The 70,422-nt window shown below is 52.2% G+C and overlaps 2 protein-coding genes across 3 annotated transcripts; both read right to left on the bottom strand.

The window, feature by feature from the left end:
* Positions 1–14,718: 14,718 nt before the first annotated feature.
* Positions 14,719–20,044, bottom strand: BCDIN3D (BCDIN3 domain containing RNA methyltransferase). The gene is made up of 2 exons (XM_059491362.1): positions 19,859–20,044; positions 14,719–17,242 (listed from the first exon to the last, which is right to left on the bottom strand). Exons 1-2 carry the CDS (start codon positions 20,042–20,044, stop codon positions 16,646–16,648), a joined length of 783 nt encoding a protein of 260 aa, XP_059347345.1. The 3' UTR covers positions 14,719–16,645.
* Positions 20,045–30,181: 10,137 nt separating this feature from the next.
* Positions 30,182–53,822, bottom strand: FAIM2 (Fas apoptotic inhibitory molecule 2). Of its 2 annotated transcripts, none has more exons than XM_059491358.1 (12): positions 53,676–53,822; positions 51,469–51,649; positions 46,119–46,222; positions 45,942–46,006; positions 45,129–45,182; positions 41,077–41,127; positions 39,846–39,923; positions 39,053–39,090; positions 37,589–37,676; positions 33,901–33,996; positions 32,789–32,842; positions 30,182–31,002 (listed from the first exon to the last, which is right to left on the bottom strand). In XM_059491358.1, exons 1-12 carry the CDS (start codon positions 53,688–53,690, stop codon positions 30,975–30,977), a joined length of 852 nt encoding a protein of 283 aa, XP_059347341.1. In that variant the 5' UTR covers positions 53,691–53,822; the 3' UTR covers positions 30,182–30,974. The 2 variants fall into 2 exon arrangements, with proteins under 2 accessions (XP_059347341.1, XP_059347340.1); XM_059491357.1 differs by having other exon boundaries at positions 39,884–39,923.
* Between the last annotated feature and the right edge of the window lie 16,600 nt (positions 53,823–70,422).

Genomic DNA, 70,422 nt, shown 5'->3' with positions numbered 1-70,422 from the left:
CAGAGCATCATCATGCAGCCAAAGGGATCTGTCACTTCCTCTGGGCAGGAGGAGGAAAGTAGGGATGAGGACCCCAGCACTGAGCTCCTGGATTAGTCCCAGAATCCCAGGATGGTTTGGGTGGGAAGGGACCTTAAACCCCAAACCATTCCTGACACCTTCCACAGGTGTTCCAAGCCCCGACCAGCCTGGCCTGGGATGGGACAGCAGGATTTGGGGAGACTGGGAAGCACTTGGAGCTCTGGGGGTTTGGAATTGCAAGGACAGGAGTGAAACAGCCCCAGCTCCACTCTGGATTTAAACCCCCTGTCCTCCACAACGGGTAAATCCAGCATTCCCTCAGCATTCCCTGGCCAATTCACCAGAATGAGGGATCTGCACCAGTTCATCCCCAGCGTTTCCAGTGGTGACACCAGTGTTAATCCCAGTTCTGAAGTGAGGACCTCATGGAATTGCAGCTGCTCTCTTGGTTCAAACCAACAATGGAAAACCCTCAAAAACTGAGACCCCAAACCCAGACTAAGCCAGGGGGAATAAATCCAAATATCTGGATCACAAGACACTCAAAAAACCCCAGAGTTCATCTAGCCTTGCATTTTCCATGGAGAATCTGAAACTCAGGAGCATGAGAGGTTTCCCCTCTTCAGAGCCCCCACGGGATCAGCCCTGTCCAAACTCCCCCAAGCTGCTTTTGGGGAGCACTGATGGAGCCTCTGGATGGGGGGCTGGATTCCCTCCATCCCTGCTCCTGGCAGCTCCCAGCAGCAGCTCCTGCCATGGCCCACACCCACAGGACACGCTCTGACCTGAGCTGGGATTGGGATGGGCCCACGCCCGGCGCTGGCAGCAGCTCTGCACTTACACAAGGCAGGGAGAGCTGCGGCAGGAGCAGGGCAGGGGTCCCACCTGGAGCAGGGCAAGGGAAAGCTTGGGCAGGAGCAGGAGATCACACCTGCAGCAGGGCACAGGATCCCACCTAGAGCAGGCCAGGGAAAGCTGGGGCAGGAACAGGGGATCCCACCTGGAGCAGGGCAGAGGATCCCACCTGGAGCAGGGCAGGGAAAGCTTGGGCAGGAGATCCCACCTGGAGCAAGGATCTCACATGGAGCAGGGCAGGGATCCCACCTGGACTGCAACAGGGGATCTCACCTGGAGCAAGGCAGGGGAAAGCTTGGGCAGGAGCAGGAGATCACACCTGCAGCAGGGCACAGGATCCCACCTGGAGCAGGGCAGGGAAAACTGGGGCAGGAACAAGGGGTCCCACCTGGAGCAGGGCAGGGGATCCCACCTGGACACAACAGGGGATCCCACCTGGAGCAGGGCAGGGGATCCAGGGGTTGGTGGGACCAAATTCCAACACAAACTGCCCAAGTGTCCCTCAGGAACAGGAATTCCCACCTTGCTGGAAGCTCCTCAGCCCACCTTGAGTGGAGGAAGGAGCAGCTCAGGGCCTTGTATTTGGCTTTATAAAACAGGCCTCGAGTGGCTCCAGCCCCTGCTCTGCATGAAATCCCAGTCCACAACTGGGAATTGCCTTTGGACTGCTCACCCTGTTCCTCGCTTCATCCTGGAAAGGGGCAGCATTCCCACCTCTTCTTCCCAAAGAGGCTGAGCTGTTCCAACCAGGAAAGAGCCTCAAATTCTCCACTCAGACCCCCCTCAGCTGCTCCCTGTGCTCGGCCATCCTGGTGCTGCAGCTGCACATGGAAAAGGCAGGGTCAGCTCAGACATCCTCATGGTGCTTCCCAGTCCCCCAAAATCCTGCTGCTCCATCCCCAAATCCTGCTGCCCCATCCCCAAAATCCTGCTGCTCCATCCCCAAATCCTGCTGCCCCATCCCCAAAATCCTGCTGCCCCATCCCAGGCCAGGCTGGTCGGGGCTTGGAACACCTTGGGCTGTGGAAGGTGTCAGGAATGGTTTGGGGTTTAAGGTCCCTTCCCACCCAAACCATCCTGGGATTCTGGGATAATCCAGGTGTACCTGAAGGAGGCATTGACAGAGTTGCCTTCCCTGCCAGTTTAAACCCAGGATTCCAGCTCCAGCACAAATGGGATGAATCCCTGTGGAATTTTTGGGAGCTGGGCCCCTTTAACAGTCTCTTTGTGCCAATTCCTGTGTGTTTTACTCTGAACTGGGAGGTTTTTACCAACCATCCCAACCATGCCAGGAATGGGGTGGGGATGTTTTGACAGGGAGTCCTGGATCACGTCCAGATCCCACCCAGCTCCCTCCTCTCACCTCTCCCTGCTGCCCGACGTGCTCAGCTTCGAGTGTCAAGAGACTGGAATTTGAGAGAAAACAGACTCAGAGAGCAAACCCTGCCCAGAGCAGGGGGGAACCCAGGGATGTCAGGCCCAGGATCACACACACGGATCCCTGGGTGGGGGAATGGAACATGTGGGGCGAAACCTGCATCTGTAAACACACCTGGGGGGCACCTCTGAATCCCACCTGTGTGGGAGCACCCCTGAATCCCACCGTGTGGGGGCACCCCTGAATCCCACCCGAGGGGGATCATCCCTGAATCCCACCCCTGTAGGGGTACCCTTGAATCCCACCCCCGTAGGGGTATCCCTGAAAATCCAGGCGCACACCCCTGTTTTCAGCGAGGATTCTCGTTTTTCCTCACCCGGCTGGGAAAGGCGCTGGGGCGGCTCCGCCCGGCCCCGGGGCAGCCTCGGGAGCCGCTGTGGGCGCGTCCCCGGAGCCTCCCGAGCTGCGATCCCTCTGATCCTCCCGCGTCCCTGCCCTGGGCTGGGAACGCCGCGGCTCCAGCCCCAGCCCACTTTCGCTGGGTTTTGCACAGGAGGCAAATCTCGGCGCTGCAAAGCTCCCGCATCAGCACATCGGCAGCAGCGGAGCCTGCCCGGCCAGCCTGGCACGGATATGCCAAGGCCAGGCAAGGGGGGCTCCTGGAGCTCCTGTTCTGGCCCTCCCAAGGTCCCTTTGGTGGTGCTGCTGGGGCTGGACTGGATGATCCCGAGGCTCTCTTCCAACCTTGGTGATTCTGTGATTCCATGATCTCCCACCCCTTCACTGTGACCCAGCCACCTCCAATCCCGAGTCCACCTGGAACCACCCTGGAACCACGGCTCAGAGCCCAGGGAAAGCATCCTCCTGTCATGGGGAGAGTGGGACCTTTCCCTGCTCTGCCTCCACCCAAAGCTGGATTTCTGTGATGGGACATCACAGAGGGGCTGGGATGAGCCATTCTGCAGGACCTCCCTCCATGGGATCCCATGGCTCGTCGCCCTGATTTTTTAAGATTTTATAAGCCTTCTGATGTTTACATTCTTGCAACGAACTTTCTCACACACTTTCTGTAAATAACTTAGAGTTTTGCATTCTTTTATAGAAGAAGAGAAATTTTATAGACTATTTGTCCAGTGTCATTGGAGAGGTGGCACTTTCACCCTCTAACCCACTGTCACTTTTGGAAATCTAGAAACGTCAAAGTCAGAAAATAAACTTCCCTTTTTTCACCTTGAGACCAGCGGTGTGTGCATATTGCTGCCTTTTGCAACTTTCCCAAAACCCTCTGATTTTGTAGATTCCCACATGTGCGCTCGTGTTGTTTCATGTCTTACAGTGACAATGGCTCCTCTGGGCTTTCCAAGCCTTGAGAGCCTTGGGATGCTCCTGCACAAGATGTTCCCTCAGGGATCAGTGGATTCAGGCCTTGCAGAGCCTTGGGATGCTCCTGCACGAGGTGTTCCCTCAGGGATCAGTGGATTCAGGCCTTGCAGACCCTTGGGATGCTCCTGCACGAGGTGTTCCCTCAGGGATCAGTGGATTCAGGCCTTGACACCCTTGGGATGCTCCTGCACGAGGGGTTCCCTCAGGGATCAGTGGATTCAGGCCCACCCTGCACCCAAAATCAGAGTCCAAAGGAACCAAGTTCTGCATCAACCAATTGGGGCCCTCCTGGGGGTATTTCGCAGGGAACAGGGGGAGAATCATGGAATCCAGAAGGATTTGGATTGGGAGGGGCCTGGAAGCTTCCAGGGCTCTCTGGAACCTCCAGGGGCCCTGTCCCATCCTCTGCTCCTGTGTCCACAGCCCCCACCTGATCAGAGGCTTTATGGGCATTTCCACTCTCACTAAAACATTCCTTCACTTTCCAACTCTCTAAATCCTTAAAAATCCTTACAACTCTTCCTCTGGAGCCCGAAGGGGAACCAGCCCAGCTCCACCACGGAGCCCAGCTCCTCCAACTCCTTACAAAGCCTTTCCTGGCCGAGCCTGCCCTGTGTGAGTCAGCTCTGCACAACGCCCGAGTCAGCACTTCCCACAGAGCAGCTGGAGCTGGGCCTGGAAAAACGGAGCCACATCCCCAGGAGGGACTGGCTGGGACCTGCTGGGCTGGCACGGGGCACGGGGAATGTGCTGGTGACAGCAGCAGCCAGAAACGCCCAGCAGGACAGAACAGGGAGCAGCTCTGCCTCACCCCCAGGCACAGCGCCCTGCCTGCGACATGGCAGAGCCTCCTGGGAAAGCTGAGCCAGGCTCCTTTGGGATCCCCCGGGTCAGGTCTGGGAACCCAGGACATCCCTTTGGCTCCAGCTCCTGCCAGGGGGCTCAGAGACCCTGGCACAGAGCCCAAGACCCCTGTCTTGGGTGGGAAGGGACGTTAAAGCCCATCAAGTGCCACCCCTGCCATGGCAGGGACACCTTGCACTGTCCCAGGTGCTCCAAGCCCAGCACCATCTCACACAGATCCACGGAATGGTTTGGGTGGGAAGGGACATTAAAGGGACATTAAAACTCATCAAGTGCCACCCCTGCCATGGCAGGAACACCTTGCACTGTCCCAGGTGCTCCAAGCCCAGCACCATCTCACACAGATCCACGGAATGGTTTGGGTGGGAAGGGACATTAAAGGGACATTAAAACTCATCAAGTGCCACCCCTGCCATGGCAGGAACACCTCCCACTGTCCCAGGGGTTTTTAGAATGGGGGCTCGGGGTGCCAAGATGGAGGAATGTGGGCGTGCCTTGTCCTTCCTTCTCCTTCTTCCCAGCCTCCATCTTCTGGGTGATGCTGGCACTTTTGGATTGGGTTAGGGTAGAGACAGACTGTCTAACATAGGTGACAGGTATTGGAAAATAACCGTAAATAAAGTTCACGTAGTTTTTAGTGCAAAATACAGGTTGCTTCAAGCCCTGTCCAGCCTGGCCTTGGGCACTGCCAGGGATGCAGGGGCAGCCACAGCTGCTCTGGGAAATCCATTCCAGCCCTTCCCACCCTCACAGGAAGGAATTCTCCCTCATCCTGGCACTCCAGGCCATTGTCTCCAGTCCCTCTCCAGCTCTCCTGGTGCCCCTTCAGGCCCTGGAAGAGGCTCCAAGCCTTTGATTTTGATCCATGGAAAAAATGACCAACCTTACATGAGGATTTACAAGCCACGAAAGTTTAAGTAGAATGATAGTTAGTTTGTCACAGAGTGAAAATGTAGAATTTTGGGGTTTTTAGAATGGGGGTTCAGAGGCCAAGATGAAGGGATTTGGGCGTGTCCTGTCCTTCTTTCTCCTTCTTCCCAGCCTGCATCTTCTGGGTGATGCTGGCACTTTTGGATTTGTTTAGGGTAGGAACACACTGTCTAACATAGGTGATAGGTATTGGAAAATAACTGTAAATAAAGTGCAAGTAGTTTTTAGTATAAAAAGACAACACTGCCCTGAGGGCAGTCAGTGTTCCTCCAAGTGACCTGCTGAAGGAGAGAAAGAATGTGATAGATAAGAGAAAATAAACAACCCTGAAAACCACAGCTGAGGAATCCTGACTCCTTCCTCGGTTGCCAGGCTGGGAAAGAGACTCTGACACATCTTGGGGTCATCCTGACCACAGAGACCCCTGAGAGTTACCCAGGCCAGGAGAGATCCCAGCCCCAGCCCCCACAGCAGGCCCCTCAGGTGAAGGAGCTCAGCAGGGCACGCCCAGCAGGAACCCCAAGAATTCCTGGTTCCATTCCCAACCTCATCCAGGCTTAGCCAAGCTCAGGTGAGACTCCCACGTCCAGCCTCGATCTTCAGGAGAATGGAGCTCCTGAACACAAGGCCCAGCAGGCACTGCAGGAATACCTGATTCCCAATCCTCATCCACACTCAGAGCTCAGGAGATACTCCAGGAATGTCTGATTTGATTCCCAATTCTCATCCAGTCACTCTCCTTTCTGTCCTCTCTGCTTTGCCAAGCAGCTCCCAGGCTCACAAATCCCGTGGGATCCCTGGTCCCTCTCCCTAATCACCTTTTCCATTCAGACCTTCCCTGCACGTTCCTGTGCTCTCTCCTGGCTTTTCCATGGAAACCTGGACACCTTTCCCACCTGCCCTGGGCCCTGAACAAGCTGTCCTGGGAGAAGCCCAACCAGGTGGGATGAGACTGAGTGGAAATGGAGCCTTCCAGGTCCCTGTGGTTGCTGGATCCAAGGACAAGGCTGCCAACAGCTGGGATCCACAATGGGACTGGGGCAAAGCAAAGGCAGCTCCCAGGGGTTCATCCTGTGGGAATTCTGAGGAAAGGACCAAGCTCCACCTGTGTCAGCAGTGGGGCAGGGGTGGAGGCAAAGCCCCACCTGAGGAATGGGCTGCAGGTCCTGGGATCTGCCCCAGTTATCCCCCAGGAGCTGGCGCTGGTCAGGCTGGGAACGTCCAGCCAGACAAAACAGCAGCCACTCCCTCAGATCATCCCCAGGAGATCCACGAGCCCTGGAGAGAAGCCACCACACATTCCAGAGGATCCTCCACAACTTCCACATTCCCCTGTGTCCATGCACTGGCCATCCTGGGAGACACCTACAGAGGATGTTCCTGCCCAGGGGGATGGATCTTCTCCAGGTGGATCTTCTCCAGGTGGACACGGAGCCAGAGCAGCTCCCGGGGCCTTTGGAGGAGATATTCCATATTTGCACACATTTATTAGAGATTTGGGGAAAAATCCTTCACAGAAGGGTTGTCCAGCCCTAAAAGGCTGCCCCAGGGCAGGGGCAGAGTCCCCATCCCAGAAAGTGTCCTAGAAATGTGTGGATGTGGCACGGTCAGTGGTGACCTTGCTGGTGCTAGGTAGGACTTTATCTCTGAGGGCTTTTCCAACCTGAACAATTCCATGGCTCAGGCTGTGTCACCTGCTCTGAGAAACACCAGGACTAGCTGGATTAGAGGAGTTTTTCTCATAAAACCTTCATCACCCTCCTGCGTGTTTTCCTCACACAGGGAACGGGAATTCTGCCCAAAATGCCAGCAAGGATCCCTTCACTGAGCTTTTCCCAGCACCATCTCACACAGATCCATGGAATGGTTTGGGTGGGAAGGGACATTAAAGGGACATTAAAACCCATCCAGTGCCACCCTGCCATGGCAGGGACACCTTCCACTGTCCCAGGGGTTTTTAGAATGGGGGCTCGGGGTCCCAAAATGGAGGAATGTGGGCGTGCCTTGTCCTTCCTTCTCCTTCTTCCCAGCCTCCATCTTCTGGGTGATGCTGGCATTTTGGAATGGTTTAAGGTAGGAACACGCTGTCTAACATAGGTGATAGGTATTGGAAAATAATTGTAAATAAAGCGCACGTAGTTTTTAGTATAAAAAGACAGGTTGCTCCAAGGCCTGTCCAGCCTGGCCTTGGGCACTGCCAGGATGCAGGGGCAGCCACAGCTGCTCTAGGAAATCCATCCCAGCCCTCCCCACCCTCACAGGAAGGAATTCCCCCTTGTCCTGGCACTCCATCCCTTGTCCCCAGCTCCTCTCCAGCTCTCCTGGAGCCCCTTCAGGCCCTGTTAGGGGCTCCAGGGTCTCCTTTCCCTTCTCCTCCCCAGCTGAGCACCTCCAGCTCTCCCAGCCTGGCTCCAGAGGGGCTCCAGCCTTTGAATCCACGCTGGGAGTGCCTGGAGCAGGGGTGTCCAGCAGGGACGTTTCCAGAGTTAATGGAGATGCAGAGACAGAGCTGAGCCATTGCAGGGCTGGCAGGTTTGGGAGCCTCCCTGTCCCCTCCCTGTTCCCTCTGTTTGATCCATGCAGGAGCCCAGGAGCTGCTTTGATGTGTCAGCCTGGCAGCAGGGCCTGTTCCAGCACGACTCTCCCAGATTCCTGCGGGAACAAAGCTGCACCTCAGCAGCTTCCAGAGGCTGGGACAGGCCCTGGGGCAGAGCAGGGACACCGAGTGACACAGAGGGACCCCCTCAGCATCAGAGAGACCCCTCAGCATCAGAGAGACCCCATCAGCATCAGAGACCCCCTCAGCATCAGAGACCCCTCAGCATCAGAGAGACCCCTCAGCATCAGAGAGACCCCATCAGCATCAGAGACCCCCTCAGCATCAGAGACCCCTCAGCATCAGAGAGACCCCTCAGCATCAGAGACCCCTCAGCATCAGAGAGACCCCTCAGCATCAGAGAGACCCTCTCAGCATCAGAGACCCCTCAGCATCAGAGAGACCTCTCAGCATCAGAGAGCCCCTCAGGTACAGAGAGATCCCCTCAGCATCAGAGACACCCCCCCAGCATCAGAGAGACCCCTCGGCATCAGAGAGACCCCCTCAGCATCAGAGAGACCCCCTCAGCATCAGAGACCCCCTCAGCATCAGAGAGACCCCTCAGCATCACAGACACCCCCTCAGCATCAGAGAGCCCCTCAGGTACAGAGAGACCCCATCAGCATCAAAAACACCCCCTCAGCATCAGAGGGAGCCCCTCAGCATCAGAGACACCCCCTCAGCATCAGTTCCCCTGTCTTTCCCAGCAGTTCCAACCCAACCATCCAGCAGAATGGGTCATTCTGGGATGCTGGTGCCACCTCACAGGGCTGGCTCTGATCCCTGACCAACATGATGGGGGTTTGATCAATGATCCCATGTGCATCCTGCCATGGAAACGTGGATCAGATCCCTCCTGAGCTTCCCTGCTCCACAGCAGGGTCCCCACACGAGTTTAGGCATCTCTGGCCTCAGAACTTCCTCACTCCCAATAAAACTGGCTCGGGGAGGATCCAAGGACGGAGCAGCTTTGTTAAACATCAGGATGGAATTCCAGTGGGCTGATAAGGAGCCTTTTATGATCTTGATTGAACTGGGATTGTCAGATCAGAAGAGATAAGGTCTGAGAGCATTTTATATTCCCTGGAATCAGATCCCCACCCTGCATCACAACTCCAGCCCCTTCCAGTGGGCCCAGCTCCACAGGAACAAGGGTGCTCCACATCGACTCATTCCAAGGAAATTGAGCCATAAGAAATGGTGGCAAAGATTATGCCCATAATGATCCAGGGATTTCTGTGCAAGGGGGAAAACAAACCTGCCTCAGTTTGTTCCATAAGTGAATAAAATGGGAAACCTGAGGGGTTGAAATGAAATCCCAGAGAGGGATGAAGGAGCTCAATGAGAAGCTTCTCCACCAGAACCGTCAGGGATAAAGCCTTGGGGACTCCAAGGAACCCTTCCCACCTGGAATTTAAACCTGAGGGCCCATGGCCAAGGCACTTCCAGCGCTGACAGCCCAAGGAAGGGAACAGCCAAACTCTCCCTGTTTGTCACCCAATGGAGCAGGACCTGCCTGCAGCACATCAGGGAATCCTGGAATGGTTCGGGTGGGAAGGGAACTTAAAATCCATCCCATGCCAGCCCTGCCATGGCAGGGACACCTCCCACTGCCCCATGGGGCAGCCAGAGCTGCTCTGGGTGATGCCCAGAGTGACCCCAGCCTCACCCTTGGCTCCGTGGTTGGACCCCAGCCTCACCCTTGGCTCTGTGCTGGGACCCCAGCCTCACCCTTGGCTCTGTGTTTGGTTTTCCCACCAGGGCTCTGCTCCTGTCCCAGTTCACCTCCCCAGTCCAACCTTTGCCCCAGAACTGGCGACACTGGGAGGGAAGAGCCAAACTCCCAGAGTGTGTTTGGGCTGGGGCTGCTCTTTTCCCAGCTCCCCGCAGTCAGATTCCCAGGTGCCCACAGGTTGCCACCTCTCCCTTTTCTGCTGTAATTCCAAAGTGACAGGAGGAGCAAGAAGGAACCTGCCCTGAGCTGAGCCAAGGGAGCCCAAAGCTCTGCCCTGGGACCTGCAGGGACAAGTTCCTGGGCCCTGCTGCCAACTCCCAGCTCCTGAGGTGGGTCCCTGCACTCCTGGGCTGCTTGGATTAAACTGGAAATTGAAATAATCCATTTTTTGCCATGTCCCCAGTCCCAGGGTGGGCTTTAATGTCCCCAGGGACACCTTCCACAATCCCAAGGCGCTCCAAGCCCTGTCCAGCTTGGCCCTGAACACCTCCCAGGATGGAGCAGCCATGATTTAACACTGACAGAATTATTCTCCATTTTCCCAGCCAGGAATTGCCAGGGGTGGGAGCTGTCCATGCCTCAGCACCAAAGCCAAACACAGCTGAACAAACTCTGAGAAAGCCTTTTTTGGACATGATCCAGCTCTGGTTTAGAGAGTCCCTTTGAGGAAATGCAACTCCATTTGCTGAAGTCCAGCCCAGTTCTAGGAAGGGGGAAGTCACGGAAACTTTTAAATGTGGTAAATTGGGGAAGCAGAGAATGAAATCCTGGATGAGCTGCTGGGGGGACTCATCCCTTCCAGGGCCAGGGCTGGGAATGGAAAGGAATCCCAGCTGAGCTGAGGAGTCTGAAGAATTCCTTCTGCTCCAAGGGCTCAGGAAAAGCAGCCATGGAAATGGCACAATGACACAGAATCATGGAATGGCTTGGGTTGGAAAAGCCCTCTGAGACCATGGAGTCCACGCATGCCCCGGCACAGCCAAGGCCACCCCTGGCCTGTCCCCAGGTGCCACACCCACACAGATGTGACATCCCCCCAGGGCTGGGGCTCCCTCTCCAGCTGTGTCAGGAGGTTCTGGATGGGGAAGGGAGCAGCTCCAGGACATTTGGTGCTCTCAGGTTGTTTCCTCTGGCCACTCTCCAGTTCCTGCCTGGGCCCAGAGTTCCACTTTTCCCAGGGATTGTGTCATTTGTGCTCACTCAGCACAGGAAACTGGGAGACAGCAAAGTGTCCCTTAGAGGAAGTGACATCGAGTGCCACAGGAGTGACAGTAAAGAGAAATCCAAAATAAAAATAAAAAAGGATCTCATTGATTCCAACCCAATTCCACTTCCCCCAAGGGCTGGAAGCAGCTGCAGAACCACCTGGAAAGTGGGAGCTCCAACATCTGAATTTTGATGCTTTAGCTCCCCTGCCTTAATTCCTCCATGCAAGGAAGGGGAGGGGGAGTCTTAATGAGCCCCAGCACTTGGCAGGGCACTAATTAATCCCTGCAGGGATTATTGGGAACAGGCACAGCTCTGAGCCCAGGCTCCAGATCAGCTCCTCAGGTTCTCCATCTCAAAAGCGCTGTGCAATCACACAGCCAGGATTCCCCATCAGGGAATCAAACCCATTCTGGGGATGGAAAAACAGAGGCAAGCTGGGCTGGAGGCTGGGGACAATCCCACAGTTTAGGAACAATCCCAAAGCTTGGGAACAATCCCAGAGCTCAGAGCTCAGGAACAATCCTAAAGCTTGGAGCTCAGGAACAATCCCAAAGCTTGGGAACAATCCCAAAACTTGGGAGCAATCCCAAATCTCAGGAACAATCCCAGAGCTCAGAGCTCAGGAACAATCCCAAAGCTTGGGAATAATCCCAAAACTCGGGAGCAATCCCAAAGCTCAAGGACAATCTCAAAGCTTGGGAAAAATCCCAAGGTTTGGGAACAAGCCCAAAGCTTAGGAACCATTCCAAAGCTCAGAGCTTGGGAACAATCCCAAAGCTCAGGAACAATCCCAAAGCTCAGGAGCAATCCCAAAGCTCAGAGCTCAGGAACCATTCCAAAGCCCAGGGACAATCCCAAAGCTCAGAGCTCAGGAACTATCCCAAATAAAATAATCCCAAAGCTCAAGAACAATCCCAAAGCTCAGGAACAATCCCAAATCTTGGGAACAATCCCAAAACTCGAAACTCGGGATCAATTCCCAAGCACAGGCAGATGGTCCAGGGCAGCTCTGCACTCCCAGGGAAGCTCCTGCTCCCTCAGCAGCAGCAGCCAGCCCTGGCAGGCCCATCCTGGGACCAGGGACGTCCCTCTCCTGCCCTGCTCCAGGTGTCCTGGAGGCCCAAGGGAACCGAGTCAGGTTCCCCAGAGCAGCTGGGGCTGCCCCTGGATCCCTGAAGTGCCCAGGCCAGGCTGGATGGGGCTGGGAGCAGCCTGGGGCAGGGGGAGGTGTCCCATGGCAGGAATGGGGTGGCAATATCAGGAGTCCCCAGCCAAACGCTTCCCCGTCCAGGACCTCCATCTCCCCATGACCATTCCTTCTCCATGAGGAGCCAGCACAGAGCTTTGCTGCTGTCCAAGGAGCAGGTGTGGGTTTAACCCCCAGCTGGAACTTCCCTCTGTCCCACCCTCAGGAAAACTGGGAACGCATTTTGGGGATATGGGAAATGCACAGTGTTAAACACAGAATTCTCCAGCTCCTTGCTGCAGCTGGGATCTCCTCCAGGCTCTGCCATGGCTGCATCCCAGAGCTGTTCCCACCTCTCCAGTCCCAACACCTCCCTGGACAGCAGGAGCTGAAAGGAAAATCAAAGTGATCTTTCCTCTTCTTTGCTGAAGGACTGGCTCCATGCTGAGCTCTGCAGTATCCTGGGATCACAGATCCAGTTGGAAAAGCCCTCAGAGATGACTGAATCCAACCATCAGCACAGCACCACCTTGGTCATCCCTGACCATGTCCCCAAGTGCCACATCCACACTTTTCTTGGGCATTCCCAGGGATGGGGACTCCCCACTGCCCTGGGCAGCCCCTTCCACTGCTTTACAACCCTTTCCAGGAAGGAATTTTCTCAATATCCAACCCAAACTTCCCCTGGTACAACTTGAGGCTGTTTTTCCCTTGTTCCCTGGTAGCAGATCCCAAATCCCCCCTGGCTCTGCTGTCAGGGAATTGGGGAGAGGGAGAGGGTCCCCCCTAAACCTCCTTTTCTCCAGGCTGAGCACAGGGACTCGTTTTGACCATTCTGAGCTGTATTTGTGGCAAAACCCAAAGGATTTGGCTGTGCCAAAGCCAAGCAGAGCAAATTCTGGAGCTGGGCCACTCCTGAGCCTTATCAGCAATTCCAAAGTCCGGGAATGAGAGATAAGGAACCACTGTGCAGTTACAGACACACCAGGCATGGACAGCATGGAAAAGCTGGAAAAAGAGGAAGTATCAAGTCCATAAAAACAAAATAGAAATTAGCAACTCCATAAAAATGAAATAGGAATTATCCACTCCAACCCACACTGCTCCCTCAAAGAGCAGCCCAGGAGGATTCCCCAGGCACATCCTGGGGGGATTCCCAGGAAATAAGGAAATAAGGAACATGAACCAGGGTCTCTCTGAAGGAGAAGATCCTTCCAGCTAGGTGCAGGGACAATTTGGGAGGCACCTTCCTAGCAACTCTTCCTAGAATTTTTCACAGGGAAGCACGAAAATCCCCAAAGGAAAAAGAAAGGCAGAAATTCTTCCCCCTTTAAGAGCAGGGACAGGGCTGGGCTTAGTTCAGAAACGTTTCAAAGGTGAAAGAAAAACAGCACCAGATATTGACACAAGGGAAGGGAAACATTCCAGGGGGGAAGGGTGTGGGATGCACGATCCTCCAGTGCCCCCAGCTGGGAAAGAGCAGCTGAGCAGGAGCAAAGGGAGGAAAACAGGGTGTGAGTGACAGCCTGGAGTCACCAGAGTTTCCCCAGAGCTCCTGGAATGCCAGGGAGCTGCTCAGTTCCCAAAGGGATTCACGTACTGGAGAAGCTGCAGGATCCCTGGGGAAGTTGCATTTATGGGAAGGGCCTCAAAGTTTTCCTGCAACCCTGCTCAGCATCCTGAAACACCCAGGATCATGGAATGGTTTGGGTGGCAAGGGACCTTAAAATCCATCCCATAAATCCCATCCCATCCCATCCCAGGGACACCTTGCACTGTCCCAGGACACTCCAAGCCCTGTCCAGCCTGGCCTTGGGCACTTCCAGGGATCCAGGGGCAGCCACAGCTGCTCTGGGAAACCCATCCCAGGGCCTCCCCACCCTCACAGCCAATTCCTTCACAATCTCCCATCCATCCCTGCCCTCTGGCAGTGAGAAGCCATTCCCTGTATCCTATTCCTCCACCCCTTGTCCCCAATTCATCTCCAGCTCTCCTGGAGCCCCTTTAGGCACCAGAAGGGGCTCCAAGATTTCCTTTTCCTTTTCCCTTTCCTTTTCCCTTTACTTTTCCCTTTCCATTTCCATTTCCCTTTCCATTTCCCTTTCCTTTTCCCTTTCCTTTTCCCTTCCCTTCCCTTCCCTTCCCTTCCCTTCCCTTCCCTTCCCTTCCCTTCCCTTCCCTTCCCTTCCCTTCCCTTCCCTTCCCTTCCCTTCCCTTCCCTTCCCTTCCCTTCCCTTCCCTTCCCTTCCCTTCCCTTCCCTTCCCTTCCCTTCCCTTCCCTCTCCCCACAGAGGAACCAAGGAATTCCCAGTAAGGACAAGGCCAAATCCACCCAGGTGTTCCCCTGCTCACCTGGGCAGCAGCAGTGACACTCGAGCACCACCTCCTGGAGGTGCCACCTCCTTCCCTCGGGAATGGAGCTCACCTGGAACAAGGCTCAGGACACCCCCGGCCTTCCCTCGCTCCCACTGCAGCAAGGAAAAGTGGAAGTACAACAGAATTACCAGCTCAGGTGCTGAAAGGGATGGGAATAAAAACGGGATTAAAAACGCCAACACAGATTTTGGGATAAAATTCAGTGATTTTTATTCCAGGATATCATTCCCAAGAGCACTCACTGTTAGGGATGAACCCCTGTCCTGGAGAGTTCAGCCAGGGCTGCTGGGGCCAGGGAGGGGATTGGGGATTGTCCTGAAGGTGCCTCAGCCCAGCCCTGGGGGAGCTTTGGGTGCATTTTGGGAAATGTTCCTTGTCCAGAGGGGAACAGGTCCCCAGGGAATGATGACAGCCCCAGGAAAGCAGAGCTCAGAGTGCTGGGATTTTGGGATCAGGGGGATTTTTGGGTTGGTCCCTTCCAACTCAGGGTACTCCATGACTCTGTGATCCTTGTGGGTCCCTTTCAACTCTGATTATTCCATAATTCTGGAGGTCAGGGAGTGCTTGGACAACACTCTCAGGCACTGGGTGAGATTCTGGGATGTCCTGTGCGGGGTCAGGAGTTGGAGTTGATGATCCAGGTGGGTCCCTTCCAACTCTGGATGTTCCATGACTCTGAGATCCTCACAGGTCCCCTTCAGCTCTGGATATTCCATGATTCTGGAGGTCTGGCAATGTCTGGATAACTTGGGCATCGGGATTTTGGGATTTTTTTTGCGATGTCCTGTGCAGGGCCAGGAGCTGGACTGGAGGATCCTTGTGAGGCTGCTCCAGTCAGGACATTCTACATTCCCTAGGGCCTGTTCCCTGGCATTCCAGGAACAGCAGCACGGTCTGGCAGGGTGGGTTTCAGGTGGGATCAATAATTCACCTTGGCTGGGCCAGGTGAGGCCACACCTGGATCCAGGGCATGCCTCTGAGGGACTGGAATCCCAGGGAACATTCTTGATACAAGTGGAAAGCATATGTAGGAACTTGGATTCCAGGAACACTTCCTTGAACAACCTCCCACCCCACAAAATTGGTGCTCCCTGAGCACCTGGAGTGGATCCCCCAAGTGGCAGCAGCTCTGTGGCCACAGAGAGAGGCACAACCTTGCCAGGCACGGCTCTGGGGAAGGCTGTGAGAAGATAAGAATGAGAAACAACTCTTATCTCCACTCGCTGCACCTGCTGTTGTGAACATATGGAATGGTTTGGATGGGAAGGGACCTTAAAATCCATCCCATCCCATCCCCAGGGACACCTTCCACTCTCCCAGGCTGCTCCATGTGGAATGTGTTGTGGAGATCTGTTTATCAAATGGTGCTTTCTTAACTAACCATCCCAAAAATTCACTCCCAGACACTCCTTGGCCCAGATTCCCACAGGAAGCCAAGGTGCAGTCCCAGCAGGGATTTGGTGTGGGATCTCAGCACCTCAGGATGCAGGTGCAGAGTGGCTGAGATCACCCTTGGGAGGCTCGGGAGTTCTGGAATGTTGCCAGAAGTGTCTGGTGGCTGGATTTTGATCCTACACAGGAAATGACACCTGTATGAGGATGGGAGGATTTCACTGGGTGAATGGTGAAGGGATAAGTTAATTAGAGTGTAAAACACAGGGTTTAGGATTTCTGTACAGGGGGGTCTAAAGAAGTAAGATGGAGGAATTGGGGCGTGTCCTGTCCTTCTTCTTCTTCTTCTTGGCCTCCATCTTCTGTGGTGATGTTGGCACTTTGGGATTGGTTATTACTAGAAGTGCACCGGTTAATAAGGGTAGAAGGTATTGGGGAAAAATGATAAATATTGTACACGTAACTTCGGGTATAAAGATAAGTGACCGCCCCGGGGGCTCGCAGTGTGCTCATGGCTGGCTTGCTGTGCAGACCTCTGTCGGGCTGAAAGAAAATCTTTTAGATAAACAATTAATAAACACCGAGACCGAGAAAAGATCAGAAGTCTCTCCTCGTCCTTTGAAGCGCCGGGCTGTCCAAGGCCACCCTGGGCCCTTCCAGGCCACCTAAACAGCCGAGAAACCGACAATTTGGGATTTCCCAGCTCTGCCCCACAGCTCCTCAGTCAGAGCCCTGGGGACGGGCAGCCGTGGACCTGAAGAGCAGCAGGCTCCTGTCCCAGGAGGTGCTGCCGAAGGAGCGGACGAGCTCCATGGCGCACTCCTGGGTCAGGATGCGGGTGACGCTCTCGGCCATGTCCCCGTTGATCCGCAGCGACCGGAAGTGCTCGAAGTCGTCGTGGCCCAGCCTGCGCAGCCGGCGCGCGGCCGCCCGGTAGCACCTCCAGGGCTGGGGCTCCACCAGCAGGAAGGTGCAGAGCGAGGCCAGCAGGGCCAGGAAGTCCAGCAGGCCCCGGTCGCCGTGGTTCAGGTGGATCCACATGGTCACGGACATGCAGAAGCCGATGTCGAAGGAGGAGCGGCCGAAGCGCTGCAGGAAGGAGCTCAGGAAGGGCTCCCTGGCCCCCGGGTCCATGATGTCCAGGCTGGCAAAGGAGATGGAGGCAGGGAAGGGGCTGCTCTGCTGGGCCCTCCGGATCAGCTCGGGGTCGATGTCACAGCACAGCAGCTTCAGCTCCTTGTCGGCTCCTGGTGGCTCCGGGCTGGAACTGCTGTCCTGGAGCCCCAGCAGGTGCTGGTACAGAGCCACGCTGAGCTCCTGCAGGAGGAAAACAGGAGTTCAGGGAGCTCCCCAGAGCTTCTTCTCATGGGTGTCCAAAGGAAAATCTGACCAAGATCAGCAAAAGGTCTGTCCTGGGAGCCCTGAGCACCTGGAGTGAATCCCCCATGGGGCAGCAGCACAGAGAGAGGCACAACCTGCCCAGGCATGGGAAAGGCTGTAGGTGAGCTCCTGCAGGAGGAAAACAGGGGTTCAGGGAGCTCCCCAGAGCTTCTTCTCATGGGTGGCCAAAGGAAAATCTGACCAAGATGTGCCCTGGGAGCCCTGAGCATCAAGAGTGGATCCCCCATGGGGCATCAGCTCTGGCCACAGAGAGAGGCACAAAAGTCTAAGAAGCTGAGAGAACAGAATAAGAAACAATTCTTATCTGTTGTAAATATGTGCAATGTGTTGTGGAGATTTGTTTACCAAAGGGTGGTTTCTTAATTAACCAATGGTGATGGTATTTTAATTACAGGATCAGTTAGGTACACCTGTAGTGAAGTAGGGTATGAAAAAGCAATGGGTTTCTTAATAAAGAAATAAATGAATATATAAATAAATGAATACATAAATAAATGTATATGTAGATAAATGTACATATAAAGAAATGAATATATAAAGAAATGGATCTTTAACCTTCTGTGAGTGCATGGAGTCTGTGTAACTTATCACAGTTATTATTACAGGGGATCCCCCAGTGCTGACACCCCCACAGTGGGGCCCTGCTTCAAAAACAAAATCCTGGAATGCTCTGGGCTGAGGAACCCAGCTCACCCCCTCCAGCCCTGCCATGGGACACCTTCCACTAGAGCAGGAGGCTCCAAGCCCCTGGAATGTCCAGGTCCCCAGCCTGGAATCTCTTTGCATAGTGCATACTGATGGAAAATTAATTAATCCTTAATTAAAGGAGATCCCATGGAGCTCCTGGAGCTGCAGGCCTCCAGGAATGTCCTCTGCTGGTGGCAGGTGCCTCTCACTGACCTGCTCCACCTGCTCACCCAGAATGGGATCTGGAATTGTCCCCTGGCAATGCCTCAGGGAATTCCAACCCCCGGGAGCAGCAGCGCTGTCCCAGCAGGGTGGGATCAATAATTCACCTTGGCTGGGCCAGGTGAGGCCACACCCGGATCCAGGGCAGGCCTGCAATGTGTGTGGAGCTGGGGATGGAGCTGGGAAAGGGCTGGAGCACCTGTCAGAGCTGGAGATCTCTGAGGGGAGCTGGGCTCTCATGTGGGACCTCCTCACCCTCCAGCCTGAGCAGGAGGTGGGGCAGGAGGGGTCAGGAGCTGCTCCCAGGAGAGAATGAGAGGAGGCAGAGCCCAGGGGAGGTTTGGGTTCGATTTTAGGGGAAATTCCTCATGGAAAGGACTGGGCAGGGAGGAGCCCCCATTCCCAGAGGGAATTACACACCCAGGACAAGGATTCTTCCCAGTCTGCCCCACTCCTCCCAGTGACTGTCCCAGTGCTCCCAGTCCTCCCACACGCTGGGCACTGCCTGCCCCAGTGCTCCCCACCTCTCCCAGTGCCCCCAGCACTTCCCACCAGTGCTCCAAGCACTCCCCACCAGTGCCCCCATCTCTCCCAGTGCTCCCAGTACTCCTCACCAGTGCTCCCCACCTCTCCCAGTGCCCCCAGCACTTCCCACCAGTGCCCCCACACCATTCCCATCTGCCTCCCAGTGCCCCCCACCACTGCTCCCCCTCCCTCCCAGTGCTCCCCATCTCTCCCAGTGCTCCCAGCACTCCCCACCAGTGCCTCCCCACCATTCCCATCTGCCTCCCTGGGCTCCTCCATTTCCCCCAGTCTCCGCCTTTCCCTGCATTCCCAGTTTGGCCCATTGCCCTCCCTCATTCTCCACCAGTGCTCCCAGTCTGCCCCAGACCAGACCAGTGCCTCATCCCAGCCTTTCCCATGGTTACACTGGGGGTGCCCAGGACCCCACAGGCTGCAGCTCAGAGAGGTTTTAGAGCCAAAAAAAATGCAAGTTCCCAGTTCAAGGGGGGGTTAAGAGGAGGGGAGGTTCAGGTTGAAGGCCCTGGTGCAGGTTTGGGGTTGGCACAGCAACTGGATTGTCCCCCAGTGCCCCCCAGTCTGTCCCAGTGCCAATTTGTGTCCCCCAGCAGTGCCTCCCCAGTGCGTCCCAGTGCCCCCAGTACAACCCCCAGTCTGCCCCAGTGCCCCCAGTGCCTCCCAGTGTCCCAGTGCCAACTCGTGCCCCCAGCAGTGCCCCCCCAGTGTGTCCCAGTGCCCCCAGTGCCCCCCCAGTGGGTCCCAGTGCCAACTCGTGCCCCCAGCAGTGCCCCCCCAGTGTGTCCCAGTGCCCCCCCAGTGTGTCCCAGTGCCCCCAGTGCCCCCCCCAGTGTGTCCCAGTGCCAACTCGTGCCCCCCAGCAGTGCCATCCCAGTGCCCCCAGTACCAGGGGACTGCCAGTCTGCCCCAGTGCCCCCACCAGTGCCTCCCAGTACCCCACACCAGTCTGTACCAACGTCCCCCAGGACCCCACGCCATGATTTCCCAGTCTGTCCCAGTGTCCCCAACACCCCAAACTGGGCTGCTGCCCCCACCCCGTTCTCCCCGAGGCGCCCCAAACCCGGCTGCGTGTGGCGCCCTCACCCCGGAGTTGCAGCCCACATCGAGCCCGAGCAGCGGGCGGGTGGCCGCGGGGAAGAGGCTGCGCAGGAGCCCTTGGGGCAGGAGGCTGATGCGGCCCTCGGGCGGGTGGAAGCGGGAATAGTTCGGGAAGTTCCCGTACGGAGCCGCGCCGGGCTCGGGGCCGCCCCGGCTGATGGGCGCCGCCATCTTGGCACCGCTCCCCGCGCCCGGCGGGAACCGCAACCGGAGAGAAACGTTCCGGGGCAGAAACGTTCCGGGGCAGAAATGTCCGGAGTTGGGACAGGGACAGGGACAGGGACAGGGACAGGGGACACAGGGACAGGGACAGGGACAGGGACAGGGACAGGGGACACAGGGAGAGGGACAGGGAGAGGGACAGGGACAGGGACAGGGGATGGGGATGGGGACAGGGACAGGGGATGGGGATGGGGACACAGGGACAGGGACAGGGGGTGGGGGTAGGGATGGGGACAGGGACAGGGGGTGGGGACAAGGGACAAGGGACAAGGACAGGGGACAGGGGCAGGGGACAAGGGCAGGGGATGGGGACAGGGAACAGGGACAGGGACAAGGGACAGGGACAAGGGACAAGGATGGGGACAGGGACAGGGGACAGGGGCAAGGGACCGGGACAGGGGACAAGAACAGAGGACAGGGACAGGGGACAAAGATGGGGACAGGGACAGGGGACAGGGGCCAGGGGACAGGGGCCAGGGGACAAGGGACAGGGGATGGGACAGGGGACAGGGACAAGGACAAGGACAGGGACAGGGACAGGGACAGGGGATGGGGACAGGGACAAGGGACAGGGGCAGGGGACATGGGACAGCGCCACCAGGGCAGCCACAGCCCCTTGAGGGGAAAAGGAGAGACTTTAGACATTTTGTGTTAAGAACCCTGTGAGAAACGCCACTCATTTGTTTTTAAAAATTGAAAAGTTTAATAGTAATAAAATGGTTATAAAAATAGTAATACATTTAGAGTAATAATAATTTGGACAATTTGAATTGGGACAATATGAGACAATAGAGATAAAGAGTTACAGACACTCCGTGTACCTTTTCTGGACAAAATGAGCCCAAAAAGGACCCACGTTAACAGAGGATTAACCCTTAAATGCAACAGCCTGTTGCATATTCATACACCTCATCCATGATGCATAAATTCCATCCAAACACAGGATTCTGTCTGGGCAGTGCCAGCTTCTGCCTCTGAATCCTGACAGCACCTTCGAGCCTGAGCAAGGTGGGAAGAAGTTCGTTTCTCCTGATAATGGAGCAATAAATTCTCTTCCTCTGAAAGATTTTAGTGTGCTGTGGTTGCTATCTTGCTGCGAGTCCTCTCTTTAGAAAAAAAGTATCTTACATAGCATAGTTTCTATTTTAACAAGATGTTATAACCTAAAACTATATTTAACACAGTACTTAAGAGAATTAATACAGCATCACTTTCCAACACAACACGTATAATATTCAATTTAATATTTGCAAAAAGCCAATCATAAAATGTATGCATTTTTCACAACCCTGTGAAAAACGACCAGATAATATTGGCTTTCACATTTACATATTAGCCTATGCATGCTGTTAGTGATTGTAACTATTTAAAAATAGTATCAATTTTTAGCTGCATGTTAGTGTAATATAATCTATCAGCTGAAGTGTGCTTTGTATTGCTCATGGACATAGTAATGTAAAGAAGTCTGTGTATCACTTGTGGAAATAATAGTGTGATGAATGTGCTGTGTTACAGGCCCTAGCAAAACATAAGATGTTGTGAAAAATGCGTATTTTATGATTGGCTTTTCGAAAATATTAAATCGAATATTATATGTGTTAGAAAGTGATACTGTATTAATTCTCTTAAGTAGTGTGTTAAATATTGTTTTAGGTTATAACAAAATGTTAAAATAGAAACTGTGCTATGTAAGATATTTTTTTAAAGAAAGGGCCTGCAGCGAGATAGCAGCCACAGGACACCTGAATCTTTCAGAGAAAGAGAATTTATTGCTCCATTATCAGGAGAAACGAACTTCTTCCCACCTTGTTCAGCCCTGAAGATGCTGTCAGGATTCAGAGGCAGAAGCTGGCGCTGCCCAGACAGAATCCTGTGTTTGAATGGAATTTATGCATCATGGATGAGGTGTATGAATATGCAACAGGCTGTTGCTTTTAAGGGTTAATCCTCTGTTAACGTGGGCCCTTTTTCGGGCTTATTTTGCCCAGAAAAGGTACCCAGACATCCATAACTCTTTGTTTTTGTTGTCTCATTTTGTCCTAATTCAAATAGTCCAAATTACTATTACTCTAAATGTATTACTATTTTTTATAACTATTGTACTACTATTAAAATTTGTTACTATTTTACTAATAAAATTTATTACTATTTTAAAATTTTAAAAAGAAGTGATTGGCGTTTTTCACAATGTGGAAAAGGCTTTTATGTAACTAAACCAGTGTAAGATCATCCACTGACCAACCTGTCCAAGTGATAAGATACCATGACACAAACTAGAGCACTGGAGGACAATTAGAGAATACCATGCTAAAATTAAGGAGAAATTACTAAATCCTTACCAGAGGATGTGAAACAGCAGGATGGAGACATAAAAGAAATAAAATATATTGACCTGGCACCCAGGATGTCATGCAGATAAACCAGAGTGTGAAGAAGTCAAACAAAGGAGTTCCCAAAACATCAGAAAGTTCAAAAGAACGTTTGAATAATGCATGAAACACATCAATATGCATTTACCTCAGCAATGTGACCCTATAAAGATAACACTGGCTGTGTACACCGGGGTGTTCTTTGGCTCTTGGTCAGCAGCACCCCAGCGCTGGAAATTTTGTCCTTTGTTATTGTTATTGTTATTGTTATTGTTATTGTTATTGTTATTGTTGTTATTTACTTTTATTTTATTTTATTTTATTTTATTTTATTTTAATTATTTATTTTTTATTAATTTTAAAATATATATTATATTATATTATATTATATTATATTATATTATATTATATTATATTATATTATATTATATTATATTATATTATATTATATTTTTATTATTTATTATTTCTATTAATATTTAAATTTATTTTTATTTTTAAACTTTTATAAACTCTAAACAGTGAGTTCTGTTTTTCAGAGCCCTGTCTGGCCCTGCCAGGCTGCAGAGGGACAGCGACAGCCACCCTGTGTCCCCTGTGAACCTCACCCTGCATTGCCATGGCGATGGTATCAGGCCTTGGCAGAGTTTGGGGTTTAAATGACAGGTACCTGTTAAATAGTTAATATAAAAATCATATTTTATCAGATAAAACACATGAATTTTGTTCAAATAAATAGCGTGTAAATGCTACTTATGGCAGCATTATTGAAAGCATAATTGAATAATATAAACTGATGTTATAAAATAAATACTGTATAGATATACTATATATAATAATTGATAGAATAGAATAGAATAGAATAGAATATACCGTATAATATAGTAATATAGTAATATACTAATATAGTAATATAGTGATATAGTAATATAATAATACAGTAATAAAATAATAATACAGTAATATAATAATAAATTAAATAATGATAAATAAAATTAAAAATTAATAAATGAAAAATAAAAATAAACTTAATAATAAACAAATAAAATAAAAATAAGAAAATAATAAGATGAAAATATTAAATAATAACTAAATTTTAAAATAAATAAATATTATTATAAATAAAAACAAGAAATAGAATTTAAAATCTAAAACAATAATATAATAATATAGTAATATAATAATATACCGTATACACATCAATAACAAATTCAAGTTATTTAAATCACAATTAAACACATGATTGAGCTGGGGGTGGCCGGGACCCCACAGGCTGCAGCTGAGAGAAGTTTTAAAACAGAAGAAAATGAAAGCTCCCAGTTAAAGGGGGGTTTAAGAGGAGGGGATGTCCAGGTTAAGGGCCCTGGTGCAGGTTTGGGGTTAATGTGACAAATGCATATTTTATGATTGGCTTTTTGCAAATATTAAATTGAATATTATATGTGTTGTGTTAGAAAAGTGTGCTGTATTAATTCTCTTAAGTAGTGTGTTAAATATAGTTTTAGGTTACAACAAAATGTTAAAATAGAAACTATGCTATGTAAAATTTTTTTTTTTTAAGAGAGGAATGAGGTACTCCCACTGAGATAGCAGCCACAGGACACCTGAATCTTTCAGAGAAAGAGAATTTATTGCTCCGTTATCAGGAGAAATGAAATTCTTCCCACCTTGTTCAGCCCTGAAGATGCTGTCAGGATTCAGAGGCAGAAGCTGGCACTGCCCAGACAGAATCCTGTGTTTGAATGGAATTTATGCATCATGGATGAGGTGTATGAATATGCAACAGGCCGTTGCATTTAAGGGTTAATCCTCTGTTAACGTGGGTCCTTTTTCGGGCTTATTTTGCCCAGAAAAGGTACCCGGACTGTCTGTAACTCTTTATTTCTATTGTCTCATATTGTCCTAAATCTCAATTGTCCAAATTATTATTACTCTAATGATATTACTATTTTTATAACCATTTTATTACTATTAAACTTTTAGCATTTTAAAAACAAGCGATTGGCGTTTTTCACGGTTAAGCTGGCACAGCAGGCTGGGTTTCGCTTGCTGCTGGTTTCAAGCACAGCGTGAGGAGCAGAGGGCGCCTGGAGCTCACAAATGCAGGGGAAAGGCTCCAGCTCCCTGCATCGGCCCTTCTGTGTTTTCATGGGAATGGTTTGGGTGGGAACGGACCTTAAAATCCATCCCGTAAATCCCATCCCATCCCAACCCATCCCATCCATCCCATCCATCCCATAAATCCCATCCCATCCCAGCCCTGCCATGGCAGGGACACCTCCCACTGCCCCAGGTGCTCCAAGCCCTGTCCAGCCTGGCCTTGGGCACTGCCAGGGATCCAGGGGCAGCCCCAGCTGCTCTGGGAAGTCCATCCCAGCCCTTCCCACCCTCCCAAGGTGTCGGTTTCTCGGCTGTTTAGGTGGCCTGGAAAGGCCCGGGGTGGCCTTGGACAGCCCGGCGCTTCAAAGGACGAGGAGAGACTTCTGATCTTGTCTCGGTCTCGGTGTTTATTAATTGTTTATCTAAAAGATTTTCTTTCAGCCCAACAGAGGTCTGCACAGCAAGTCAGCCATGGGCACACTGCGAGCCCCCGGGGCGGTCACTTATCTTTATACCCGAAGTTACGTATACAATATTTATCATTTTTCCCCAATACCTTCTACCCTTATTAACCGGTGCACTTCTAGTAATGACCAATCCCAAAGTGCCACCATCACCACAGAAGATGGAGGCCAAGAAGAAGAAGAAGAAGAAGAACAGGACACGCCCCAATTCCTCCATCTTACTTCTTTAGACCCCCCTGTACAGAAATCCTAAACCCTGTGTTTTACACTCTAATTAACTTATCCCTTCACCATTCACCCAGTGAAACCTTCCCAGTCCTCATACAGGTGTCATTTCCTGTGTAGGATCAAAGTCCAGCCACCAGACACTTCTGGCAACATTCCAGGACTCCTGAGCCCCCCAAGGGTGTTCTCGGCCACTCTGCACCTCCATCCTGAGGTGCTGAGATCCCACACCAAGGAACAATTCCCAATTCCCAATCTCCCATCCATCCCTGCCCTCTGGCACTGGGAGCCATTCCCTGTGTCCTGTCCCTCCATCCTGTGGAATTTGCAGGCAACCTTGACAAGGGAAGAGATGAGAATCTGAACTCCATGTTTCAGAAGTCTGATTTATTATTTTATTATATATATTATAATAAAAATGCTATACTAAAACTACACTAAAGAAAGAGAAAGGATTTCATCAGAAGGCTAGCAAAGAAAGGAATAATAAATTCTTGTGACTGCTCAAGAACAAACAAAAAATATAGATTGTAATTTCACTTGAAATTGAAATGCCACCATATACTTGGCTTTTGGCGTGGATAATGGGGCCATGGCTTTAAAAGGTTTTATTAAATTAACAGAAGTTCTAATTGCAATCATAACCTCCCTGCCTGAACTGCTCACAGCCTCCACACAGCTGGCTGTCATTGGTCAAGTAAAGACAATTCACATGCTGGCTAAACAATTCTCCACATCACATTCCAAAGTAGCAAAACATGGAGAAGCTGAAGCTTGCCAGCTTCTCATGAGAAAAGATCCTAGTGAAAGGGTTTTTCAGAAAATATGTCTGTGACTGTGTCCCCAGTCCCTCTCCAGCTCTCCTGGAGCCCCCTTAGGCCTGGAAGGGGCTCCAAGGTCTCCTTTCCCTTCTCCTCCCCATGTGAGCACCCCCAGCTCTCCCAGCCTGGCTCCAGAGGGGCTCCAGCCCTGGAGCATCTCCACGGCCTCCTCTGGGCTCATCCAGCTCCTCCTCATCCTCCCTGTGTGGGACCCCTGGCCACAGAAGAAAGACAGAAAAAAAGTGCAAAAATAAATACAATTTCCCCCCTCCTCCAAGCAATGGAATTCAGGGGTTTGAAGTCTCCTCTGACTCTCTCTGGCTGGATTTAGGACTCTCAAATTTCTGTTTTCAACAGGCATGGGAAGCAGCTCCATCCCTTCCTCCCTCCAGCATCCCCCACACCCTGACCCATCTTCCCCTTATCCTGCATCCCTCCATCCTTCCTTTCATCGTTCCAGCCTGATTAATCCAAATTTTTGCCTGAACATCCAAAAGCCCAGAGCTGAAATTTGATGGAATCATCAGCCTTTCATCACGTCTGTGGTAATTCCAGGGAACCCTGATGATGCCTCATCCACCTGCTCTTGGACATCTCATTATCTGTGTGGGAACGTTCCAGAGTAATTCAGTCCAGAATTTGGACACATCATTATCTGTGTGGGAATGTTCCAGAATAATTCAGTCCAGAATTTGGACACATCATTATCTGTGTGGGAATGTTCCAGAATAATTCAGTCCAGAATTTGGACACCTCATTATCTGTGTGGGAATATTCCAGAATAATTCAGTCCAGAATTTGGACACATCATTATCTGTGTGGGAATGTTCCAGAATAATTCAGTCCAGGATTTGGACACCTCGTTATCTGTGTGGGAATATTCCAGAATAATTCTACAGAAAATGCAGGGAAATCCCTCCTGGGTGTTCAGCATCACTTCCCAGGAACCAAATTTCCCACATTTTGGGTTTGACTCCTTCCCAAAAGCACAGACTGCTTTTGGGAAGGATCCAATCCCTGCTGCACTGGGATTTCTGTCCTGGACAACCGTCCCTTCAGAGCTGAGGGAGTGAGATGGAGTTTGCTTCTCCCAGTGCAGTTTGCAGTTTACCTCTCCCAGATGGGAGTTTACCTCTCATTTTGGGTGGTTAATTGTCCCTGGAGGATTTTTTTTTCCTCCATTTACCCTTGGGAAAGCTCCAGCACAGCAGAAAATTCCCTTGGAGCTGGAGCTCTCTCCCACTCACTGAATTTTGAATCCTGTGGCCGCATAAATGGAGTGGGAAAGGGAGCAAATCCCTCATTCCAGGAGACTTTTTTCCCCTCAGTTCCCAGCTGTTCCTCACCCATGACACCTGTTCCAGATCCTTGTGCTTTTATTGCTCTGTGGTGGTGAATTGTCCCTGGAGGAATTTTTTTCCCCTCCATTTACCCTTGGGAAAGCTCCAGCACAGCAGAAAATTCCCTTGGAGCTGGAGTCCTCTCACAGCTTATCCTCACTCACTGAATTTTGAATCCTGTGGGAAAGGGAGCAAATCCCTCATTGCAGGAGCCCTTTTTTCCCCTCAGTTCCTCACCCATGACACCTGTTCCAGATCCTTGTGCTTTTATTGCTGTGTGTGGGATGCTCTCCTTACTCATAACCAGGGAAGAGGTGACTCGGGCTCCGTTAAACCTCTGGGCCATGCCAGGGCCTTGTTTACATCTGAAGGGGTGAAGCAGCACCTGCACAACCAGAGCAGCAACAGGCACGGGAAGAGTTTTGCAACCATTTATTAGCAATAGTCAGAGAAGATACAAAATCCTATTTACAGTGAAATCACAGGAACAACCTCTCCAAAGGACTGGGATTTGGAGCTGGATGAGGACTTGGGGTGGAGGACACAGGAGGAGGGGGAGCAGCCTCCACATCCCACCCCAAATCCTGCGTCCCTGACCCTCCTGAGGAGCTCCAGCTCCACGAGCAGGACAGTGCTCAGCATCCACCAGGACTGGCGTGGAAAAGGGACCAGGAATTGTGCAAGGGATGCAGGAGGGTGGAAATCCCCCCCAGCCAGGTGCCTGGAGCGGGGTCATGCCAGGTGTTCCCAATAGGAGCAGAAAAGCCAGGATATACCAGCAGCAAAGCCAGGATATATTAGCAGGAAAGCCAGGATATTTCAGCAGGAAATCCAGGATATATCTGCAGAAAGCCAGGATATATCAGCAGCAAAGCCAGGATGCAGCAGCAGCAAAGTTTCTCCACAGCAGAAGGAACAAGAACAATTCCAGAGGGGGCTGCAGGTCCCTGTGTTCCTCCCCAGCTCCCAGCAGGGCATTTTGGAGGAGTTTTGGGACTATTTCAGAGCCAGAGCTCATCATGGAGCTCCACACTCCTCCCTCCAAGCCTGGAAAGCACAAATCCCTACAGGAAATCACTGTGAGCAAGGAAAGGCTGCTGAGGGCTGGGAAATTCCCTCCTGGAACTCCAATTCCATCCATTTTTAGGGTTCCTCCCGTGCCATTCCCAGCCCTGCCTGCTCAGCAATCCAACGGTTTGGGTCTCCTCAGCAGGAACCAGCAGGGCATGAACTCCCTGCTGCCATCACCTCGTGCTGTCCTTCATCCCAAAAAGAATTCAGTTTTGGTTGTGGGGTTTTGGTCTGGTTGGGTTTTTTTGTCTGGTTTGGGTTTTTTGGGTTTTTTTGGTTTTTTGGTTTTTTTGTCTGGTTGGGGTTTTATGTCCACTCAGAGATTTTCTGGTCTGGTTGTGGGGTTTTTGGTCTGGTTGGAGTTTTTTGCCTGGTCAGAGATTTTTTGGCCTGGCTGTGGGGCTTTTGTCTGGTTGGGGGTTTTTATGTCTGACTGGGGTTTTTGGTCTGGTTGGGTTTTTTTTTAGCTGGATGAGATTTTTTGGTCTAGTTGGGGGGTTTTTTGATCTGGTTGAGATTTTTTGGTCTGGTTGGGGTTTTTTGTGTCTGACTGGGGATTTTTGGTCTGATTGGGGTGTTTTTTTGATCTGGATGAGAATTTTTTGGTCTGGTTGGAGATTTTTTTGCCTGGTCAGAGATTTTCCGGTTTGGTTGTAGGGCTTTTGGTCTGTTGGGGTTTTTTGTGTCTGACTGGGTTTTTTTGTTTGGTTGGGGTTTCTTTGATCTGGTTGAGATTTTTTGGTCTGGTTGGAGTCTTTTAGTCTGACTGGGGGTTTTTTGTCTGTTTGGGGCTTTTTGTGTCTGACTGGGGATTTTTGTTCTGGTTGGGTTTTTTTGGGGGTTGTTTTAGAAAGAAGGAAGACAAGGGGAAGGCATCACTTCTGCTCATCACTGCAGCCGCAGAGGGGCCAGAGCGTTTCCCTTCCCTGCCCAGTAACTTTCCCTGGGCACGTGGGGCAGGAGGACAGCACATGTGTGGGGTAAAACCCAGGGCAGAAGGAGCAGGAACGTTCCAGCGCTCTGGCAGAGCCCCTGTGCAGCAGGAATTGCTGGAGGCAGCTCCTGACGCAGCACTCGCGGCATTCCCAGCGAGATGGGAGATACCAGCTCCTATCTGCAGCACGGATCACTCTTGGAATGAGAGCAAAAGGGCCCTTATCTCCCTGGGGAGCTTTACAGCGCCAGATCAGCCAGCTGAGCCCCGGACAGGGAATGTGAGCGGGGACGGTGGAAATTTACCTGAGCACATCCAGAGCCCGCACTGACATTCCCCTTTGGGAGAGGAGAAATGGAGAACAGCCAGGGAGGGGGACCTTGCTCCTCCAATGGCCTCAGCCCCTGCAAAAAAACCCTCAGGAACCCAAATTTGGAGCAACCAGGACGGTTCTGTGAGGGTGTCACAGCCTCAGGGTGAGTCACAGGATCACACATGGAATGGCATTTCCCAGCATGGAAACTCAGCCTCCTCCAGCTCTTCTCTGCCATTTCCTGAAATGTTCCTTCCCTGGGATCCCAAATCCCCCCGTGAGGAGCCACACTCCAAAAAGAACCAGCACAGTCCCCTGGGGGAAAGCCATGGATAAGGGGAGGGAAGGGAAGGGAAGGGAAGGGAAGGGAAGGGAAGGGAAGGGAAGGGAAGGGAAGGGAAGGGAAGGGAAGGGAAGGGAAGGGAAGGGAAGGGAAGGGAAGGGAAGGGAAGGGAAGGGAAGGGAAGGGAAGGGAAGGGAAGGGAAGGGAAGGGAAGGGCACTCAGCCAGATGCAAGAGATCCAGGGGAATTTTCCCTGCAGTGGCACCAGGGATGACCTCAGAGAGCTGCACGTCCTGAACAAACAGGTTCCCTGTGCCTGGAGCACTGAAATCCAGCTACGTGATCCCACACTCCACCTTTCCAACAGCAGGAGTCACCAGGAATAGCACAGAGGCCACCGAGCTCCAATGGATTGTGGGGAACAGGGCAATGCCAGGATTCCCCAAGGCTTTTCCTGCCAGGATCTCACCAAACTCCCTGCTCTGCTGCCCTCTCTGCTGCTTGGTCACAGCTCTCACCCCGTGATGGGCAGCACTCAGAGGGCACCTCCAGCAGCCCCTGGGGCTGGGAAGGTCCCAGTCTCTGCCCCAGCCTCTGGACTGGGCTGGGCGGGACTGGGGGGAGCAGAAGGGACACGACACTGAAGCCCTGCTTTGCTCTCTGGGTCACAAAGGCCTGGCAGCAAATGTACAAAGCTGCAGGAGGAGCCTGGGGCCCCTCAGATGGACCAGAAAGGGAGGGATTGGGTCAGGCTGGCAGGTTTGAACCCTTTCACCTCTGCTTTTCCATTTAACCCCTCACATTTGCCAGCACGGGGAGCATCCTGCCCCACTGCCCTCACTCCTGGCTGGAGCCAAAGAACTGCAGGAAGAAGGAGAAGATGTAGATGATGTCCAGGTAGATGTTGAGGGCTCCAAAGATGTATTCCTCGGGGCTCAGCGAGTACCGGCGGTTCCCCATCAGCATCTGTGTGTCCAGGGCCAGGAACTGGAAGGGAAGGGAGGAAACCCCGGGGCAGTGACAGGGAGCTTTGGCCCAGGGAGGCAAGAAGGGCTCTGATGACAGGAGAAATCCCCTGGATTGGGGTGCAGCCCTTTTTATGTGCTGTAGCCACAATTTAGGAGCTCAGAACACGGCATTGAATGAGCTGCAACTTTCCCCTTCCCTCATTTCCCTCCCGACAATCAAACCCCGAGTGCAGATCCCACTCCAGGCCCTCTTCCCTCAGGCTTCCTCCATCCCAGGACCAGCTCTGGAGCCACCCTCCCTCCTCCTCCTCCTCATCCCAGAGCCCATAACTTGTTAATCCCACACTTCCCTTGGGTGGGAAACAGCAGCCAGGGAACGAGATGGTCACAGGGTGGCCTGGCCCCAACAGGATACGGAGCAGCACTGCCAGAAATCCCAGGTGTGACTGAAATCCACCATTTTCTCCTCCCTCCCTTTCCTCCTTCTGCCATCCTGCTGCCCCTCACGGGCCCAGAGCTCTCCAGGGCTGCACCATCCTCCAGAGCTGCTCTTTTATCCCCCCAGAACAAATCCCAGCCCAGCTGCCCCAGCAGGGCCAGGCCCAGGCTCTGACTGATGTTTATGGGGTAATTATCAGATGTTGAAGCCTCCTTGTATTTTACAGAGGGATCTTGAGCCATGAATCAGCGCCGAGCTCGCCGCGCTCCCTCGGAGTGACTTTTATGGGTGATAAAGGCAATTGCTCAACTGCTCCCATTCCCAACGTGCCCAATGGGCACCGCCTCAGAGCCAGGGCAGCACCGGGAGCACCGGGCACCTCCACAGGCACTGCCCCAGCTCCAGGAGCACCGGGCACTCTGCGGGCACCGTCCCAGGAGCACCGGGCATCTCTCCATGCACTGCCTCAGCTCTGGGAGCACCGGGCACCGGTGGCACCTGCACTGGCTGGACCCCAGCACAGGGACCGGGACTCGCTCGGGAAGGAGCTCCGGGGATGGACCCCTGGGAGCTGCCCAGGCCTCTCCTTGGAGGAGCTGCCCAGCTCTGGGCTTTTCCCGCCTGTGTAAACCCTCCTAATGCCTCCTAATCCCCAGTCTCAGCCTTCCCTGGTTTTCTGCACCTCTGTGAGCCAAACTTATCCCGAACCTTGGCTCGCTCTCACCCAACCAGCCCCGACTCGACCGTGCGGCCTCATCTCTGCATCCCCTCGCTCCCGGGGCTCTGTGAGCTCAGCTCTGCCTGCTCCACTCCAGAGGCACCTCTGGCCTGTCCCTGATCCCTGCAGAGCAACCCAGCCAGGACTACTCACCCCGCACAGCTTGGCACTCACACCATGCCCTGCGCTGGCACCGGCATGGGCACCGACACGTCTGCAGCACCTTCTGCTGGGATTGCTGCTCCGGGGCCACCCCGAGCTCTGCAATCCCGGCCCCAGCTCCCTGTGAGGCTTCAGACCCTGCCCTGGCTCCCAGCCAGGCTCCAGCTCCTGCTCCGGCTCCAGCTCCTTTCCCTGATTCCCTGCGAGGCTCCAATCCCTGCCCCGGCTCCATCCCTGCCCCGGCTCCATCCCTGCCCCGGCTCCCGGCCAGGTTCCAGCTCCTTTCCCCGCTGTTTTCCCCACCAGGCTCAGCTCCTTTCCCCACTGTGTTCCCCCCAGGTTCCAGCTCCTTTCCCTGATGTTTTCCCCACCAGGCTCAGCTCCTTTCCCCGCTGTGTTCCCCCCAGGTTCCAGCTCCTTTCCCAGTGTTTTCTCGGCTCCTTTCCCCGCTGTTTTCCCTGCTGGGCCCCAGGAGCAGGCACTCACCATGGTGAAGATCCCAGCCCCGAGCAGAGCGTAGATCGCATGGAGCCACGGGACCTGCAGGACACGGACACACGGACACAGGGACACACGGACACGGGGACGGGGATGCACAGACATAGGGACACAGGGACAGGGACACAGACACAGACAGGGACACACAGACATGGACAGGGACACAGGGACACAGACAGGGACAGGGACACAGACACGGACAGGGACACACAGACATGGACAGGGACACACAGACATAGACAGGGACTCATGGACACAGGGACACAGACAGAGACACACAGACATGGACACACGGACACAGGGAAACAGACAGGGACACACAGACATGGACACACGGACACAGGGACACAGACAGGGACACACAGACATGGACACACGGACACAGGGAAACAGACAGGGACACACAGACATGGACACACGGACACAGGGACACAGACAGGGACACACAGACATGGACACACGGACACAGGGAAACAGACAGGGACACACAGACATGGACACATGGACAGGGACACACGGACACAGCCGTCAGAGCCGCACAGAATAGGCTGTGCAGGATTTCCCTCCCCAGGCACTCGGCTCCCAGCTGGAGGGGGAAGGTGGGAGAGGCCCCAAAAGCCCAGGCTGGGTTTGCAGCACCTCCAGCTGGTGCAGTGCCTTGGGAATGTTTGTGTGGCACAGAGCAGGACACGGGGGCTTGGACCTTCCCTCCCTGAGCCCTTTCTGTCCATTTAGCTCCTGAACTTCTCCATCAGCTGTGGCCCCAGCACCTGTCCTGTGGAAATCATGGGATCCTGGAATGGTTTGGGTGGGAAGCAACCTTAGAGCCCATCCCATCTCACCCCCACACCTCCCACTGTGTCCCTTCTTGAGGTCCCTTCCAACCAATATCATTCCACGATTCCACCACCAGGAACAGCAGGAAACATCCCCAGCCCTGGGCCAGCTCCATCCTTGTATCCCACGATCCATCCCAGGGAATGACCCTGCTCTCCCACCCCTCCATGGGGGTTCCCACCCATTGTCAGGGAGCTGGGCCTCCCCTCCCAGCACGCCCAGTTTGGCCCAGTTTGTCCCAGTTTGGCGCGGTTATCACTCACGTATTGGTAGGGTAGGATGACAGCCAGGACAAGCCCCCCCAGGAACAGCACCATGAGCAGCACGAAGAGAACGCCCTGGTACGAGGTGAAGTCGAACTGCAGAGGGGAGGGAGGGAGGGAGGGGGTTCTGTACCAGGGGCTGCACCAGGAGAGCCCCAAATGGCACCCTTGAGCTGTGCCCAGGCCCTGAGGAAGAATTTCTCTTTCCCTGGAAAACGGCCTCCAACTGCGGCCACTCGCACTTGCCAATAATACAGTGCCAAGCTAGAAATGGGCAAACTTTGCTGGATTTCTCCAAAACTAAACCTGCCAGCAACTAGGACCCTGCAAGTCCTTCGAGCCCCAAATGCCACCTTTCATCTGATACCCAGATCCTGTGGAAATGACTTCTCTTTCCCTGGAAAATGGCCTCCAATTATGGCCACTCGCACTGTCAGACTGTGTGGTGCCAAGCCAGAAATTTGCAAACTTTGCTGGATTTCTCATAAATAAACCTGCCACCAAGAAGGACCCTGCAAGTCCTTCGAGCCCCAAACACCACCTTTATACTCATACCCAGACCCTGGGGAAAAGGCTTCCTTTTCCCACAGAAAATGGTCTCCGTTTGCAGCCACTCACCCTGGTTGGACAGGGTGGGGCCAAGCTAGAAATTGGCAAAATTTGCTGGATTTCTCCTAAAATAAAGCTGCCACCATCTAGGACCCTGCAAGTCCTTTGAGCCCTAAAGGCCACCCCCGAGCTGATACCTAGATCCTGTGGAAAAGACTTCTTTTTGCCATGGAAAATGGGCTCCGTTTGTGGCCACTCGCCCTGGCCAACAGGGCGGGGCCAAACTCGAAATTGACAAAATTTACTGGATTTTTCCAAAACTAAAGCTGCCAGCAAGGAGGCCCCTGCAAATCCTTCGAGCCCCAAATGCCACCTTTAATCTGATACCCAGACCCTGGGGAAATTACTTCTTTTCCCCATGGAAAATGGCCTCCAATTATGGCCACTCACACTGTCAGGCTGTGTGGTGCCAAGCTAGAAATTGCCAAACTTTGCTGGATTTCTCCAAAACTAAAGCTGCGACCAAGGAGGACCCTGCAAGTCCTTGGAGCCCTAAATGCCACCTCTGAGCTGATACCCAGACCCTGGGGAAATGACTTCTTTTCCCCATGGAAAATGGCCTCCGTTTGTGCCACTCGTACTTGCCAATAATACAGTGCCAAGCTAGAAATGGGCAAACTTTGCTGGATTTCTCCAAAACTAAAGCTGTCAGCAACTAGGACCCTGCAAGTCCTTTGAGCCCTAAAGGCCACCTTTCATCTGATACCCAGACCCTGGCAAAATGACTTCTTTTTCTCATAGAAAATGGTGTCTCTCTGCAGCCACTCGCACTTGCCAATGATATCGTGCCAAGCTGGAAATTGGCAAATTTCGCTGGATTTCTCCAAAAGTGAGGCTGACAGAACCCAGGACCCTGCAAGGCCTTAGACCAGCCTTGGTTCTTCAGGGACCCCAATCTATAACAAAATCTCATTTTATTCTCATATATCACCATATTCTAGCCCCTAATCCACAAAAAAACTCTCATTTTATTCCTATATATCACCACCTTCTAACCCCCACTCCAATCCACAAAAATCCTATTTTATTCCCATATGTCAGCATCTTCTAGCTCCCACCTCAATCTATAACAAAATCTCATTTTATTCTCATATATCACCATCTTCTAGCCCCCAATCCACAAAAAATCTCATTCCCATAAATCAGCATCTTCTAGCCCCCACCCCAATAAAAAAAAATTCTCATTTTATTCCTATAAATCAGCATCTTCAAGCCCCCAATCCACAAAAAAATGTCATTTAATTCCCATATATCACCATACTCTAGACCTCACCCCAATCTACAAAAGAATCTTATTTTATTTATTTTACACATATCAGCATCTTCTAGCCCCCACCCCAATCCACAAAAAAAATCACAATTTATTCCCATAAATCACTATCTTCTATCCTCTAATCCACAAAATACTCTCTCCTTTTATTCCTGCATATCACCATCTTCTAGCCCCCACTCCAATCCACAAAAAATCCCATTTTATTCCCATATATCAGCATGTTCTAGCCCTCATCCTAATCCACAAAAAAATATCCTTTTATTCCCATAAATCAGCATTTTCTAGCCCCCACCCCAATCCACAAAAAATCTTTTTTTTTTTCCATAAATCAGCATCTTCTAGCCCCTAATCCACAAAAAAAATCTCATTTTATTCCCATATGTCAGCATATTCTAGCCCTCACCCCAACCTACAAAAAAAAAAAAAATCCCATTTTATTCCCATTTATCACCATCTTCTAGTCCCCAATCTACAAAAAATCTAATTCCCATATATCAGCATCTTCTAGCCCCCACCCCAATCCACAAAAAAACCCCTCATTTAATTCCCATTTATCACCATCTTCTAGCCCCTAATCCACAAAAAAATCTCATTTTATTCCTATATATCACCATCTTCTAGCTCCCACTCCAATCCACAAAAAAAATCTTGTTATTCCCATATATCACCATCTATTCTAGTCCCCAGTCCACAAAAATAATCTCATTTTATACCCATAAACAACCACCTTCTAGCCCCCGCCCCAATCCACAAAAACACCTTTTTTTTTCCATTTATCAGCATCTTCTAGCCCCCACCCCAATCCATAAAAAATCTCATTTTATTCCCATATATCACCATCTTTAGCCCCTCCCCAATCCATTAAAAGAAATCTCATTTTATTCCCATTTATCAGCATCTTCTAGCCCTCACCCCAATCTACAAAAAAATCTCATTTTATTCCTATACATCACCATCTTCTAGCCTCTAATCCACAAAAAAAATCTCATTTTATTCCCATAAATCAGACACTTCTAGCCCCCACCCCAATCTACAAAATCTCATTTTATTCCTATATATCACCATCTTTTAGCCCCCACCCCAATCCATAAAAATCTCATTCCCATAAATCAGCATCTTCTAGCCCTCACCCTGATCCATTAAAAAAAAAATCTCATTTTATTCCTATATATCACCATCTTCTAGCTCCCACCCCAATCCACAAAAAAAATCCCATTTTATTCCCATAAATAACCATCTTCTAGCCCCCAATCCACAAAAAAAAAAAAAAATCTCATTTTCTTCCCATAAATCAGCATCTTTTAGCCCCCACCCCAATCGACAAAAAAATCCCATTTTATTCCCATAAATCAGACACTTCTAGCCCCCACCCCAATCTACAAAATCTCATTTTATTCCTATATATCACCATCTTCTAACTCCCACCCCAATCCACAAAAAAAATCCCATTTTATTCCCATAAATAACCATCTTCTAGCCCCCAATCCACAAAAAAATCTCATTTTCTTCCCATAAATCAGCATCTTTTAGCCCCCACCCCAATCGACAAAAAAATCCCATTTTATTCCCATAAATCAGACACTTCTAGCCCCCACCCCAATCTACAAAAACAAAATCTCATTTTATTCCCATATATCCCCATTTTCTAGCCCCACTTCCATCCCACCCACGTCCCTCCCTCGCACGTGTCCTGACCCACTCCAACCTCCTGGTGCCATCCCCACATCCCTGGGGCTGGCCCCGTTCCCAGACACCCCCAGCTCCCCCTGTCCTGCCCCAGGGTCCCCTCCCCAGGGATGTCCCCACCTTGCTCTGGAAGCTGAAGATGGTGACAGACAGACAGACCAGGGCCGTGATCCCCAGGCACAGCAGCACCGACTTGGTGTTGTAGTAGCTGCAAAATGACCAGGAAAAGAAAACTAGGGTCATTCCCCGGGATAGGAAAGGGGATTCAGCTGGGCAAGGAACCCTACAGGCACAAACAGCGCTGGAATTATCAACATTCCACACTAAAGGTGGGAAAGGAAGGATGGAAAAAAGCTTGGATGGGTTTTCTGTCACAGACATCTTTTATGGAAAATCCTTTCCTTAAGATTTTCCCTCCTGAGAAGCTGTGAGGCCTCAGGAGCAAAATGTAAACAATGATTATCTGCTGCTGTGGAATGCAACAAGCAGATCTTTAATTAGTCTCATAGTAGTTGTTTCTAATTAATGGTCAATCACAGCCCAGCTGGCTTGGACAGAGAGTCCAAACCACAAACCTTTATTATCATTCTTTGCTATTCTATTCTTAGCTAGCCTTCTGATAAAACCTTTTCTTCTATTCTTTTGGTGTAGTTTTAATGTAATATGTATCATAAAATAATAAATCAAGCCTTCTGAAACACGGAGTCAGATCCTCATCTCTTCCCCAGTCCAAGAACCCCTGTGAACACCGTCACAGTGTTTCTGCTCTTTTGAAGGATGGAGGGAAGGCAGAAGGATCCATCTGGGCCTCCCAGAGCAGCTCCAAGTTCACCAATCCCACTGTCCACGGACAGACAGGGAATGGAGAAGGTCCTGACTGGGAGGTGGCAAAACCAGGGTGACAAAAGTCCCCCCAGCACGAGGGGAAAGCGAAGGAGCAGCCCCGGGCTCCTGCCCAGTGTGGCTGTAGGAAAAGCAGGGGCTGGAGCAGGGACAGGGGCTGCAGGCTCAGGAATGGTTTCCAGGCTGGACCGGGGGTTCTGGCTGCAGTGCCAGGCTCAGCCCTTGGGAAAGCCAGCCCTGCTCTCCCTGGGGGATTTGTGTGGAGTTTTCCCCTGAAGCTGCTGAGGCCAGGGATTTCTTTGTCCCCATGCATCCATCCCTCACCCAGCCTGGATCATGGCACTCTCTCCAGGCTCCCACGTGATTTAGGAGCACATTTCAGATTTCCTGGTGTGAATGAGCAGAAGGGAACAGGCTGGGGGATACAAACTCCTGAAACTGCTGGGACAAATCCCTTGGTCCCCCCTGCCTGGGACCTGCCCAGTGAGAAATGGGGGATCTCTGAGTGGTCACCTGCAGCCCCTCCAGGTGCAGCCCCTCCAGGTGCTGCCCCTCCAGGGCTCTCCTGCAGGATTTGGGATGTGGGATCCCCCAGTGCTGCCTCCCTTGGCACAGGGACAGCCTTGGGAACCTTCCTTGTGAAGTTTCACAGGGAAGCTCCAGCTTTGTGTGGCTGCTGGGAGCTCAGGAACAGGGAATGCTTTCAGGAAGAGACAGGACACAGGGCAGTGCCCAACCCACCTGGAGAGCATGGCAGTGAGATAGGCCATGGACAGGGTCTGGGGGAGAACACGGACTGGTTAGTGCCCCCCTGCCCCAAGCAGACACCAGGAAATCCCACAGGAAATCCCTCAGTCCCAGAGAAAGGGGCACGGGAGCCTCCCAGACTCTCAGGAGAAGGAGCCTGGGCAGCATTTGGAACCCTCCAGTGACTGATGGGCACAGGAGAGGGCAGAGGGAGGGCAAATGGCACTGGAAGAGCCCCTGCTCCTGCATCCCTCCCACACAGGAGCCAGGTCCCATCCCAGCTTCCCTTCCACATCCCTGCTCCCATCCCACATTCCAGCTCCCATCCCAGCTCACATCGCAGCTCCCACCCCAGTTCCCATCCCAGTTCTCCTCCCAGCTCCCATCCCAGTTCCCACCTGAGTTCCCATCCCTGTTCCCATCTCTGTTCCCATCCCAGTTGTCCCCCCAGTTCCCACCCCAGCTCCAATCCCACTTCCCACCCCAGTTCCCATCCTGGTTCCCACCCCAGTTCCCACCCCAGTTCTCCTCCCAGCTCCAATCCCAGTTCCCATCCCAGTTCTCCCCCCAGCTCCAATCCCAGTTCCCATCCCTGCTCCCACCCCAGTTCCCACCAGACCCCACAGATTATTTTTTGCAGTTTTTTAACAAACAGAGGCTCCCTTTTTATCCAGCTCCTCCCATCCCAGTGCAACCCCAGCTCCTCAGCCCAAGCCCAGGACAAGAAGGGGATGAAATTCCCACTTTTCCCCAGGAATTCCAGCCTTGTGCTGGGAGCCACCCTGACCCCAGGGCAGATGTTGGCCAGATGTTGGCCAGACTCACAAAGATGCTGAGCAGGATCAGGTTCCATGGGAAGTATCTCCTGCAAAGCAAACAGGGGTTAGTCAGCTGGGGCTGTGCCAGGGAACCCCTGACCATGGGGTAATTAGTGATTGTGAGGGTAATTAATGGCCATTAATGGGTAATTAATGTCCATGCTGGTAATTAGTGCCCTGTGCACAAGTGCTGGGGCAGTGCAGGACACAGTCACCAGGGGCATTTGGGGTCCTGCTGGGCCAGCAGGACAGAGGTCCCCAGGATATTCCTGCTCCCCTGGGAGCTGACAAGAGCATCCTCTGGAATGGTTAATTCCCAGAACCCAGCAAGAGCATCCTCTGGAATGGTTCATTCCCAGAACACAGCAAGAGCATCCTCTGGAATGGTTAATTCCCAGAACACAGCAAGAGCATCCTCTGGAATGGTTCATTCCCAGAACCCAGAGCTGCAAACGGGGCGGTGCTGCCACATTTCTCTGCATAGAGAAAAGCAAGGCACAATTCTTCCCAAGGATTTCTGGGTTTCACATTCTCTGAAGCTCAGAGAAAGAGGAAACACAACTCTTATCACTTGCTGTGCCTGTGTAGAATGCAATATGGAGATTGTTTACCCAAAGTGAGGATGTTTTGTTCCCTTGGCCTGTCAGGGCCAGGTGTGTGTGTGACTGTGACAGTCATGGGATTCTGTGCAGTGTGTGCAGAGTGAGTGCTTGGCAGATCCAGTTTAGATGAAATGTACACAGTGCAGTATAATGAAGTCATTAATTTGTACATAGTACAATATAATAAAGTCATTAATTAGCTGTCCATGGAGTCAGATGCACCATTCCTCCTCCATCAGGGCCCTCACAGCATTGCTGCAGGGCAGTTTCTGCTGAAGCCACAGCTGCAATTGGACTCCTGAGCTGCAGCAAGCCAAGGCCTGGAACAGCTCTTTCCAGCATCTGGAACAGGTTCCCAGAGCAGCTGTGGATCCCTGGCAGTGTCCAAGGCCAGGACAGTGTAGCACCCTGGGACAGTGGGAGGTGTCCCTGCCATGGCACGGGCTGGGATTTGAGGTCCTTTCCAACCCAAACCATTCCATGATCCCATGGAAACACAGCAGCTGCATCCCTGCCCCACAGCAGGACAGGAAACCTGAGGAGAACATTCCTGCTGCCTTCCCAGGCTGTCCCAGACCCCAAAGCATCCCCTCCTCACCTGGGCCCAGAGCAGCAGGCGAGGATCAGGTAGGTGACGAAGAAAACGGCGCTGTAAGGGGAGAGAGAGAGAGAGAGAGAAGGAGAGTTTGGGGGGGAAAAACAGCCTGGGAGAGGGGTGCAGGGGGTAGGATGGAATTGCCTGGAAAAAATCTTGGGATGGTGGAGCATGGTAGAATTCTCTGGGATGGAATTCCCTGGAAAAGCAGCCTGGGATGGTGGTGCAGGGGGGAATTCCTTGGGATAGAATTCCCTGGAAAAGCAGCCTGGGATGGAATTCCTTGGAAAACCAGTGTGGGATGGTGGAATTCCCTGGAAAAGCAGCCTGAGAGGGTGGAATTCCCTGGGATGGAATTCCCTGGAAAACCAGCCTGGAATGGTGGTGCAGGGGGGAATTCCTTGGGATGGAATTCCCTGGAAAAGCAGCCTGGGATGGGGATGTTGGACATGCAAGCACCCAGCAGGTTGGATCAGGCTGGTTCCCACCCCTGGTCCCTCTCACTGAGCTCCTTCCTGCCCTAAGGAGCCTCCTCTGCCTGTGCTCGTCCCCAGGGTGGCACAAAACATCCCTGGGGAAGCTGAGGGCAGGATCTGGAGCAGAGCACCCAAACGTGTGAGTGACAAACACAAATCCACTGAGTTTATGTTGGCTCTGGGGAAATGTTCCTTCATGGAAAGGGAGGTCGGGCTCTGGGAGGGGCTGCCCAGGCAGTGGTACAATCCCATCCTTGGAAATGCCCAAAAAGCCTTTGGAAGTGGCACTGGGGGACATCCAGATCTGAGCACTGATTGGTTTGACCAAAACCTCCCAAAAAACTCACTTATCAACCCAGGACACTTGGTCAGTGGTGAGGGGAGGGTCGGTGGTTGGACTCCATGGTCTCCAGGGGCTTTTCCCACCTTCATGATTCCAGGATTCCTTGGTTCTGGGAGTTTCTCACATGGAGGTGCCAGGTTTGTTATCATTTCCAGGTTTGCCCCTCATTTCCAGGTTTGCCCCTCATTACCAAACCCTTTCCAGCCTGGGGGTGTCAAGGCTGGAGGTTCTTAAACCAAGGGCTGGCAAAGTGACCAGGCTCAGGCAGGAAGGGCTGTGCTGGAGGAGGGAGCTGCTCCCATGGCACATCCCCCCCAGGAATGGGGATTTTTGGGCTTTCCATTCCTGGAAGTGCACAAGGCCAGGCTGGACAGGGATTGGAGAAACCTGGGACAGTGGGAGGTGTCCCTGCCCATGGCAGGGGTGGCACTGGGGGGACTTGAAGGTTCCTCCAACCCATTCCAGGACTCCACTGCTGGAGAGCTTGAGGAAGAGCCCAGGGCAAGAGGAGCTGCTCAGGGAAGGGCTCAGGGCACAAGGATCCATTCAAAAAAGGGTTCAAGGCACAAGGATCCATTCAAAGCAGGGTTCAGGGACAAGCCCAGGGCAGGAGGATCCATCCACAACAGGGCTCAAGGCAGGAGGATCCATCCACAACAGGGCTCAGAACAAGATCAGGGCAGGAGGATCCATCCACAACAGGGCTCAAGGCACAAGGATCCATTCAGAGCAGGGCTCACGGCAGGATGATCCATTCAAAGAAGGACTCAGAACAAGCCCAGGGCAGAAGGATCCCTTCAGAAAAGGCTCAGGGACAAGCCCGGGGCAGGAGGACCCTCCTGGCTCAGCAGAGCCCACGGTGCAGTGGCTGCCCAGCCCCACCCAGGTCCTGGCAGGTTTTGGGTTTTACCTGCCAGCATTTGAGGCTCCCCAAGCACAGCAGCCCCAGAGCTGCAGGAGGCAGAGCTGAAGGAGGCTCTCCTGCCCTCCTGCACGTGGCTGGGTGTTTTTCCAGGCTCTGCTCCCTGCTCCCCCCAGGGCAGCAGCGCCGATGGCTGCGATAGCCACTGACCCTCGGCCAGGGCAGGGAGGTGACGGCAGAGCCCAGGGCACAGAGATAAAGGCAGGCCCAGCTCTCCCACTGGGAAACCAGGAAAGCCCAGTGGGAGCAGCCTGGACATGGCTGAGCAGCTGGGCAGGGACTGTCAGAGCACAGAGCCAGCAGGGCCCTCCATCCCTGGCTGCTCTGGGTTTATTTATTCCCACTGAGGGGCCATCCCAGCAGTGGGAAAACGTCCTGGGGCTCCCAGGTTTTATTACAGAGGTGTCTGGTTGGGAAGGAGACTCAGGCACAGAGCTGGAAAAACATTTGGAGGCACTGGAATGAAGGAAAGGGCTTGGCTCACTGAGAAAAACCATAAAATTAAAGTGATGGAATGGCCTGGGAGGGAAGGGACCTTAAAATCCACCCCATTCCATTCCATTCCATTCCATTCCATAAATCCCATCCCATCCCATCCCATCCCATCCCATCCCATCCCATCCCATCCCATCCCATCCCATCCCATCCCATCCCATCCCATCCCATCCCTGCTGTGGGCAGGGACATCTCCCACTGTCCCAGATGCTCCAGCCTGGCCTTGGGCACTGCCAGGGATCCAGGAGCAGCCCCAATTGCTCTGGGACATCATCCCAGCCCCTCCTCACCCTCACAGGGAGCAATTCCTGCCCAATCTCCCATCCATCCCTGCCCTTTGGAAGCCATTCCCTGTGTCCTGTCCCTCCATCCCTGTCCCCAGCCCCTCTCCAGCTCTCCCGGAGCCCCTTTGGGCCCTGCCAGGGCTCTGAGCTCTCCCTGCAGCGGGGTGAGCACCCCCAGCTCTCCCAGCTCTCCCCAGAGGGGCTCCAGCCCTGCAGCAGCTCCGTGACCCCTCTGGGCTCCCTCCTCATCCTCCCTGTGAGGACCCCAGGGCTGGAGCAGCTCTGCAGGTGGGGTCTCACCTGGGCACAGGGGGACAATGACCAGGGGGAATTCCTGCAGGACAAAACCCCCCCAGCTGCCCCAGGGGTGTTTCTAGTGGGAAACAGGAGGGAATGAACCCCATCTGGGCAGGGAGATGGAGAGGGTTCCCCAGAGGCCAAGGTGGGCACCTGAGCAGGGCTGAGGCTCCTCCCCCTGTGCCCTGGGAGGTGACAGTGCCTCCCCAAGCCCAGCTGCCCTCTGGAGCACCTTTGGTTCCCTCCTGGTGCCCCGGAGCTCCCACTGCTGCTGTTTGGAGGGTTCTCCCAGGTTACATAAACTGTGTCTCATCTGCTGATTTGGGTGTGAACTCATTAAAGCTGAGTTCACCTCACACTCAATGAGCAGCACTGACCCCGCCAGCAGCCTGGAAACCACGGAGCCAGGAGGTGCCTGCACCTGGGAGCCCCATTCTGGGCTGGGTGAACCAAGGAATGGAATCCCAGCTTCAGGGCTCTGGGATGGAGCCCCAGGAGTGACAGCCCCACCCAGACATGGCCAGGAACATCCCAACACCTCCAAATCCTCCCCACTGGGTATTATGTAATGGAAACTCCAACAAACACCTGGCTTCCAATGGGAAAATCCCAAAGTTCAGCACCCATGGTGCTCTGAGCATCCTCCCAGGTGTCAGATATGGGGCTCTGCAGTGTTTTCCTGAATGCTCTGCAAGGAGGCCTCTGGACTTTCCAGAGGACCTTCCCAAAGTGAACCCTCTAAGGTACCCTGGACATCCCTCCAGGTCTCACTAGGAGTTTCTGTTTCCCTGGAAACTCCCCAGTTTTATATGGCCTTCTGCAGGAAATACTCAGGTATTTATTTCGACCCTGGTTTCTAGAGCCATTTTTGGGGAAGTGTTTGGGGTCTCTTGCTCATTCAGGTGAGATTTCCCACCTGAGGCTCAGCCATGGATTGGTGCCCGAGGCAGTGCCCAAGGCCAGGCTGGACACTGGGGCTGGGAGCAGCTGGGATGGTGGGAGGGCTCCCTGCCATGGCAGGGGTGGCACTGGATGGGCTTTGAGGTCCCTCTCAACCCAACCCAACCCAACCCAACCCAACCCATTCCATGATTCCATGACCTTCCCCAGCTGCCTCTGGACTCTTTGGAGTGATGCTTCACATGCAGGACAGTGTTGGAGACCTTTCCCACATCACCACATCCCTACCCAGGCTGTGTGGAGCACACAAGGCTGCAGGAAAAGCCAGGGATACTCACTAGGAAGCCCAGTACCAGGCAGAGTGGGTCTGGATGTAGCCCTTGACTGGTTCACTGCAAGACAAGGAAAGATCCTGAGCGGGGAGAACCCAGTCCCTCAGAGCTCCCTGCTCAATGAACCCAGGAACAGCCCAAGCAGGGGATTAAAGCCCAGCCCTGGGTGAATCCTCAGGCAGCCTGAGCCTGTGGAGAGGAATTCCAGCTCCAGGTGGGAAGGGCAGTGCTGCTCCCCCAGTTCCACACCAGAGCTGGCTGGGAATGGCTCCCACAGGGGATTAGGGAGCCCAAATCCTCAGGCTGGCACTGATCCATTATTTATTCTGGAGGCAACATGAGCCACACACACCCAGAGCGCTCGGTCATCCGAGCTGGAGAGGGGGATGAGCAGGGGAGGGAAGGCAGCCCCTGGAGCTGGGATCTGGTGACTCCCACAGGGAAAACCCAGCAGCCGCTGCCAGGGGCAGCAGCCCTGGGTGGGTCCAGGATGGGGGATCCAAACCTGAGTGTGGGTGGCAATAGGGGCAAAAGGAACCTCTGGGTGTTCCCTCAGCTTTGCTTTTCTATTGGAATAGCCAGAAAGAATCCACAGGGAAAACCCAGCAGCCGCTGCCAGGGGCAGCAACCCTGAGGATCACCCAGGATGGGGGATCCAAACCTGAGCGTGGGTGGGAATGGGGGCAAAAGGAACCTCTGGGTGTTCCCTCAGCTTTGCTTTTCTATTGGAACAGTCAGAAAGGATCCAGGTGTGACACAACCCCCAGGAACCTCCCCAGAACCCTGTCCCAGGTGGCCCAGGACACACCGAGCACCCACCAGAAGGTGAAGAAAGCCACAATGACAACGGTGACCAGGAGCTGGACCATCAGGATGGCGTACACCTGCGGGAAGAGGTGTGATCCATGAATTCCAGAATCCAGCAGAGCCAGGCCCTCCAGGGGTGGGGGTCCAGCTCTGCCAGCCCCGAGGGCGAGGGACGCGTCCCTGCCTCACCTTCCTGATGAACACCCTGCGCACGTTGCGGTCGTCCCAGCTGAAGGTGGTGAGCAGCTCCGTGTCCCCCGGGTACCCTCCGCTGCCGTAGCTGGGGCTGCTGCCTGCAGGGAGGCCAAAGGAGCAGCTGCCACCCCAAAATTCCCCCCAGCCATGGGACCTGGGCCCAGGGAGCCACCACAGTTCAGCTTGGTGCCCCAAATCCCCAGAGGTTCCTTGTGGCCAAATTCCAAATCCCCCCCAGCTGTGGGACCTGAGCCCAGGGAGCCATCACAGCAGTTTGGTGCCCCAAATACCCAGTGGTTCCTTGTGGCATTCATGTTCTCTGAAAAAATCCCTTCACCCGGGATTTTTCTCCTGGGAAGACGAGAAGCCTCAGAGAAAAGGAAAACAATTCTTATCTCATTTGCTTCTCCTGTGTTGTGCTCATGTGGAATGCGTTTGGAGACTGTTTACCACAGGGGATTGTTTGATTGGATTCTACTCTGAGTTGTTTTGACTCTTTGGCCAATCAGGGCCAAGCTGTGTCGAGACTCTGGAGAGAGTCGCAAGTTTTCATTATTATCTTTTTACCATTTAGTAAGTATCCTTTGTGTATTCTTTAGTATAGTTATATTATATATAATATAATATAACTAGAGTATTCTTTAATATAATATATTAAATAATATTATGATAAGAATAATAATATTAAAGAATATTAAATACATTATTCTTTAGTGTAGTTATAGTATATAAAATTATAGTATTCTTTAATATATTAATATATATTATTAATATGTATTATTAATATATATTATATATTATATATTAAAGAATATATATAATATATATAATATATTAAAGAATATTGTATATATTAAAGAATATTATTATATATTAAAGAATATTAATATAAGAATATTAATATTAAAGAATGTTAAATATATTATTCTTTAGTATAGGCTTATTATGTATTATATTAAATTGTAATAGTCTTTAATATAATATATTAAAGAATATTAATATAAGGATATTAATATTAAAGAGTATTAAATATATTATTCTTTAGTATAGGTATATTATATTAAAGTATAGTATTAATTAATATAATATAGTATTATAAAGTAACAAATTAGCCTTCTGAGAACATGGAGTCAGATTCATCATTCCTGCCTTCACTGGGACATTTCCCTGCAAATACAAAAGTTCTGCTCTCTTCCCACTCCTGCTGCTCCTTAGGACCATCCCTGGGAGCAGAGGGGGAACATTCCCACAAACCATCCCAACACCAGGGGACACTTCTGAGTGTTCCCTCAGCTTTGCTTTATCCTTGTCTGAGGAAACACCAAAGCTTTCACAGCAATGGGAGGGCTGCAATCATCCCTTGCTCTCCTTTCATTGGATGTTAAAGCATCCCCAGAGCAGCTGTGCCTCAGCATTCCCAGGGGAGCAGCTGTGATTCAGCATTCCCAGCGGAGCAGGAGGAGTCCCTCGCTGCTCTCCTGAGCTGTGTTTGCATCCTGGCTTTGTCAACAACGTCTCAGCTCTGAGAGCAGCTCCTGGCAGCTCCCTGAGTCCATCCCCCAGCCCCATTTCCATGCAGGGACTCAGGGAACAGTTAAGGAAACAGCTCCAGCGCTACCAGTGAGAAAAACTTTCCCCCAAACCCTCAAATCCCTGCACAAGTCATCTCTGCTGAGCCAAAACTGGAACAGCAGCTCCTGCTGCTGGTTTTCCTTTCCCCATCCCCAGCAGTGTCCCAGGCCAGGCTGGATGGGCTTGGAGCAGCCTGGGACAGTGGGAGGGGTCCCTGCCATGGCAGGGGTGGCACTGGATGGGCTTAAAGGTCCCATCCCACCCAAACCATTCCATGGCTCCATGACCATTCTGTGTCCTCTGTGCTTCCCTCCTGTGTCACTGAAGTCCCCCCTGCTGGGTTTCACAGAAGGATTTTTGTGTGATTTTCCTGCTTTACATTCTTGTCCCTGCCTGGTCCACAGACACCCCCCCTCCTCATACAGCTTCTGAGCTCAAGGATGCCCAAATCCTTCAGGAGATGGAGCAAAGACCCTCTCAATCCCAGAGCAGACACAAGGAGAGCCAAACTCAAGGTCCTGATCCTGATTTTCTCCTGTTCTCCTGGTTAAAGTTGCTCATTCAAAATGCAGGAGCCTCACTCAGGTGCCCCCCGCAGGAAACAAGTCCCTGGTGCTGTTCTGTTATCAGTAAATCCCTTGGTCCTTCCTTCCTTCCTGCCCCACTGGAGCTGAACCTCCTGTGTGTTGTCCTGGATCCCTCATCGGTCCCAAAGTACCTGGGCAGGGAGAATTCCTGGGAATTCCAGGCCTCCTGCACCAAAGCAGTCCCAGCTCCTAAACAACACCCAAGCTGACCCCTAAACACCAAATTGGCCCCTAAACACCAAATTGTCCTCTAAACACCCAACTGGCCCCTAAACACCCAGCTGGCACCCAAACACCAAATTGTCCTCTAAACACCAAACTGGCCCCTAAACACCAAATTTGCCCCTAAACACCAAGTTGGCTTCTAAACACCCAACTGTTTCCTAAACAGCAAATTGGCCCCTAAACTCCCAACTGGCCTCTAAACACCCAGTTGTCCCCTAAACACCAAACTGGCATCTCAGTGCCCCGAGGAACTGAAGGGTTTTACCCTCCTCCCTCCCTCCATGCCTCCCTCCCTCCCTGCCAGCATCCAGAGGGTTCCATCCTCCTCCTTCCTGGCGTCCCCACATCTGTCCCCCCCGTCCAAGGCCACAGCAGGACAGTGTGTCCTGAGTTCATGGTCACAGAAACAACCCCAAACCCACATCCCTTCTCTCCAGGCACTCCCAGTCAGGTGTGAGACATCCCATAGAGTGGGATTGGCTTCCCACCTGGAGCCCCCAAATACCCCATCCCACCCCCTAAACCCCAAACACCCCATCCCACTCCATAAACCCCAAATACCCCAGAGACCCCCTAAACCCCAAATAATCCATCCCACCCCCTAAACCCAAATACCCCATTCCACTCCATAAAACCCAAATATCCCATCCCACTCCATAAAACCCAAATACCCCATCCCACTCCATAAAACCCAAATACCCCATTCTCACCCCTTAAACCCCAAATACCGCATTCCCACCCCATAAACCCAAATACCCCATCCCACCCCAAACCCCAAACAACCCCTATACCCAAATACCCCATTCTCACCCCTTAAACCCCAAATACCCCATCCCATCCCTAAACCCCAAATACCCCATCCCACCCCTAAACCCCAAATACCCCATTCCATCTCTAAACCCCAAACACACCATTCCACCCTTTAAACCCCAAATACCCCATCCCACTCCAAATACCCCATCCCACCCCCTAAATCCCAAACATCCCCTATACCCCAAATACCCCATTCCACCCCTAAACCCAAATACGCCATCCTACCCCCTAAACCCCAAATACCCCATCCCACTCCATAAACCCCAAATACCCCATCCCACTCCATAAACCCCAAATACCCCATCCTACCCCCTAAACCCCAAATACCCCATCCCACCCCTAAACCCAAATACGCCATCCTATCCCCTAAACCCCAAATACCCCTAAACTCCATAAACCCCAAATACCCCATCCTACCCCCTAAACCCCAAATACCCCATTCTACCCCTAAACTCAAATACCCTATCCCATCCCTAAACCACAAATACCCCATCCCACTCCATAAACCCCAAATACCCCATCCCACCCCCTAAACTTCAAATACCCCATCCCACCCCATTTAGGCCTCACCCCCCCTAATTCATTGCAAGAGAAGAAAATCCCAGATGATGCCCAGAGGCACCTGGGGGGATTTGTCCTGTTCCTCAGGGCAAAGGCTGAGAAACCATCAGAATGTGCAGCACAGACACAGCAGGGGAGGTTCTCACTCCTTCCCCCTCCCCAAGCTTCCCATCCCTGCAGCTGGACAGAACAGGCAGCAAAGGATGGAGCAGGGCAAGAGCTCATGAGTCCCTAAATCCCATCATCCCAGTGTTTTCTCTGGCTAGAGCTGTGCTGAGTGAGCACTTGGCCACCCTCAGGGTCACTCCCCAGGCTCCAGCCCCATTTCCAAGCCTGCAGCCATTCCCTGGGCTCTGTCCTTTGCTGCAGCCCAGCAGCAGCTCCAGGAAGCTTCTGGGTGTTGGGAAAACTACTGGTTTGCCCAGGAATGGCCACGAGGATGCTGGAACAATCCAGCCTTTGGCCCCAGCCGTGTCCCAGCCTCCCTGGCTCTGCCAGCAGCTGCCAACAGCCACACTGGGGGCTGTGACACCACTTGTGACACCAATTGTGCCACCTCAGCTGCTCTGGGAGCTGAGCAGGAGCTGCAGGAGGGGGTGGGGGATCCCTACAGCCGAAGCAGGACTTTCCCTCCAGCCCCAGGAGCTGGGATCTCCCAGGACAGCAAGCTGGGAATGGGGATTTCTCCCGCATGGGACTGGGAAGGAGTTTAGTCCCTTGTGAGGTTTCTGGGATGGCTGGAATGGCTTTTATTCACAGATTTAGACTTTTATCTGCAGATGGAGACTTTTATGTGTAGATAGAGACTTTTACACGTTGAGAGACTCTCCTGTGCAGACAGAGGCTCACAGCTCATTGCTGCAGCTCTGCTGTGGGCCAAATTGGGCACCACATCCCCACTTCTCCTCTTAACCCTGCTGCTCCTCTTATCCAGATCCCCCTCTTATCCCTGCTCCTCCTCTTATCCCTGGTCTTCCTCTTATCCCTGCTCCTCTTCTCATCCCTGGTTCCCCTCTTATCCCTGCTCCTCCTATTATCCCTAGTCCCGCCTCTCATTCCTGCTCCCCCTCTTATCCTGGTTCTCCCTCTTGTCCCTGCTCCCCCTCTTATCCCTGCTCTCCCTCTTATCCAGATCCCCCTCTTATCCCTGCTCCCCATCTTTTCCTGGTTCCTCCTCTTATCCTTGCTCTTCCTCTTATCCTGGTCGCCCCCTCTTGTCTCTGCTCCTCCTCTTATCCCTGCTCTTCCTCTTATTCTGGTTCCCTCTCTCATCCCTTGTCCCCCCTCTTGTCCCTGCTCCTCCTCTTATCCTGCTCCCCATCTTATCCCTGCTCTTATTCTCCTCCCTGCTCCCCCTCTTCTCCCTGCTCCTCCTCTCATCCCTTCTCACCCTCTTATCCTCATTCCCTTCTCATCCCTGGTCCCCTTCTCATCCCTGCTCCCCCTCTTATCCTGGTTCCCTTCTCATCCTTGCTCCCCCTCTCATCCCGGCTCCCCCTCTCATCCCGGTTCCCCCTCTCCTCTCCATCCCGGAGGATCCCTGCCCCTCTCCCAGAGCTCCCCCAGCCCATCCAGGCTGGACTTACTGGGATCCACGTATGCCCAGCTGGGGTGGAGCGGGGCCGCGGGCGGGGCAGGGAAAGCCCCGGCTTTGATCCCTTCTCCCGCCGTGGCCTCCTCGTAGGACGGGGGCGCCGGGGGGGCTGAGCCATTGTCCTTCTTGTCCCCCTGCCCCTCAGAGCTGGGGGGTTTGCTGTTCACAGAGAGCTGCACAGAGAGGGGCAAACAGAGAGAGACAGATGAGTAAAAGCATCCCAGAAACTGCCCTGGAGGAGAAACTGCACGGATGGGCTCTGGAAAAGGAGTCAGGAACCTGGGAGACACTGGAACTGGGAGACACTGGAACTGGGAGCTAAAGGAACTGGGAGCCAAAGGAACTGGGAGCCCTGGGAACTGGGAGCCATGGGAACTGGGAGCCACGGGAACTGGGAGCCATGAGAACTGGGAACCACGGGAACTGGGAGCTAAAGGAACTGGGAGCAATGGGAATTGGGAGCCATGGGAACTGGGAGCCACAGGAACTGGGAGCCACAGGGAACTGGGAGCCCTGGGAACTGGGAGCAATGGGAACTGGGAGCTACGGGAGCTGGGAGCCCTGCGAACCGGGAGCCATTGGAACTGGGAGCCCTGGGAACTGGGAGCTAAAGGAACTGGGAGCCCTGGGAACTGGGAGCTAAAGGAACTGGGAGCCACGGGAACTGGGAGCCATGGGAATTGGGAGCCCTGGGAACTGGGAGCCAAAGGAACTGGGAGCCACAGGAACTGGGAGCCAAAGGAACTGGGAGCCACAGGAACTGGGAGCCCTGGGAACTGGGATCCCCCCAGCCATTCCTGGGGCTGGGCATGGGCCCATCCCTGCACCCCAGGAAGGGCATCCATGGCTGAGGGGAGATGGGGAAGCCCTGGAGGCGCTCGTTGGGATGAGAAGTTCCAGGCAGGGAGGTCTGAGGGGAGACCCGGAGCCCCCGCGGTGCCTCGGGCTCAACGTGACACCAAAAACATCCAAGGAATTCCCTGTTTCTCATCAAACTTCCTACATTGCTCCTTAAAAAGAGCTCTCAGCTCCTGGGCAGAAAATCCTGAACTCTTCATTCCTATTTACCCCATTTGGGATCAGCTGCTCCCAGGAATGCTCTGGCTTGGCCCTCCAGAATTTTCTCCCCTGTGCCCGTGAGGAGGCTCAGCTCTGCTGCTTCCCAGCGTTCCAAGGAGCTGGGACTGCAGCAAGGAGCCAACCTGGGGCCACCTGAGCACTCTCCTCTCCTTGGGAACCTGATCCCTTTAACCTCCCAGCTGGGCTGGGGTGGATAAAGTGCCAGGATAACTCTGCTGCCGTGGATGAGCCAGCTCAGCCCAGGAGCAGCATCCCCACAGCCCAGGGGGCTGCAGAGTCAATGAACCCCAAAACGGGGGGGGCGTTAACAGAGCAGAGTGAGGAGGAATGCAGCTGAAGGGGCCACGGGCCCTGAAAAGCCAGCAGGGCCGGGCTGGGATGAATCCCACGGGCAGATCGGCTGTGCCACCTCCCCTGGCAGCCCCAGGGACTGCCCTTCCCTGCCCTTCCCTGCCCTTCCCTGCCCTTCCCTGTCCTTCCTTGTCCTTCCTTGTCCTTCCCTGTCCCTGGGTTTAGGGGGCTGAGATCCTGCGAGCCCCCTCCCCACCCCCCCCGATATCCAAGGAGATCCAGAGGGATGGAGCTGCATCCAGAGCGTTGCCATGGCGATGGTGCATGAGCTGGCAGAGGATCCATAACCCCCCCCTCGGTCTGAGAGCATTGGAGAGCCCTAAAATCCCCCAAAATCTCCAAAATCCTGAGTACCCGGACCGGGCAGGAGGTGCTGCCAGGTGGGGACGGGGATGGGACAGCACGAACAGCTCACAGAGCCCCCTGGCACCCGGGATGTGGGGGGCACAGGGGGCTAAAACGGCCACAGGTCCGGTCCAACGGGGTTCGAGCTGTGCATCCGTCACCCCTAAACCAGCCCGATCCCCAAACCAATCCCAAACCAGCCTCCAATCCCAAAACCATCCCAAAACCAGCCCCCAACCCCCAAACCAGCCCCCCAGCCCCTTCCACCCTCATGGCCGGTTCCGTGCACGGGTACCCCGCTCCCCTCGCACCCATCGCTCTGTTCCTAAATCCCTTCGTGTTCCCAAACCCCTTCCCTGCGCTCTTTCCCCGCCGTTACGCAACAGGGACGGGCCGGCCCTGCCCGCCCGGCCTCGCTCGTACCTTCCCCTGGGTCATGGCTGCTGCCTGCCCCGGGCTCGGATCGGGATGGGGATGGACCTGGGGGCGCTTCCAGCCCTTGTCCCGCGGGTGTGGGGCCGGACGCGGCCGCCGCAGCCCCCGCAGCGCTGCCAGCAGCGTCCCCGAGCAGCGGGCGATGCAGGCAGGGAGGGAGGGAGGCAGGGATGTACCACTGCCAGCCCGGAGAGCAGGGGAGCCGGGAGGGGAGACAGGGAGGGATGGAAAGGGATGGGGAGAGGGATGGGATGGAGAGAGGATTGGGATGGGGAGAGGGTCGGGATGGAGAGAGGATCAGGATGGGAGAGGGATGCAGAGAGGGTCGGGATGGGGGAATGGAGAGAGCGTTGTGATGGAGAAAGGATCAGGATGGGAGGGGTGGAGAGAGGGTTGGGATGGGGAGAGAGTCGGGATGGAGAGAGGGTCGGGATGGGGGAATGGAGAGAGGGTTGAGATGGAGAGAACCTCAGGATGGGAAGGATGGAGAGAGGGTTGGGATGGATGGGGGGGATGGAGAGAGAAGGTCGGGATAGAGACAGAGTCGGGATGGGGAGATGGAGAGAAAGGGTCGGGATGGGAGGGATGGAGAGACAGTGAAGGAATGGAGAGAGGGTTGGGATGGAGAAAGGATCAGGACGGGAGGGATGGGAGAGAGGGTTGGGATGGGGGGAGTGAGGGTCAGGATGGGAGAGGGCCAGGATGGAGACAGAGTCAGGATGGAGAGAGGGTCAGGATGGGGAGGATGGAGAGAGGGTTGGGATGGAGAGACGGTCAGGATAGGGGAATTAAGGCAGGGTCAGGATGGAGAGAGGGTCGGGATGGAGAGAGGATCAGGATGGAGAGAGGAGCGGGATGGAGTGATGCAGGGATGGGCTTAGGGATGGGGAGTGTACAGAGGGGTGACAAGGAGGATGCAGGGATGGGATGGGATGGGATGGGATGGGATGGGATGGGATGGGATGGGATGGGATGGGATGGGATGGGATGGGGAGAATGCAGGGTTGGGGTGTTGAAGAGGATGCAGAGTTAGGGAGGATGCAGGGTTGGGATGGGGAGGATGCAGGGTTAGGGAGGATGCAGGGATGCAGAGCCTGGGACGATGGGATAGGGAGGATGCAGGGTTGGATGGGGAGGATGGGCAGACAGCACCCAGGAGGGTGAGGGGTTGGGGCCAGGAATGGGGAGGGTGCAGGGATGGGGAGGATGTGGAGATTCAGGAACAGGGATAATCCAGGGTTAGGGAGGATGTGGAGATCCAAGAATGGGGATGATCCGGCTTTGGGGAGGATGCAGGGACAGAGTCCCACTCCAGAGCAGGGGTCAGCTGCCCCAGAGCTTCTGAACCTCAGGACTGGGATTTGCAAAGGGAGGGAGGCTCTGAGGAACCTTTTTCTGCTGCAGCCTCAAACCCAGCAGCTCCCAAATATCCTGGGGGTGCTCTGGGGGCTGGAGACTCCAGTGGGACAAGAGGGGATGGCACAGGGCAGGAGGGAGGAACCCCACACTGGCACAGGGCAGGAGGGGAGAATGCCACACCGGGATTCCAGGGCAGAATCCCACACTGGAGGCTCCCGTGTTCCACCCTTGTCCCCTCGGGCCACTGCAGCCCCAGGGGGGCACAGGGAGGGTCTGGAGCAGCCCCAATCCCAGAGCAGATTATTGATCAATGTTATTGATCCAAGTTATTGATCAGTGTTATTGATCCATGGGCATGGGCAGCCCCACCCCCAGGGCAGATTATTGATCAGTTATTGATCCAAGTTATTGATCAGTTATTGATCCAAGCCCACGGGCAGGAGGACAATGGGGATCTCCCAGCCCAGGTAAAGGGGCACTGAGGGAATCACTGAGGGTTTTCACTGCTCTGACATAGCCTGCGGGGGAAATACAACCTCAGGGCACAGAGAGATGGGAACATCTGCTTTTGTGCCACAGGACATGCTGGAAAATTGTCTCTTTTGAAGGATGAAGGGGTTCCCATGGGCCCAGGACAGAGGAAACACAGCCCAGGCTCCACCTGCAGCCCAGGAGAGGGGCTGGGGAGGAATGGGAGCTCTCAGCAGAGCAGCCGCACGCTCTGTTCCCCCAAAATGAGAACAATTTGGAGCAGAGAGCCTCCACCCCCGTCCTGTCCCTCCCCAGCCCCTTCCAGTCATTCCTGAGTGTTCCAGGTCGATAACAGAGGTACAAACAATAAATCAGCTGTTCTGAGCAATCTGCTGGAAAAAAAAAAATTTAAAAAACCCAAACCAACACAAAAAAGAAAAAAAACCAAAAAAACACCAACAACAACAACAACAACAAAAAAAAAACCCGCAAAAAACCGTGACAAACTGCAGGCCTAGCGCAGAGAAGGTGAGGAATCTTTGCAGGGAAACGGTGGGAAAACCCTCCCCGCTCCTGGATTCTGCGGAGAAGTCGGGAAAGGAAGGGTTAAGAGGAAAGCACGAGCTGGAAGGGCAGGAATGCAGCCAAGCAAAGCAGCCTTGGCATCCGCACGGACCCAGCCCGAGCCATTCAGTCGGAAAGGGGCGATTCCGCAGGACCTGTCAGGATTGTTCCGAGTCAATTCAGGGCCACTTCACCCGCGGCTCCTCGAGGGCTCCCCGGGGCTGAGAGCTGGGCAGGGCCCACGGGAGGGAGAGAAACCGAGCCCGGGCTGGTGCCCCGATTCTGCTGCCCTGCCAGGATGAGCATGGACTGAGACCGCGCTCACAGGGGTCTGAGGGTAAGGGAAGAGATGAGGATTTGACTCCATGTTTCAGAGGGCTTGATTTATTATTTTATTATCTATATTATATTAAAATTATACTAAAACAATAGAAGAAAGGATTTCCTCAGAAGACTAGCTAAGAATAGAATAGCAAAGAATGATAACAAAGGTTCATGTCTCAGACAGAGTCTGAGCCAGCTCACTGTGATTGGCCATTAATTAGAAACAACCACATGAGACCAATCACAGATGCACCTGTTGCATTCCACGGCAGCAGATAATAATTGTTTACATTTTGTTCCTGAGGCCTCTCAGCTTCTCAGGAGGAAAAATCTTAAAGAAGAGATTTTTTAAAAAGCTGTCTGTGACAGATGGACAAACAGCTGAGAATGAGGATGGATAACAACCACGGGTAAATTACTGAGCACAAGGATGGGTAAAGAACCTGCAACACACTCAGGGGGTGACACCCTTCAGCAGGGCTCCAGGGGCTTGGGAACAGGAGCTCAGGTGCTTTGTGAGCCCAGTTCCTCAGGGAGCCCCAGTGTCACAGACACCTTTTATGAAAAATCCTTTCCTTAAGATTTTCCCTCCTGAGAAGCTGAGAGGCCTCAGGAACAAAATGTAAACATTGATTATCTGCTGCTGTGGAATGCAACAGGTGCATCTGTGATTGGTCTCATGTGGTTGTTTCTAATTAATGGCCAATCACAGTGAGCTGGCTCAGACAGGGAACCCGAGCCACAAACCTTTGTTATCATTCTTTGCTTTTCTATTCTTAGCCAGCCTTCTGATGAAATCCTTTCTTCTATTCTTTTAGTATAGTTTTAATGTAACATATATCATAAAAAAATAAATCAAGCCTTCTGAAACATGGAGTCAGATCCTCATCTCTTCCCTCACCCTCAGACACCTGTGAACACGGTCACAGCCCAAGGCTCTGCTGCCTAGCCAGGGCAGGAGCCTCGGAGCCTGAACTCCAGATCCCACAGCTCCATCCCAGCCTAGAAAGGCTCCAAGAGGGGAAATGTTTGCTCTGGGAGAGGCAAAACTCCCAGCAAAACCACAACCCCAGCAGCTCCTCCTGGATAAAACAGCAGGGAAGAGACTCCAGCCCCTGCCCTGCTCTTCTCAGGGAACACCCTCAGTGGGAAGGTGTTGTTGGAACTCAGTGCATCCCTCTGGGTGTCCAGAGTCCACCGGGGGGCTCGGAGACCTTGACATGCTGCCCAGAACACCTGGCGATTTGATTGTGACCCCTGGAGCAAGTTACCAGCTTTGTATGAGGACCTGAAAGTCACAGAAGTTTAAATAGTATAATAATATAATGATCACAGGGTGAAAATGTAGATTTTAGGATTTTTGGTATGAGGGTTGTGGGGACAAGATGGAGGAACTTGGGTGTGTTCAGCCTTTCTTCTTCTTCTTCTTCTTGCTCTCCATTTTCTTGGTGATCTTGACACTTTGGGATTGGTTTAGAGTAGAAGTGCACTGTCTAACATAGGTGATAGGTATTGGGCATTAAGTGTAAATATTGTACACGTAGCTTTTAGTATAAAAGACTGACACCACCTCAAGGGCTGGAAACAATTACCAGCTTTGTGTGAGGAGTTAAAAGCCACAAGAGTTTGAGTAGAATGATAGTGAATTAGTCACAGGGTGAAAATGTAGAATTTTGGGGTTTTTAGAACGGGAGTTCAGGAGGCAAGATGGAGGAATGTGGGCATGTCCTGTCCTTCTTCTCCTTCTTCTTGTTCTCCATTTTCTGCAGTGATGGTGGCACTTTGGGATTGGTTTAGAGTAGAAGTGCACTGTCTAACACAGGTGATAGGTATTGGGCATTAAGTGTAAATGTGTTATATGTACTTTGCAGTATAAAAAGACAACACAGAGTGCCTGTGGCTGCCCTGCTGAGCAGATCTTGGCTGCGCAGAAAGAAAATTTTATAGATAAGAATTAATAAACAACCTCAAGACCGAAAAGTGAAGAGTCCAGACTTGTTCTTCAGTTCCGAAACAGAGACATCCTGCACATCTCGGGGCAGCAATTAACAACAGCAACCTGAGAAGGTGTCATTAGATGACACAAAATAACATGACACAGACATACTGTTGTTTTCAAGGTAAAAAAGGGAAGTTTATTTTTTGACTTCATTATTTATAGATTTCCAAAAGTGACAGTGGATTGGAGGGGGAAAGTGCCACCTCTCCAATGACACTGGATAAACTAGCAGTCTATTAAATTTCTCTTTTCCCATAAAAGAATGAAAAACAATAAGTTATTTACAAAAAAAAAAAAGTGTGAGAAAGTTCATTACAAAAATGTAAACATCAGAAGGCTTAAAAAAATCTTAACAGGAAGGAACCCCAGGATCATCCAGTCCAACCCCTTGCCCTGCACAGACACCCCAAATCCCACCCTGTGCCTGAGAGGGATGTCCAAAGGCTCCAGGGGCTCTGGCAGCCTTGGGGCCATGACCAATCCCTGGGGAAGCTGTTCAGCACCCAGCACCCTCTGGGGACAGCCCTGCCCTGATCCCAGCCTGATCCCCCTGGCCCAGCTCCAGGAGTGGCCAAGGTCCATCCCTGTCACACACATCTTTTAATGAAAAATCCTTTCCTTAGGATTTTTCCTCCTGAGAAGCTGAGAGGCCTCAGGAACAAAATGTAAACATTGATTATCTGCTGCTGTGGAATGCAACAGGTGCATCTGTGATTGGTCTCATGTGGTTGTTTCTAATTAATGGCCAATCACAGCCCAGCTGGCTCGGACTCTATCTGAGACACAAACCTTTGTTATCACTCTTTCCTATTCTATTCTTAGTTAGCCTTCTGATGAAACCTTTTCTTCTATTCTTTCAGTATAGTTTTAATGTAATATATATATATTACATTAATATTAATATATTACATATATATTATTATACTATTATATATTATATATATTGTGTATATATACAATATTATATATTATTATTACATATATATTATTACAATATATTAATATATTACATATATTATATATTATATATACATAAAATAATAAATCAAGCCTTCTGAAACATGGAGTGAGATCCTCGTCTCTTCCCCAATCCAAGAACCCCTGTGAACACCATCACACATCCCCACCCAGGGCAGCTCGGCCTCCCCTCCTGGCCCAGCCTGGCACCCAATTCAGCCCCACCAGGCACCAGCCCCGTGGGGCTCTGAGGAGCCACCAGGACCTTACAGAGCCAGGAAAAGCATCTGGGAGAGCCCTCAGGGCTCTGCCTGCTCTTGGAGAGGAGGAGGATGAATCTGCCCAGCCTGCAGGGATGGAGAGCAGATCACTCAGGCTGGCAGGGATCCCCAGAACTCTGCCCCAAACCTCAATCCTTGTTCTGTTTGAGCTGAGTGATGGAGAGCAGATCCCTCAGGCTCGCAGGGACCATCCCTCCCCCAGAAAACCCCTGCCCCAAGCCTGGATTCTTGTTCTGTTTGAGCTAAGAAAGGGGAGCAGATCCCTCAGGCTGGCACGGAACCCCAAAACCCTGCCCCAAGCCTGGATCCCTGTTCTGTTTGAGCTGATGGAGAGCAGATCCCTCAGGCTGGCAGGGACCCTTCCCCCTAGAAGCTGCCCCAAGCCTGGATCCCTGTTCTGTTTGAGCTGAGCAATAGAGAGCAGATCCCTCAGGCTTGCAGGGACCCCCCAAACCCTGCCCCAAGCCTGGACCCTTGTTCTGTTTGAGCAATGGAGAGCAGATCTCTCAGGCTGGCAGGGACCTTTCCTCTCCCCAAACCCTGTCCCTCCTACAATTGGCAAGAATCATGAGAATGAACTACATGGCAAGTAGCTGTGGATTTCTGTCCTAGAAAAAGCAGTCACAGGCAAGTCAGTAAAAGAAATTGGTTGAGAGAAAGGAAGGAGAACGATAATGATTTTAATTAACACCAGTCAGCAGAGGAGCTGGCTTGAGAAACGCCTCAAAGAATGCAGTGAGTGTCCACCTCTATATTTCTCTCTCCCACTGATGGGCTTGTGTAAGGTTTTGTTGGATCCTCGTTCTCCTGTTTGAGCTGGCAGCTCCCAAAGGTGCCAGAGTCCTCCCAAGGTGTTGATTGTCCCCAGGGCCCATCCCACAGGGAGAAGATCCCAGGTGCAGGTGTCTGGCACACCCATCCAGCTCCAGCCCTGGCCATTCCCCTCCTCACTCTTCCCTTCAACACTCAGACTGAGAAATAATGGCAATAAAAAACCTCTGTCCAGGCCACACCCAGCCAAATCCACCGGGGATTTTGCAGGATTAAAACAACTTTGCTGAACACTCAATCACATCAAAAAGAAAGGAAAGGGAACCTGATGGGATAATTAAGGGATTTGCTGCACCAACATCCATAGTGGCACACCCAGAAGCCCTCAGCAAATACTCTCTCCCCCATCTCAAGAGGGAAAAAAAAATCCCTGGTAGTGAAAGCTGTGCTGTGGGCTTGAAAATAAAATATTAAAAATTCAGGAATTTACCCCAGGCCGCTGAATTATCCACAGATTATTAATGCTAAATCCCTGGTCCCTGGGTGGGAGATTAACCCAGGCTGGGAACATCAGGGAATGCATAGGGAGGGGTTTGCAGAATAAAATAAATGAAAACCTCCTTATCCTTGAGGGGCAGAGCCCTGCCAACACCCCAGGAAGCTTCCCAGGGCTGCCAGCTTTGGAGCTTCACCTCCATGGGAGATGGAAACCTGGACAGTACAAGTGAGAAAGGTTTTAAACTAAAGCAGGAAAGATTTAGAGTGGATGTGAGGAAGGGATTCCTCCCTGGGAGGGTGGGCAGGCCCTGGAATGGATTTCCACATCCCTGGAAGTGCCCAAGGACAGCTTGGAGGGGCTTGGAGCAGCCTGGGACAGTGGGAGGTGTCCCTGCCCTGGGACTGGATGGGATTTAAGGTCTTTCCCACCCAACCATTCCATGATTCCCAGCCAGCTCCTGCCTCCTGACTCCCACCCAGCCCCTTCCAGCTGAAATGTCCCCTCCCTCCTCCCCAGGATGTTCCTGTGGGATGGGACAACACCCCCTGAACACGTGGGGGAAGGAGCTGGATGAGCCTGGACCCTTTGAGGTGGGAATGTCCTCCTGGGTTTCTGCACTTGGGCCTGGAGAGCTCCTGCTGACCCCAAACCCCCTTTGTGCCTCAGTTTTCCATTTCCTGCAGGAAAATCCCACAAACTAAGCTGTCCCCCTGCTCCTGGGCTCTCAGGAAACATTAATTAATAACCCTGAGCAGCCACTTTAATTAATGAGTCTTGGCCGGCCATGGTGGGCAGCACCTGTGAGGGGCAGCAGCTGAGGGAGCTCCTGCTTCATCCCTGCCTTGGGACCAAGGCAATTGGGTTGTTTGGAGAAATTTGGGCCTGGAAATAAGAAATTTTCACCTGTTTGGAGAAATTTGGGCCTGGTTTATTTCTTTGAACACCTCCAGGGCTGTGGTGTGAGATGTCCATGGGTCACAGGGGACAGTGTTGAGAGGAATGAGTGATTTGTCTTTCCAATCTCTGGGTCTGCTGGGGGATAAAACCAGCACTGAGAGACAAAAGAAACAATGGGAAGGATTGCACTGATTGATGAATGGAAAAGGATATTTGCTTTTACAAATAAACTTTAGGTTTGCTGATGAATGAAATTTGATATTGAGAGATGAAAGAAACAATGGGAAAGAAAAACCCCTAAATTCCATAAGAATTAAAGGGCAGGGTTATACATTAGAGGGAAATCTTTGGTATCAGGCATTTCGTGGAGTCTGAGCCTCTCAAGGACCTCAGAAATTGAGAAAAACCCCTAAATTCCATAAGAATTAAAAATTAAAGGGCAGGGTTGTACATTAGAGGGAAATCTTTGGTATCAGGCATTTTGGGGAGTCTGAACCTCTCAAGCACCTCAGAAACGGAGAAAACTCCTAAATTCCATAAGAATTAAAGGGCGGGGTTATCCAATAGAGAGGAATCTCTGGTATCAGGAGTTCTGGGAAGTCTGAACTTCCCAAGTACCTCAGAAATTGGAAAAAAACCCTAAATTCCATAAGAATTAAAAGGGAGGGTTATACATTAGAGGGGAATCTTAGGTATCAGGTGTTTTGGGAAGTCTGAACCTCTCAAGCACCTCAGAAATGGGAAAAAAGAGAGGGAAATTGGGATATAAAGGAGACTGCAACCTCCAAAAATCTGAGAGACCCCAGGGCAATGCCCCATGGCCTCTCCCTTTATTGGAAAAAAGCAAAAGGATTCCTCTGGCTCCTCTTTGGACACAACCTTTGGTGTTTGCGGATGAATTTTCCCAGCAGTGCGGACACAAAGGAGCAAACGGAGGCGAAATGGGCGCTGCCACGTCAGAGCAGCAGCTCCGGGTGCTGCCGGGCCGGGCAAACACTGCAAACACTGCAGGCCAGCCTGGCTCTGCCCAGGATTAAAGTGAGCAGCTCTCAGACCTTGGCAGCGCTCCCCGTCCTGCCCCCGGGTGCAGCCCGGCTGCTGCAGGGCAGGAATTGCTCAAGAGCTCCCAGGCCTGGCTGGGAGGGGGAGCAGAACAGGTTTGGGGACACCAGCAGAGCCACCAGAGCAGTTCCTGCTCCCACTGCTCTGCAGGGACTTTATGTAATGATGGGAAGGATGAAAGTTTGACAAGAAACTCTCACAGATGCTTGGCAGAAAGATTTTTGAATGTAGAATCTGAAGAAGGAATAGAGATGGAAGCAAGTTTTGCTATAGATATATATATTTGTTATATAATATATATCAATTTATTCAATATATTGATATTGAAAGATATTTGAATGTAGAATCTGAAGACGGAATAAAGATGGAAGCAAGTTTTGATACAGATATATATATTTGATATATAATACATATCAATATATTGATATTGAAAGATACTTGAATGTAGCATCTGAAGAAGGAATAGGGATGCAAGCAAGTTTTGCTATAGATATATATATTTGATATATAATATATATCAATATATTCAATATATTGATATATATTTGATATATAATATATATCAATATATTCAATATATTCAATATATTCAATATATTCAATATATTAATATGAAAGATATTTGAATGTAGAATCTGAAGAAGGAATAGAGATGCAAGCAAGTTTTGATCTATTTGATATATAATATATATCAATATATTCAATATATTGATACTGAAAGATATTTGAATGTAGAATCTGAAGAGGGAATAGAGATGGAAGCAAGTTTTGATATAGATAGATAGATATATATTTGACATATAATATATATCAATATCTTCAATATATTCAATATATTGATATTGAAAGATATTTGAATGTAGAATCTGAAGAAGGAATAGAGATGGAAGCAAGTTTTGATGTAGATATATATTTGATATATAATATATATCAATCTATATCAATCTATATCAAATTATATCAATTTATATCAATATATATCAATATATATCAATATATTCAATATATTCAATATATTGATATTGAAAGATATTCAAATGTAGCATCTGAATAAGGAATAGAGATGGAAGCAAGTTTTGATTGCTGAGCCAGTCTTACTGGATAACCAAGGAGGCAAAGGTTATATTAGTTAGGGGGGGTTTTATGGCTTAGAGCAAAGGATAAATCCACCTCAAACAAGAAGACGTTTTTGTCAAGCAGGAAGATAGCACAGGCAAACAAGGCAGCAAAGCTGCAAGTAGAAAAAAAGGTCTCAGAATTTTCCACTGCAAGAAAACTGAAAAACAACTTCTAGCTTAAACTGTAATGTACTGACTTTTAGTGACTGGAGAATAGTGACATGAATATGGTAATTATAGTAGTTATGATAGGCTAGAGATAAAAGATAAGGTATAGATTGGTTCTACTGTATTAAGATGCTCAGCAAAGAAAAATATAAAATGTATTGTAACTATAAGAAAAGTACATAATTCACTGTAACTAAAACCAAGGGGTCTCCAGGCCTGCCTGCAGCTGGAGCTGACAGCTGTAAGCACAGCTCTGTCAGACACAACCCTGGACTGCTGTAACACTTTGGATACAATAAACTGCATTTTGTACACAATAAACTGCATTTTGTATACAATAAACTGCATTTTGTACACAATAAATTGCATTCTGAAGAGCTGCCTGGAGTCCCACATCCCTCATTCAGGCTCCTACAATAGAACACAGCCCAGGGTGGCCACAGGAGTGTGTGACACTGCTCCTGGCCCAGGAGTCACTGTGCTGGTGACATCCTGCCCAGCAGAGCACATGGGGGAAGGACTTGGTGATCCTTGGGGGTCCTTTCCAACTCAGGGTATTCCAGGTTCTGTGGTTCCAGAGCCCAAATTCCCAACAATTGGCTCAAAACCCAGGTTTGCTCGTGTTCTGCTGGAAGGATCCTCTGTCCTTGCCCTGGAAGCCCAAGTTTAGAAGGAAGGGCACTTCCCACCTGGCCTAAGGATGTCCCAGGAATGGAACCGCAGAACCAGGGAATCCTGGAATGGTTTGGGTTGGCAGGGACATCTCCCACTGTCCCAGTGTCCAACCTGGCCTTGGGCACCTCCAGGGATCCAGGGGCAGCCCCAGCTGCTCTGGGAAATCCATCCCAGGGCCTCCCCACCCTCACAGAGAGGAATTCCCTCCCAATATCTGCACTGCACCTCTCCAGGTTCTTGCAGCAATTTGTAGACCAGGCCTGTGGCTGATGCCTCCCTGACCTTCCTCCCTGGGACACAAAGACCTCGCTTTCCTCTAGACATCCCAAAATCCCCTTTCTTCTTCTCTTTCCTCTCCAAACCCCACCTTTCCCATGACATCCCTGCACTCACATCTCTGCCTGGAAAGCCCCTTCAGCCCCTAAATGGGGGCAGATTTCTTTGTCTCCCCCATTCCACCACAAGGGAACGGCTCCCTCCCTCCCAGGATGGACCTGGGGATGCCCCCAGCTCTCCCTGTCCCACATTGGAACCTTCACCCCCAAAACCTCCAGGCAGAACTCTTTTAGCCTTAGTTTGTGCTCTTTGAGTGGATTGTGCCAGGTTTTGGGGTACAGCAAAGCTCCTCCACCCCCAGCCAGGCCCAGCCCCGTTTGGATTCCAGGGCAGCAGATTCACGAGCTCCACTGGAGCAGCAAAATGAAATTCTGAACTCTGTGGGCAGCTCAGTCCCCACCCAGGAGAGGATTTCAGAGCTTTCCTCATGCTGGACTGGCTGGCATGGCCTCGAGGAGCTGCCAGGGCTCCCGAGCCTCAGCACAGCTCAGAGAGTCAAAGCAAATCACAGTGACAGCGGGGCCAAATCCCATCAGCACAGGCATGGGCACGGGAGGAAACCAGAGCCACAGCCCAGATTTAAAAACAAAACTCCTCCAAAAGTCTCTGTACCGTGGCAGGAGGGCAAATCCCAACCCAGGCCTCACCACGCCCAAGCCCCACTGAAATCCACTCACCACAAACAAAAATATCCCACCCCGAACCTTCACCCTCCCTTTTCTCCTCCTCGTGGAGAAGGAGGCAGAGGCTTTGCAGAGCCCACTTTGGGCTTCTCTCGTTTCAGCCTCGGCATTGAGGAGGTGTCTGGGAAGGCCCAGGAAGCAGAAGGAGGGACATGGAGGGTGGAAGGTGAAGGAGGTGATGAAAAGAGATGGAAGGAGGGAAGAGAAATGGCCCTTCCTCTGAAAAGTGAAAAGCAAGAGGTTGGATCTCCTGCCTGCACCTCCTGTGCAAAACCAAAAGTTTTAGGAGCAGTTTTGGAGCCTGTCCCAGCCCTTTCCCAGCTGTTGATCACACGGAGCCCTCTGCAGAATCCGGGCTGGTGGGAAGGGCTGCAGCCAACCCTGTCAGCTGTGGAAGCCTTTCCATGGGGGTGTCCAGCTTGTGGAGCTGTTCTGCCCTTTTGCCTGCTTCTCCCACACTCCCAGACTCAATCCCCATGGAAAGACCTTCCTGAGGCAATGCAGGGATCATGAGAAGCGTGAGGGTTTCGTTTGCTGTGTCTGGAGGTGGCCAGAGCAGCTCCCAGAGGCAGCTTGAGGGCATGGAGCTCTGGGAATTCATCACAAGCTCTTAGCCTTGCTCCTGATGCTGTCCCAGAGTCCAGGAACGGCTTCCAACACCTCCCAGCCCCAGGAGGGGCAGGTCCAGGCAGGGGCAGCTGCTGGAGGACAGAAACCATCCCTGTCCTCCTGGCTCTGGGCACAGCAACTCCCCTGGATCCCATCCTGGTGGGATCGACCTTCAGCGATCAACTGGTCCTGCAAAACCCCATTGGACTCAGGAACCCAGCACTGGGAATGCTGGGGATGGGAATATCAGGGCCCAGCTCAGTGCCCAGATCCCAGCTCCATACAGAGATCCCAGCCCTGTGCCCAGATCCCAGCTCAGCACCTGGATCCCAGCTCAGCACCTGGATCCCAGCTCAGTATCCAGATCCCAGCTCAGTGCCCAAATCCCAGCTCAGTGCCCAAATCCCTGCTCCATACCCAGATTCCAGCTCAGTGCCCAAATCCCAGCTCAGTGCCCAAATCCCAGCTCAGTGCCCAGATCCCAGCTCCACACTCAGATCCCAGCTCAGTGCCCAGATCCCAGCTCCGTACAGAGATCCCAGCTCAGTGCAAAGATCCCAGCTCAGTCCCAGATCCCAGCTCAGTCCCAGATCCCAGCTCAGTGCCCAGATCCCAGCTCAGTCCCAGATCCCATCTCGATGCCCAGATCCCAGCTCCATACAGATATTCCAGCTCCACACTCTCCCAAAGCAGAGCCAGGAGCATTCTTGCTCAGGAATTGATTTGAAGATGTTCCATGTCAAGGCTGGGAGGTTTTTGGTGCAGTCCAACATTTCCTCCAGCTTCCTCTGATTGCTGCATCTCAGCCTGGAAATTATCCTTGGTTTTTTCCCCTGTGGACCCCAAAGTTCCCCACCCTGCCTCTGCTGTGACTGACCTTGGGCTCAGGTGAGAGAAGCCAAAAACCTTTTCCTTTCTGCCTCAATCCCAGCTGGTTTTAGAGGGATTTGTGGCAGTAACCCTCTTCTTTCCCTGCCCATCCCTGCCCCTCCTCACAATGGCAGCTCCCGAGGAAAGGCCCTGGCATAGGGATAATGTGCAGAGGACAGTGAATGAGAACCTTGGATCCCCGGGGCTGGAGGGGACAGGGAAAAGGGGCTGCAGGTGCCAGGTGAGGAGGAGATATGGGACATCATTGCCAGAGCCACCAGCAGGACCAATTCCCAGCAGCGTCCAACACTGGTTTTAATTTCCTTTTTAACTCTTGGGTCACCCGGAGCTGGCGTCTCCCAGAGCTCGTTCCCTTCCAGCCCACGGCCCCGGATTACTGAAATTTACATAAAATGAGGAAAGCTGAGCCCGGGCTGGCACTGCCCCATGTCCCTGCTCGTCACTGCTCCGTGTCACTGCCCGGTGTCACCGCATCGTGTCACCGCCACTCCCCGGTCCCACCCGCAGCTCTGGGGCTCTCTGAGCTCTTTGGTTGTGCAAACAAACCCCGGGGCAGCCCAGCCGAGCTCTCCTGCCCAGCTCTGTCACCAGGGTCGTGTCCCACCCTCCTGCTCCTCACTGATGTCACATTCCTGCCCAGGCAGGCGGCAGAGAGCTTCCAGCAGCCAGCAGGGCCATGGGGGCTCCATCACTTGGGGGTCTGTGCAAATCCAGGGCATCACAGGGAATATTGCTCTGTCTGCTCTGGGGTGCCCTGATTTTGACCCTCATTCATGGAGAAAGTTTCCTAGACTTCAAGATAGACTAGAACCCACAAAAGTGTGAAATAGATTATAGAGACAAGTGTAGGTGTATCACTTGGTGAGAAATTGAGGTTTGGGGATTTTTAGTGTGCAAGGTGGAGGGCACAGGGTGTCATCCTGGGTTTCTTCTTCATGCTTCTTCTTCCTTCTTCTTCATGGGTTTGGGTGGCATTTTGTAGCTGGGCAGAAAAGTCTGCATTGGGGGATCTTTGGGATCAATTATTGGGTTAAAAGGGAAAATAATCTATGTGTCAGCTCTTAATTGGATAGTTTAGTTTTAAAAGACCTTGTAACATAAGATTGTTGGCCATTTTGTGCCTTGCTGCCAAACTCACAGTAGTGAAACTGTTTTACTGATAAGAAATAATAAACACCTGAGTCCAAACATGAATTACAAGTGCCTTCAATCCAGACCCAGAAAAACCAACAGCTGGGACCCCCACAGGAGTCTGCTGGTTTCTGGATGTCCTGGAGTCTGGCTGGAGTTGTTTCATGGATTTGAGAGAAAAGCATTCATTATTTTCCTATAAATGTTTACATGCCCTGGCCTGAACTTCAGCACCCAGCAATGGGAAGAACATTCTCTTCTCTGCCATCTCTGAGGTGGGATTGAAGGGAGGCCCCAGCTTCCATCTCTGATGTCATGGGATGTTGGCCAAATCCCAGAGCAGCTGTGGCTGCCCCATCCCTGGAAATGTCCAAGGCCAGGCTGGACAGGGCTTGGAGCAACCTGGGATAGCAGGAGGTGTCCCTGCCATGGCCGGGGTGGTTCAGGATGGCTTTAATCATGGAACAGTTCGGCTTTCCAACCCAAACTGTGCCATGATTCCTGCTGGGCCAAAAGGCCCCATGGTCTCCACAGCCACGGGAATGTCCTGGTCCCAGCAGGATCCACAGCCTGGCTCTGGCAGCGCCAGTCTCGCTGTCTGCCTGCACCAAAGCCCGGGCAAACATTCAGGACTGAACTTGCAGGTCCTTGAGATGGGATAAAGGAACCAAGCAAAGCCTCTCAGGCAGGTTCTGCTCCTGGCCCACGCCCAAGGTCCCTTCGGGAGGCACTGGAGGGAATCGGGGCTGCAATAATCCAATGCCTCCCTCAGGAACAACAAACACAGCCAGAGCCAACAGCAGCTCTGTGCAAAAAGGAATTTAGGACTCGAGGTGAAAGCAGAGAAGGTGGGGATTCTTTCCCTGCTTTGCTCCCCAGGGTGAACGTCCTTTGGATGGAATTGGGCCCTGGGAGAAAATCCCTTCTCCTGATGGTCACTAAAAGGGACCTTAAAGCCCTCCCTGGGTGCCACAGCTCCCTGCTAGAGAGGGGCTGGGGACCGGGGATGGAGGGACAGGACACAGGACATGGCTTCCCCAGAGGGCAGGGTTAGGTGGGATATTGGGATGGAGTTCTCCCTGGGAGGGTGAGGAGGCCCTGGAATGGATTTCTCAGAGCGGCTCTGGCTGCCCCTGGATCCCTGGAAGTGTCCCAGGCCAGGTTGGATGCGGCTTGGAGCAGCCTGGGATAGTGGGAGGTGTCCCTGCCATGGCAGGGGTTGGAATTCAATGGTTTTTAACATCCTTTCCAACCCAAACCAGTCTGGAATCAGACAGTAGGAGCCAAATCCTAGAAAAACCCAGCGCAGGTTCCCTCCCACAGAGAGGGACCCATGCTTAGTCCTGTCCCTGCTGAGGGACCCCCACTCACAGCCCCTCCTGTCTGGGGATCCTACCAGGATCAGGACCTGCAGGGTGCAACTGCTCCAATTGCCAGCTGGCAGCCAGGCCAAGGGGCTCCCAGGACACTTCTTGGACACTTCCTGCAGATCCCAAGACAGATGAGCCCATTCCTTCATTCCCATTGCTTCCCAAGCCCACAGCTGCCATTCCCCACACTCTGCTGGGGAGCAGGATGGGACCAAATGCTCAGGCACATCCATTTTTCCAGGCAGCCAACAGAGAACCAAAACCAGCATTTGTCACAATACAAGAATTTCTTTTTCTTTTAAGGCCTGCTCCTGGAGAACTCTCCGAGACAGGATTTCAGTTTGACCCATTCCAGTTTTACTCACTCCAGTTTTACACATTTGAGTTTTCCCCCTCCTTTGTGGGACAGAAATCTTGCATTTCAAGGAACAGCAGAACCAAAAACATTCAAGTTTCTACCAAATTTTGTCCTGAGCCTTATTCCAATGGTGGATTCTCTGGTGTCCAATGAAAAGGGAGTTTGCTGCCATGGAAAGCAGCAATTCAGGTTGTTCCTTAGGCTGTTTTAGA

Source organism: Ammospiza nelsoni, chromosome 32, assembly GCF_027579445.1.
Source record: "Ammospiza nelsoni isolate bAmmNel1 chromosome 32, bAmmNel1.pri, whole genome shotgun sequence".
Taxonomy (NCBI): domain Eukaryota; kingdom Metazoa; phylum Chordata; class Aves; order Passeriformes; family Passerellidae; genus Ammospiza; species Ammospiza nelsoni.
The sequence above is the reverse complement of the archived record's forward strand: the minus strand, read 5'-3'. Positions and strand labels throughout refer to the sequence as shown.

What these genes read in the sequence shown, in the direction of transcription:
- BCDIN3D (XM_059491362.1), bottom strand. Translation starts at nt 20,044, where the DNA reads ATGGCGGCGCCCATCAGCCGGGGCGGCCCCGAGCCCGGCGCGGCTCCG. An exon ending in ATGTGGGCTGCAACTCCGGG is followed by an intron (nt 17,243 to 19,858) that starts GTGAGGGCGCCA and finishes TTCCTCCTGCAG; the next exon opens with GAGCTCAGCGTGGCTCTGTA.
- FAIM2 (XM_059491357.1), bottom strand. An exon ending in GTGGCTTTCTTCACCTTCTG is followed by an intron (nt 45,183 to 45,941) that starts GTGGGTGCTCGG and finishes CTTGTCTTGCAG; the next exon opens with TGAACCAGTCAAGGGCTACA. An exon ending in GCCTGCTGCTCTGGGCCCAG is followed by an intron (nt 39,924 to 41,076) that starts GTGAGGAGGGGA and finishes TTTGCTTTGCAG; the next exon opens with GAGATACTTCCCATGGAACC.